Raw genomic sequence first — 72,089 nt, 5'->3', positions numbered from 1 at the left:
ACTGTAAACAGTTGTTTTTTTTGCAATTGTTTCTTTTTTTGTTGCAAAAAGCAACTAATTCTATGCTACTAATGTGTACTGCTACTCTCCTAAATTATACTCAACCGCCACAGTGTGCATTGAAAAAATCGTATGCGTCCTATGCATGGAGAAGGGTAGCAAACGCATTAGGAACGTCAACGTTGAACATCTGATATTATCGGTGACGTCGTAATATTGTTACGTTTCTAACGTCTTGGCAATTTTGAAATTTGGTCTTGGCATTGAAAGGGAGTTGGAAGATACCAAGGGATATTCAAACTCGTCATTCGAAGCCATTCTGACTTTACATAGTACAGTAAACAGACATAGAGACATTTATTTTGTAGTTCATTTCTTAGAACAAACAATAAATACAAATTTAAAGAATCGCACCTTCTCTTTCTCATTATTATTTTTACAATGTGGTGTACTACTTTTTGGACCAACTTTATCAAAGTTATAGAAAAGTTTACCAACTCTATGGACAATTTTATGTTAAGAGGCCTATAATTCAAATTGACAGTTTTAAACATACTACGTGTTGAATGTTTTCAATATGACCAAATTACTATCTTTAAAACGGACGACTACCTGTAATTCTTCCTTCTCATTTATGCATAAAATATGAATCATTTATGCACAAAATATGAATAAATAAATGTTTGTGTGTGTGTGTGTAGGTGTGTCAGTCGTGTCAACTGGGGACACACACGTGTAGGAAACCCTTCAATTGGGGACACATATCAAACGGGGACGTCCCAAATTGTCAAAGTGCTGTAAATCGAATTTTTTGGCGTCCTTTTCTATCAGAAACAAATTTTCTTACAAAAACAATTTTATAAACATTTGTCCTCAATTCAACTATTTCAACCGGACAAAGTTTGTGTGACGGCTTACATGTTGGAAACTCGCAAAGCGCGGACGTGATACACTCGATCCCCCTTATTCATATCATGTGACTAAGCACAAAATGGCGACCCATTAACTAGCAGCGAGGTAAAGTTTATTTGTGTTGCACTATCACATGTATTATCATGGGCGGATCAAGGATTTTAGATTAGGGGAGGGGGGACGCAAAGTTATTTTTTTTAGGTATAATTATCGAAAATATTGGAATATTCTTCTAGAGAGGGTGCTATGTAGATATCTTGCCTGCCAAGCAAAACGTGGCGAGAAATATTTTGTGGTAAATCAACACAGGCACAATGTCTCAGAAAAAAAAATCAAAATTAAAAAATATTTCAAAAAATAAATAAAATATTTCTAATTTTATCTACATGTATGAAAAACGTTTCAAATTGAATTGTGAAAATACAAATGTACTTGAATAAAACTTAAATTTGAAGGAGTGAAAAAGAAATAGCTATTTTAAAACTGCCCTGTATATTTTCAGGTCCGTTCTGGTCTTTAGTGTTACCATTATCAGTTTTCGAGTTAACGGTAGTTTTAAAAGCTTCTAAATACACACAAATGTGCATAGGTTTTTTTTTTTTTTTTTTAAATATGGGTAATATATCATTCCACAACATGAATATTGCACTGAAATGTTTTATTTGAGTATATTGGGGTATATTGGGGTAAAAAGTCATTTTGTGATCGTAAGCGGCTGACAAGAACGGAACAAGATTCAATGCAAAAAGTGATTTAAAATTAATTATATTTATAAAATAAAGTATCATTGGTGTTAAAATAACATGAAAATGCATAAAATAATGTTATTATTCAATACTATTATGTTAAAACTGATTTTTGAGGTATATTGGGGTATATTGGGGTATGTTGGGGTATATTGGGGTAAAAAGTCGCACCCTATATTAAGGTATATAGGGGGGGAATTTTGAGACAAGTGCCTGTGTTAATTAACGAGAAATAAAAGTTTCAAGCTAAAACCGCATAAATCCACCCCTGTCAATCTACAATCACCATAATTAACAAGAAATCTGTGAGCTTCTATTCATTGACTTACAGGAGTGGCTCACCTGACTAATATTAGATTTTTAAAACAAAAATTTCTACTTTTGCAAGCGATTTTTAATTGTCTTTTCATAAAAAAAAAAAAAAAAAAAATATTTGTTTTTTGTTGTTTTCTAAGGTCGTGCGAAACTTTTTATATGCATTTTTTACTGCAAACCTAACCACTTAAATCAGAATGAGATGCTTACAACGCAGGTAGGTTAATGCCATAGTTAGCGCCAAATCGTAAAAAATGTTAAAGTACGAGTTATTTCCCTTTTTTCTATTACGTAATGGCTGGCGTTCGTCTCTCTCGGTGAAAAAAATATCTGTACACGATTCCCCTCAAACGCATTCGTGTTACATTGTGGCTAATAAGATGCCAAATATTATTATATTGACGTGCATGACAGAAATAAACTTCATTTGTGTTTTAAAACCCTATAGTTATCAAATATTCTTTGATCAGTCACGGAAGTTAGCTCCGCCCTCTAATACCATATTTGGCAAATCGGTGTAATTTAGAAGCTTGCATCCAGAACAAATTGTGAAAAGCACCTGTTCGCAGAAAATTCAGTATCTGACGAAGAAGTGCTCTTGTATGTATTATTTAGGCTGCAAAACGATCTTTGAGAAGTACATTTTAAAGATTTGAAAGATTTCGACGTAGGGAAGTGTTTTTATTGAAGGTAAAATACAAGAAAGGATAAAGGCTCGATATTGTTGGGTTAATTGGCCACACGTGGTTAATTTCTTGTAAAAAAAAAACCAAGCAGACGTCCCCCTTAATAACTTAATTCTGTTATTATAACTCTCAGTCTGTTGACAAAACTTGGTAAATAAGAACAAATTTTGTCAGAAGTTAGTTTAATTTACATCTGGTTCATTTGTGGTTCAAAATGCAAGTTCCATATTTGTTTTCAGAACCTGTTGGGTTTTAAAATAAAATTAACCATATGCTCCGATTTTCAATCGTCTCAGAATAATTGTTTTTCAAGTAATTAATGAAATACTTCTTTTTTAACTATTCTCAGGACTTGATTTGGTTTCTGATACAGCTGTTTTCCATGTTATCAGTTTTTTTTTCATGCAATGAACAGATGAAATATTCCAAATTAATGGTGTCTGGCAAGGCTATTTTTTTTATCTGGGACGCCTTCCTACAACGGAAGTCCAAAAACAAATTAAATAGCCTTGCCAGACATCGTCCTAGAAAAAAATTAAAATAGCCTTGCCAGACGTCATTAATTATTTGGACATCTATGAAATTGAAAAAAAATAAATATCTATTTCCCACTTCTGTAGTATGGTTCGGTACGGCACAGATTCCTTTCGTCTGTTATGTGACGGGTTTATCTGTGCATAAACTATTCCCTCTTGCTGGGGAGTTATGATTTAAATCCCGGGTTATAGTGATGCAGTCCTGTAGATGATTCCTGTTTACTGTGCACAGTGCCCACAAAGATGGAGTTTTTGAACTGGTCGGTCTTACTAATATGATAATGAACTATGACCGCATGTTTGTTGTTGTGGACCTGCTGGTCTGTAATATTCTTAGTTACAAAATTGTTATATGTTGTCGCTCTTATTTGTAGTTTGGGTCTGTGGAATTTTATTAGATCATCTGGTGGATTCTAATTTGTCCATGTCTTTCATACCTTTGTTTCCAGATTTTCATTACTTTAAAGGTCAAAAACATAGACCTGTACATGCAATTCATACATGTACAGCAATACTAAAAACATGATAGTAAATTACACTTTATTATAAATATGATGTGAAGGCGTTTTAAATTATAGGACTTTGTAAATGTTTCAAACATATTGACATGATTGATGTGAAGGCGTTTTAAATTATAGGACTTTGTAAACACATGGTAAATGTTTCAAATATATGTCACCAAGAGCCAATGCACGTCGAGTTTAAGGGGGACTATCGAACATGCATAGCTCAAGGCACAGGGGGTCAGTCTTTCACAAGACTTAAGCAATGGCAGGCAAAACTATAAAGCAAGCAGCAAGTTGTAACAATTTTATATAGTAACTGGTCCAAATAATAATAATGATGCCGAAACAATTTACAAATCAATAAAGTTCAAATGTTCCAAATAATAAAGTCACTAATTTCACTAATTCACAGTTAAAGTTAAGTCCAAAATATTCGTAATATTCCAAATTGATGTTGTCTGGCTTGAATAGTTACTGTTGTGTTGAGCTGTCTTTTGAGTACGGGTTTCTCCTGAGTAGCTGAGCCTGGTTGGCTTTTGAAGCACTCCTATCTGGATCACACCGACGAGACTACACTGACGAATAACTGTTTGACTCCGATATTTAAGGCGAAAGCTGAAAACTACTCATAAAATGACAGACATTGATAATTTTGATAATTGAGATAATTTGAGTATTAATAATATTGTTTACAATGTCCAAAGGTGAAATATGAATAATGTCAATTAGAGAGATACAAGTTAATTACATTTATAATCCTAATTAAAACATAATATTGCTCAGACTAATTAATGACAATTGACAAGATACCAAAGTGTTGCTCAGAGCAATTATTTACAAGCGACATGTTTAACAAAATTTACCTGATTAATTAAATTCAAATTTATGATAAAATATTTCATAATTTCATATTTTCTAAAATAATATATTTTCTCAATAAAATTCGTTTTAAAAACTTTTACCTAAAAGAACACCTTTGACAAATTCCCCCCTTCTCCAATATGTTTGTCTTCAAACATGAGAAAATATACAAAAACATTAAACGTGAAACATAAATAAATATATACAATAATCATGAAGAATAAAATGATATACACAAGAAAATGCCTAGATAAAGATAGCATTTTTTTTTTTGCAAGCTTTAGACAAGATGAATATTTCAGTTTTTTGATAAAATTGCTAGATTAAGAAAATTGTCAGATAAGATATGAAAAGCAAGCCTAAAATTGAAAAATAAGACAAGACATATGCAAAGAAGAATTCTAAACTCAAAATTCCATAAAAACAAATAAAATTTTATGCTGTATGCTCCTTGTATAAGGTGGTCGGCCCTATACAAGTGCAGGGTGTGGAGTTGAATGACCAGTCCAACTCCAAAGGGTTTAAATCATTGATCATTAATATCCTCTTTTAAAACAAAAATGTTGCATAAAAATAAAACAAAAGATACTAGCTAGTATTACAATAAAAATATAAACATAAAACATACAAAACAATATATTTACAATACCGGTATCTATCTTTTTACAATTCTATAACTCATTATTTGCCATGTGGCTATAGTCTATAATATTTTCATTTATACCAATCTATGTGGTTTTACTCTGTCATATTTTCATTTATACCAATCTATGTGGTTTTACTCTTTCATATTTTCATTTATACCAATCTATGTGGTTTTACTCTTTCATATTTTCATTTATACCAATCTATGTGGTTTTACTCTTTCATATTTTCATTTATACCAATCTATGTGGTTTTACTCTATTATATTCTTATTACCAATCTATGTGGTTTAATTCAAAAATCTATTCTTTGCCCATCTTTGTGGCTAAAAATAGTAGCTACAATTCATTATTTCAATCTATAAAACACTACCTTATTTAACTATTGTACATGAACTATTCACAAATTTATCTTCTCCTCATACTTATTTCTATCTTGTATTGTTGTTCTAACACATTTATAAAGTTATTTATTGACGCATTTGACAGACTATCAAATGTATCCCACTCTGGTGCAATGACTGGATTCCTGTATCCCGATAAATATTCCGTTGTACCATCTATGTTGTATCTAATTTCATGTATTTTACCATCGGAGGCTATTTGAAAACTGCAGTCGCGTTGATTTTCTTTTCCTAATCTTTTCTCCATAGTATATTGAATGTCTTGTTGTAAAAGGGCTTGTTTGAAATGTTCCTTGTGATCTATCAAAACTTGTCGTGCGGTATTTGGTACTGAAGTCATTGATTCATATTTTGTTGTATTTCCAGATTTAATTAGAAAGTATGGTCGATTGTTAACAATTTTCACAGCCAATAACTGTTGATGTTCATCTCCTTGATTTTGTTCACTTATAGTTTCAGTTTGTGTGCTTATTTCAGATTTGACTTTAGTTGATATATATTGTACATTATTAACAGCTGTATTTGGTTTTGTGAAAAATTTATGTTTATTCTGCTGTAATGGACGTTTTCTTTTCTTACCGCTCATTGTACGTTGCGCATGAAATTCTCGTATTAATTTTGCTGGAACCTTGCATGGAAAATACCATTCTGTGTTTCTTGATTTATCGGTAAGCTTAAGTTTATAGTATAATGTTCCGTTACCTCTGACTGATGATAGAACTTGGTGAATCTCCTCTTCTTTGAATGCTTTACACTTATTGTTCTTACAATCCTGACAAGATAGCTTGTTGTCTTTAACTGGTTGATTTACGGTTGAATCTCCTGAAGGGCTTGCACTTCTCTTTTTTGTTTCACTATTTTGTGCTGGTTGTTGATTTTGTTGTCTGTTATTGATTCTATCAACAGGAAGTTGTTGTTGGTTCTGAGTTGGCCTATTGTTGTTAATTACAGGAATAGGTGGTTGTTGCCTAATAATTCCATTGTTGTTGATTGGTGGCACAGGTTGTTGACGATTGTTCGGTAAAAGTTGATCACTATCAATGATGTTGTCATCTTGTATTTCTTCTGGATTCAGTTCTTCATTGTCATTTTGAAATTCATCTGGTAAATTAGTCGGTCTGTCTTTTGGATCGTAATATGGCTTCATTCGTTGCGCGTTTACCATCGACACAACCTCTTTGTTTGTTGCACAATTCCTAAGTTTGTAAGTACTATTTGGTCCAATGCGGGTTATATAAAAAGGTCCTGACCATTTTCTATGTAATTTTGGTGCTTTTCCGACAGGAACTTTGGTACAATAAAGCCAAACACGTTGAACTGGTTGAAATTCAGGTTCTTTAGATTTTTTGTCATATTGTTGTTTATATCTTTCTTGAGCTTGCCTGATGTTTTTAGCAGCTATTTTTCTTGATGTTTCCAAATTTTGTAGAATTCTGCTTAGAAATATTTTATGATCTTGTGCCAATCGATCTTTTGGAATTAGTGCGGTGTCAATGGATAATGTTATTTCTCGTCCATAGAGTAAAAAGAATGGTGAATAATCAGTCGATTGAGTTGCAGGTGTAGCACGATAAGCCATTAAAATTCCTGGTAGCACATCATACCAATCATCTTGTTGATCTCTTGTATAGGCTCTTAACGCTTGTAAAATTACAGAGTTCATTCTTTCGCATGCGCCATTTGTCTGTGGATGGTATGAGCTTGTAAGATGTCTTTTAATATTGAAGAGTTCTGAAAGAGCTTTAACTAAATTTGAAACAAAATTACGTCCGCGGTCAGGTAAAAGTGTTCTCGGAGCACCATAACGGGATATTATTTCTCTACATAACACATTTGCAACTTCACCTGCTTCTTCAGATCTTAATACAAAAGCTTCACACCATTTTGAATAACTATCAACTACGAGTAGAACATGTTTGTATTTATCTTTGGTTGTTGGAAGGCCACTTAAAATATCCATATGCCATCGTCCGAAAATATCATTTGTTGGTTGTGGTTGTAAAGGCGGTGGTTATGAATTAAAAGCGCGTTTGGACTGCTGGCACACTTCACACGTTTTTACATATTGATTAATGTCACTATACATCGATGGCCAAAAATATTTGTTTCTAATTGCAGCATATGTTCGTTCAAATCCTTGATGTCCTCCTCCGAGAATGCAGTCATGATAGGCCTTGAGTATTGAATCACGGAGATTCCTTGGAACTGCAATCTGTTTGACAAGTCGTTCATCTTTTGGCACTTTCTTACAACGTTTTGAGTAGAAGTGTTTTAAAATTCCATCTTCTAACTCAAAGTTGTAAGATTCTGCTACGACTGCCCTTGCAAGTTCTGGATTCGGTGGTACTCTTCCTGTCTGTTTGTAGTTAATGATATCGGTAAAATCTTTACATGCCTCTTGTTCTTCGGCTAGATTTGTTAATTGAATTTCATTAATTGTCACGGTTTGTAAACTGGAAATAACTGCATCTTCGTTTTCACCCTTATATATAAATGTTACTTCGGTATATTCTTTCGGTATATCCATGGAGCCTAAATGGTCTGCAAGTTCACTAGAGTCATAAGAAGCACTATTGTTAATTTCTAAATGTTTTTGTCTGGATAAGCAGTCTGCTGGGTTTTTAGACCCTGCGCGATGTTGAATTTTAAAATTATATCCTTGTAATAGCAAACTCCACCTACCAAGTCTTCCCTGACAATCTTTAATTTTCTGAAGGTATTTTACTGAAATATTGTCTGTATACACCGTGAACTCTTGATTTGCCAAATAATATTTAAAATGTTGAACTCCTTCTACTAATGCTAAAGCTTCTTTGTCAGTAATATGCCACTTAAGTTCTGAACCCCTTAATTGTCTTCCACCATAAGCAATCACATGTTCTAATCCATTTTGAATCTGACTTAAAATATATCCATTTGAAAACTCGGAAGAATCTGTTGCTAAGATGAAAGGTTTGTCTAAATGAGGAAATGATAAAATTGGAGCTGATGTCAAACGGTCTTTTAAATTTTCAAACGCAATATCACATTCTGGTGTCCACTTGAATCTTTGATCTTTCTTTAGAAGGTTTGTTAATGGAGCTGCTATGTGGGCATAGTCTTTTACAAATTTCCTATAGTAGTTTGCCATTCCTGAAAAACTTTTAACTTGCTTTGCAGTGGTTGGTCTTGAGAAGTCCTTAACTTTTTCTGTATTTTCAGGATTGACGCGGATGCCATCTTTTGATATAACATGTCCCAGATACTTGATTGTTCTTGTCGCGAATTTACATTTTTCAGCATTAAGTTTCAGGTTTGCTTCACGTAGGTTTGAAAACACTTGTTGAAGGTGATTAAGGTGGTCTTCAAAGTTCTTTGAGAAAATCAGAATGTCATCGATGTAAACCAATGCAATTTTGAAATTTAAATCCTTTAGCACTTTTGTCATTAAACATTGAAAAGTTAATGGAGAGTTCATCATACCAAACGGAAGTCTATTAAATTCATATACACCTTTATGTGTAATGAATGCACTTTTATGCTTTGTTGTTGGGTCTAGCGGGACCTGCCAAAATCCTGACGTTAAATCGAGAGATGAAAATAGTTCTGGTTTTGAATCTGCTAAAGTGTCAAATATATCTGTCACAGTTGGAATCACTGCTGACATGGGTTCTGTTATACGGTTTAAAGCTCTATAATCTACACATACGCGTATACTTCCATTTCTTTTCTTAACAAGTACGACTGGACTATGCCATGGTGAAGTAGATTCCTCAATAATATTATTTCTTTCCATTTCATCAAGTTGTTTGTCTAGTTCTTTGCGCATTTGTGGAGATTGTCTATATGGAGCAGCACTAATTGGTTTTGCATCACCAGTATAAATTGTGTGGTAATGCAAGTTGGTATGTCCCAGTTCACTTAAATCCTTTGCAAATATGTCCCTATTTTCAATTAGAAAATTTTGAATTTGTTGTTTTTGTTCCACTGAAAGTTCTAAATTGTCTAAATTAAATCCTAGTTCTGAATGTTCACTACAAAGTTGATTACTAGTTGTTTCACTAAGAGAGTTTATAGGAGCAGATGATCCTTCTGTGAACTTTGTAACACGGTTCGACTGTATAGTTTCAGCTTTCGCAATTTTAGTCCTCCTGGGAATGTAAACGGTTGAATTTGTAGGATTCATAAGTCTGTATGAAGCTATGCCTCTTAACACTGTAGAAATTGTCTTCCCTCCTGCTACTTGATGTTCAATGGATAAGTTTCCTTTAGGTTCTAAAATTACTGTTGTTCCATGTTTAAACTTTCCAACATGTACTGGAATTATGATTTCAGATTGCGGTTGTATTTCGACTAAATCCACTGTGGTTGCCATGGCAATCTGAACGTTGTCATCTATGAATGTTGGAACAATAACTGTAGACACCATGTTCTCCTTTCCTTTCAGTGTAGCACTATCTTTTACTGTTACATTATGCACAGATATTGTCATTTTTCCAAAATCCAAATTAACCTTATGAGTTACCAAGAAGTCCAAACCAAGAATGAAGCGTTTCAAAAATGTGAAAGTTCTGTAAAATTTTGTGTTCGCCGAATCTAATTTCCAAAATAGTTTTTCCTAGCACTGGGTGTACTTCTCCGCATACTCCAACTCCACTAAAAATTGATGATCTCTGTATGTCAGCTTGAGGTTTTAGTTGTCTTAAAAGATGTTTACTTATACAACTTATAGTGGCTCCACTGTCAATTAAGCACTTTTGATTTGAATTTTCAATGTTCAGGTACATAAAGTTTCTTTCTAAAGATGATTTAAATTCTATATCTGCTTCTTTTGCTGTAACAGTTGAAAGACTTGCACATTTTGATCTTTTGCAGCACCATATATTCTTAATTCTTTTCTTTCCAATGACTTCTACTAAAAGAATTTTGGCTATATTAGATAAAATATATTTACAGAATAAAAAGGCAATATGCTATATAAAATGTGTGTAAAACTACAAAATGTCTTAAATTTATTAGCAGTCTCAATAATTTATATATATTCACAACTTTTCTTTGAAGAAACTTTTTGCTTTGATAACTAGCAATTTAATTTCGAGAATAATTATGAATATTATTATTTCAAAAGCTACTTATCTTTAGTCTCTGTAGTAGTTCTATTTTGTTCACACACTGCAGTTGTCTTTCTTCTCAAATAGTTTGCCAACTTTGGTACAGCAACTTTTAAAGTTGAAAACTAAGCAAGATTATAATTAGACTTCTGTAAATGGTAGACTATGAAGAAAAATTCATTTGAATACTACCAATTGCTTTTTACAGATTTAAAACTAATTTTTATTTTTAATCTATTTAGATTCAATCTTGCACAATATTTGCTGAAACTGGAAAATTAAAATATAACTGTAAAGATAGAATAATAAATAATATTTCAATAAGTTACTTAGCTTCAATAGTTGATTCTCATTCTCTGCTGTTTCTTCAGTTGAATTTTATTTATGAAATTCCTTCACAAATTTTGTAAGTAGATAATTTAAAAGTAATTTTGAAAGCTGTTGCTAATAATAATGCCATGCCAAAGCTAACTGGATCGAAATGATGCCAACGGGCCCGCCACCAAATCTGTCACCAAGAGCCAATGCACGTCGAGTTTAAGGGGGACTATCGAACATGCACAGCTCAAGGCACAGGGGGTCAGTCTTTCACAAGACTTAAGCAATGGCAGGCAAAACTATAAAGCAAGCAGCAAGTTGTAACAATTTTATATAGTAACTGGTCCAAATAATAATAATGATGCCGAAACAATTTACAAATCAATAAAGTTCAAATGTTCCAAATAATAAAGTCACTAATTTCACTAATTCACAGTTAAAGTTAGTCCAAAATGTTCGTAATATTCCAAATTGATGTTGTCTGGCTTGAATAGTTACAGTTGCGTTGAGCTGTCTTTTGAGTACGGGTTTCTCCTGAGTAGCTGAGCCTGGTTGGCTTTTGAAGCACTCCTATCTGGATAACACCGACGAGACTACACTGACGAATACTGTTCGACTCCGATATTTAAGGCGAAAGCTGAAAACTACTCATAAAATGACAGACATTGATAATTTTGATAATTGAGATAATTTGAGTATTAATAATATTGTTTACAATGTCCAAAGGTGAAATATGAATAATGTCAATTAGAGAGATACAAGTTAATTACATTTATAATCCTAATTAAAACATAATATTGCTCAGATTAATTAATGACAATTGACAAGATACCAAAGTGTTGCTCAGAGCAATTATTTACAAGCGACATGTTTAACAAAATTTACCTGATTAATTAAATTCAAATTTATGATAAAATATTTCATAATTTCATATTTTCTAAAATAATATATTTTCTCAATAAAATTCGTTTTAAAAACTTTTACCTAAAAGAACACCTATGACATATATATGTTGTTAGGGCCCTACCTTTCATGAGAAATATTTTGTTGATTATATTGGTTTTCACTGGAGCTGGCCCCCTTAGTTGGATCAGTCACCATCCCCCCCTTTATGAAAAGTTCGGGACCCACCACTGGGACACATTCTGTCGTTCAGCTGCATACAACTGCAGTCTGACATCCAGTCTAGTGAAGAAATAACAAAACAACATTTTTCAAGGTGGTGGGTTTTTTTTTACGACGAGGAATAAACTCCATGTAGCAACCCAAAAATCTTTACAAATTTAAAATCTACCTCTCTGATGGATAGTCATGTCATTGGCAATCATACAAATCTTCCACACAGTGCTATATAATTTACCTTTTTATTTTTTAATATGTTGCATTTACCATGTTGATATAGAATAGATATAAAAGAATTAAACGAGAACAAGTACATGATGTTTTTAACATATTTATTATATATACAACATCAATTTTCAAATTACAATAATTTTGATTAGAATTGATACATGTACAAGATTCTAACCTTGCCCCCCCAATCCCAACCCCCCTTTTTTCCTTTTTTCCCATGGAAACAAACAAACAGTTTCTAAACAAATGTCTACATGTATAAACCATGTTTTTTTACAAGAATAACTTGTACATTTTATATGGACCATAATTTGGTATTCGGCCTTTGGTTTCTTTTTGTATCCTTTTTTATAAGTTCTAAAACTTTAACTTTTATTCTGTGGGTTGTGTTGGTGTAAGAATAGTATTAATGGAACTGTCAACAATTGAGTTTTTCGAGAAAAAAATAATACATTTTGATTCACCGTTTACGTGACAGGAAACCAAACAGGAAACCAATCTTTATTTTCTTTATTTTGCACAATATATTTCAAAAGACATAAATGAACACCATTACTGGTGTTACTTGCTTCATGTTAATATTTAAAATCTATTTTCTATGTTAAATTAAGTTTTTTTATACGTGACAGGAAACCATAAGAAACCGAAAGCATTTTTTGAGTTTTATTTTATTGCAAAATCTGCTTAAAATAATCTGAACAGTATATTTTTTTCTTAAAATCCATCTTAAATGTAACAGTATTATAAAACTCCTAAATATGTGCTTGTTTTGAAAACAATTAGTACAATTTATTCAGAAATTTCCATATTTTCTTTATTGATACAGGATACCATAATCGTTGTATCTTGATGTTTTAGCCAAAAAAATGTATTTATATTTGGTTTTGAAATTCCAGTTATACATGTTAGATACAATTTATTCCAAATCATTGGCAATGTAAAATTCTTTAAATCCAGCAAAAGAAAAAAAACTTTTAACTTGGAATTAAAATCTTTAAAATAGGCACCATGTGATATTTGTGACCTGTACACCATCTACATGGTTTCCACATTTTAACCTACTTTAGTGGGCTAAAATCAATAAAGTACTTCCTTTCAAGTCATGCATGGTAAAAGTTAACTTCAAATTTGACAAGTTTATTGCATTTCTGAAAAGTGTTTGCAGAACGTGATTAAAAAAATAATTATAAATTGTGACAAAGATACCAACTTTGTACATTCCAAGTGTAACGGTATATTAACATGTATATTTTATTAAGGTGGCTCGGGACTATTCGACTGCGCATAATTTCACGCATGAATTACAAAAGTATTTGTCGTAAATTCGATATAATTTTTTTTAAATATTTTGATTGATTAGAAATGTTAAATCATTGTAGTTATGTGAATATTAGAATATTTTCGTTATAATCCGTATTTGTTAAAGAGTCAAAATGACATTTCACCCATTTTCACCATTTGTCCGCCAAAATTTGGGTTTTAAGGCAAAATATATTTTTTTCCTTATCGGTGACCTATTTTTTTTTTATTTGCTCATTCTTTGAAGCTATATTTCAGCTTTTTATATTACAGTTTTGGACCAAGCGTCATAGAATGTTTTTTTTTTTTGATAATCCGATAAAATATGTCAACACCTCTAATTTCCCTAACATTTTATTGAAAAATGGTCCCTTCTACATACCTGTTTAAAAGTAAAATTTTGAGCTTAAATGGTCCGTGACCCCCTTTTTTTTCGACCAATTTGATTCAATTTCTTTAAAGAATAAAATAACAAAAATTACGGCACTTCTGAATAGAAACTTTGAATATGCCCCGAGCCACCTTAAATTATCTTTATTCACCTAAAATATCCAGTTATATTTACTGCTGAAGCAAAATCAATTCAACGAGCATCGGCACAATGATAAGAAAAGTAATGTCGATTGAATTTTCCAAGGACCCTTTTTCATCGTTATACGGAAACAAAGTGTGCTATTACGTCCGTCAAATCTGAAATCGATTTTATTTTCACTCAAAATCGTATGTAACATTATGCACATAGGAAAAATAATAGACCCCCGGCGCGATCTCTTTGAAAATTGTATTTTCCTTTTTTAAACAATATGAAACAAGTCTACAGAATATGCTTGCTAACATCCCGTTGGAAACAAAACCAATGTTTAGACCTAGTATTTAATATATATCCGGCCGTAAGCGCATGATCACATGTTAGTCACATGTTTCAGGTATGACCGGAAATTACATGAATGATTAGAACTTAACGACAAAAACAATTTTAATAAAAAAAGGAAATATCTGGACTTCTGTTTCTTGTGAAATGTAACGCATAACGATTACGTCATTTTCTAACTTAATTATTACTAAGAACAAAACTAGAATGTAAATCATCTCTGATTTACCTGTTTGAACATCTCGCGAGAGTTCATATTTGCATATTGTTGTAAAGAATTTTTTTACAACAAAGCAGATTACACCATCTAAAATTTGTGTTACGAAATCTGAAACCAAAGTAACGCTAGTGTTCTTACACCTGCTACAGAAATACTTATAGTTCTCGGCATTTTCTTCTGACTATTCTTATTGGTCGATGTTCTTTATTATTTGAAAGCAAAAGTTACGATTATCTTTAAATTTACCAGAGTTACACACTTGAAGCGAAAATAACGCTAAGAAACGACACAGAAAAGCGGCCGGATAAATTGAAACATTTGTTTATTTCAAATTCTCTCTAGGGGAGAGTAGAAAGCACCTTTATTTTAATAGAAATAATAGCATTTGATGGTGGAGCAACAACTTCTCTCACCAAAATACAATATTTTATCACTTTTCTATCGTTATCGGAAACAGTCCCAATACCAAATTATGGTCCATATATTAAAACATTGTTAGTTTGACAGTATGCACCTTTAGTTCCAATACCCCAACTATTAAAATCTTATCTAGATTAGTATGTTTTGATAGAATTTTGTTTATTTATTTGTAGACACATAAGAAAAATGTATAATATGCAGAATACTTGTCTTTAAATTTTTAGTTGGAAAAAACGTTCATGCAGATCTAGACTAATATGATGCTATGACACACACATGGATTTCTTGTATTTGTAAGGCTTTTAAAAATTTAATGTTGAAAAGACCCCAGTGTTGACATTATATCTTGTTGTATGGTGACACATGTACTTTCTATTTCAAGAAAAAAAGAATCCAACCGGAGGGTTAGTACAGACTAGAAGGAAGTAGGGGCCTTGTACACCTGCTATTCAAATTAATTGTTTATACTCATCAAAGACTTCAATTATTGAAAGTAAGCTATAATTTTGCATTTTAAATTAAATACATGTACCATGGTGTAAAAAGTGGGTCTCATTGGGGTCTAATCGTGACACGGGATTGCCGATTTTTTGTAAGCGTGACATGTGAAGGTCAAATTATTGTGTTGTGAACATGGGAAATGAGGTCTAGTGGGACCCGGGAAATGACAAAATAAGGAGAATTGCTTACGTGCATAGTGTAAGTGGGCTGTGGGAATTATATATTCATCTAACAAAATAGTAAGCATCGGAATATCTAAAAGTATTATTAAATTTGTTTATCAGATGTTGTGTTGATGGGTCTTTGTATTTATAACCAACCAAAGATTAAGGAGTAAAATTTTTTTATTTTTTTCCAATTTAACTACTAATATAAATCCATAGATCTAACAACTGGCATGGCAAATAAGCATACAGAATGACACAATGATTTAAGAAAGACCCAACAATCATGGTTATATGTCTCTAGGGTTCCAAAAAATATAGGAGCCAATGCAATCAGACATACATTGTATTTTTTTCATATTTCTATTTACTTCATATGGACCAAAGTTACAAAATGCAGTCCTGGTAATCAGTTGGGCATCACATAAACAATGATTGACATAAAGATACATTGTTGTGTACGTAACCTTAAATTTTGATATAAATTTGATGTTCTGACTTACACTTTCAAACTGACTTATATCTGGGATAAATAGCTGCCTGTGAATTTTTATTTCTTCAAATATTGTCAAACAAAATCTATTCTTTAAATATAGAATGCAAATTTTCCGTATACTGGATGTTGATTTTACAATGGTGAAATACATATACAAAAATGATATGTAATATCATGTCCGTTTATAAAGCAAGATTAAGTTTCAGGCAGCTTCCATATAAGAAAGTAAAAAAACTCCATTAACTTAATTACATGTATGTTTGGCATTAATCAACACCATCATGCAATTGTTGAACCTGATTAGGAATACACGTCTTACTGTTATAAAAAAGACTTATTCACAGTTCACAAAAGATAAATCTATACACATATAGGACATGTGCAATCATAAAAGAAAGACATACATTTTGACAAAAAATTCTTCACAGTTCTTATGTCATGTATGTTATCAACATGAACTATCCTGATAGCTTGACTTCAGTATTTTTAAGGACTACATGTATATGTTTTTCTTGATCTGTCCCAACATTACCCCAAAAAGTAAGGCATTCTTATATTACATTGTAATACACGTGTAGCTTTTAAAAAAAAGTTTATTTTGGAATTGCTATACACTTAATAATTGATAGACATATATTTGTTTGTATGGCCCCGCAAGGAAGTTGTCCGTGCCATATAGTTTTACCCTTGTCCGAAATTCCGTCAGCTCGGCACAACACAAGTAAATACAATTTAAAAAAACAACTGTTCTGAGAGTCGGGTATGTCTGATTCCTGCATGTCTCTGGACTTTCCTATAATTAATTGTCCACTCAAATTCATACTAGTGCCTTAAATTTAATAATCATGGCCTTAAATATAAGTTTATCATGTTTTAAATAGATCAAATCTATAAAAATAGCCCCACTTGTCCATCAGTGTTTCTGCTAATTTTTTTTAAACAGAAGGGATTTATTGTTAGGAGATATAGCAAGTTTGGTTCTGATCTCATTGTGATTCTTGTTAACCACTGTTTGTAATCTAATATAGTGTTGTTCCATTTTCGCCTGTATTGAGGTATTATCAGGACACCGCTCACATTTTTCCTTTGCTTCAATGTATAGCTTTACATCAGATATTTCGCCTAGCAACATTTTAATTTTGTCCAGTTCTGTCATTCTTCTTTTTTTAGCTCACGTGGCCCGAAGGGCCAAAGTGAGCTTATGCCATCAATTGGCGTCCGTCGTCGTCCGTCGTCTGTTGTCGTCTGTCGTCGTAAACTATTTCAAGAATCTTCTCCTCTGAAACTACTAGGCCAAATACTTCCAAACTTTAACTGAATGTTCCTTAGGGTATCTAGTTTATAAATTGTATCCGAAGTTTTGATCTATCAACAAACATGGTCGCCATTGCTAAAAATAGAACATAGGGGTCAAATGCAGTTTTTGGCTTATAACTCAAAAACCAAAGCATTTAGAGCAAATCTGACGGGGTAAAATTGATAATCAGGTCAAGATCTATCTGCCCTGAAATTTTCAGATGAATCGGACAACCCGTTGTTAGGTTGCTGCCCCTGAATTGGAAATTTTTAGGAAATTTTGCTGTTTTTGGTTATTATCATGAATATAATTATAGGTAGAGATAAACTGTAAACAGCAAAAATGTTCAGCAAAGTAAGACCTAAAAATAAGTCAACGTGACTGAAATGGTCAGTTGACCCCTTTAGGAGTTATTGCCCTTTATAGTCAATGTTTAACCATTTTTCATAAATCTTAGTTATCTTTTACAAAAATCTTCTCCTCTAAAACTACTAGGCCAAATTGAACTAAACTTGGCCACAACCATCATTGGGGTATCTAGTTTGAATACTGTGTCCGGTGACCTGGCCAACCAACCAAAATGGCCGCCATGGCTAAAAATAGAACATAGGGGTAAAATGCAGTTTTTGGCTTATGTCTCAAAAACCAAAGCATTTAGAGCAAATCTGACAGGGGTTAAATTGTTTATCAGGTCAAGATCTATCTGCCCTGAAATTTTCAGATGAATTGGACAATCCATTGTTGGATTGCTGCCCCTGAATTGGTAATTTTAAGGAAATTTTGCTGTTTTGGTTATTATCTTGAATATTATTATAGATAGAGATAAACTGTAAACAGCAATCATGTTCAGCAAAGTTAGATTTACAAATAAGTCAACATGACCGAAATGGTCAGTTGACCCCTTTAGGAGTTATTGCCCTTTATAGTCAATTTTTAACCATTTTTCGTAAATCTTAGTAATCTTTTACAAAAATCTTCTCCTCTGTAACTACTGGGCCAAATTAATCCAAACTTGGCCACAATCATCTTTTGGGTATCTAGTTTAAAAAATGAGTCGGGTGACCCGGCCATCCAAACAAGATGGCTGCCACGGCTAAAAGTAGAACATAGGGGTAAAATGTCAAAAACCAAAGCATTAAGATCAAATCTGATTGTGGTTGAATTGTTTATCAAGTCAAAATCTATCTGCCCTGAAATATTCAGATGGATCGGACGACACGTTACTAGGTTGCTGCCCCTGAATTGGTAATTTTAAGGAAATTTTGCAGTTTTTAGCTCACCTTTCCTAAAAGGAAATGTGAGCTTTTCTCATCACTTGGCGTCCGTCGTCGTCGTCTGTCGTCGTTAACAATTTTTCAAACATCTGCTCCTCTGAAACTACTGAATGGATTTGGATGAAACTTAGCATGTTTGTTCCAAAAATAGATTATCCTGCACAAAGTTTGTGCTTCGATTTTTGATCCGTCAAAAACATGGCCGCCGTTACTTAAAATAGAACATAGGGGTCAAATGCAGTTTTTGGCTTATATCTCAAAAACTAAAAAGCATTTAAAGCAAATCTGACATGGGGTTAAATTGTTTATCAGGTCAAGATCTATCTGCACTGAAATTTTCAGATGAATCGGACAACCCATTGTTGGGTTGCTGCCCCTGAATTGGTAATTTTAAGGAAATTTTGCTGTTTTGGTTATTATCTTGAATATTATTATAGATAGAGATAAACTGTAAACAGCAATAATGTTCAGCAAAGTTAGATTTACAATTAAGTCAACATGACCGAAATGGTCAGTTGACCCCTTTAGGAGTTATTGCCCTTTATAGTCAATTTTTAACCATTTTTCGTAAATCTTAGTAATCTTTTACAAAAATCTTCTCCTCTGTAACTACTGGGCCAAATTAATCCAAACTTGGCCACAATCATCTTTTGGGTATCTAGTTTAAAAAATGAGTCGGGTGACCCGGTCATCCAAACAAGATGGCTGCCACGGCTAAAAGTAGAACATAGGGGTAAAATGTCAAAAACCAAAGCATTAAGATCAAATCTGACTGTGGTTGAATTGTTTATCAGGTCAAAATCTATCTGCCCTGAAATATTCAGATGGATCGGACGACACGTTGCTAGGTTGCTGCCCCTGAATTGGTAATTTTAAGGAAATTTTGCAGTTTTTAGCTCACCATTCCTAAAAGGAAATGTGAGCTTTTCTCATCACTTGGCGTCCGTCGTCGTCGTCTGTCGTCGTTAACAATTTTTCAAACATCTGCTCCTCTGAAACTACTGAATGGATTTGGATGAAACTTAGCATGTTTGTTCCAAAAATAGATTATCCTGCACAAAGTTTGTGCTTCGATTTTTGATCCGTCAAAAACATGGCCGCCGTTACTTAAAATAGAACATAGGGGTCAAATGCAGTTTTTGGCTTATATCTCAAAAACTAAAAAGCATTTAAAGCAAATCTGACATGGGGTTAAATTGTTTATCAGGTCAAGATCTATCTGCACTGAAATTTTTAGATGAATCGGACAACCCATTGTTGGGTTGCTGCCCCTGAATTGGTAATTTTAAGGAAATTTTGCTGTTTTGGTTATTATCTTGAATATTATTATAGATAGAGATAAACTGTAAACAGCAATAATGTTCAGCAAAGTTAGATTTACAAATAAGTCAACATGACCGAAATGGTCAGTTGACCCCTTTAGGAGTTATTGCCCTTTATAGTCAATTTTTAACCCTTTTTCGTAAATCTTAGTAATCTTTTACAAAAATCTTCTCCTCTGTAACTACTGGGCCAAATTAATCCAAACTTGGCCACAATCATCTTTTGGGTATGTAGTTTAAAAAATGAGTCGGGTGACCCGGCCATCCAAACAAGATGGCTGCCACGGCTAAAAGTAGAACATAGGGGTAAAATGTCAAAAACCAAAGCATTAAGATCAAATCTGACTGTGGTTGAATTGTTTATCAGGTCAAAATCTATCTGCCCTGAAATATTCAGATGGATCGGACGACACGTTGCTAGGTTGCTGCCCCTGAATTGGTAATTTTAAGGAAATTTTGCAGTTTTTAGCTCACCTTTCCTAAAAGGAAATGTGAGCTTTTCTCATCACTTGGCGTCCGTCGTCGTCGTCTGTCGTCGTTAACAATTTTTCAAACATCTGCTCCTCTGAAACTACTGAATGGATTTGGATGAAACTTAGCATGTTTGTTCCAAAAATAGATTATCCTGCACAAAGTTTGTGCTTCGATTTTTGATCCGTCAAAAACATGGCCGCCGTTACTTAAAATAGAACATAGGGGTCAAATGCAGTTTTTGGCTTATATCTCAAAAACTAAAGCATTTAAAGCAAATCTGACATGGGGTAAAATGTTCATTAGGTCAAGATCTATCAGCCCTGAAATTTTCAGATGAATCAAACAACCCATTGTTGGGTTGCTGCCCCTTAATTGGTAATTTTAAGGAAATTTTGCAGTTTTTGGTCATTATCTTGAATATTATTATAGATAAAGATAAACTGTAAACAGCAAAAATGATCAGCAAAGTTAGATCTACAAATAAGTTAATATGACCAAAATTGTCAATTGACCCCTTAAGGGGTTTTTGTCCTTAAATGACAATTTTTAACAATTTGTTCATCATATTTGCTAACTTTAAAAAATCTTCTCCTCTAAAACTACTCAACCAAATTCAACCAAACTTCATTTGAATGATCAGTAGGGTGTATAAAATAAAGTTTGTGTTTTATTTTCTATTTCGTCAAAAAACATGGCCGAAGGCATTGTTTACCAGGTGAGCGATTCAGGCCCTTGAGAGCCTCTTGTCTAAAAGATAACAAATATCAAGTAATTCCCAGAGTTATCGATCTTTTGTGGATTGATGTGAAACTTTTGACATAAATCAATTTAAGGCTTTGGCTATAAGAGAACCCTTATTTTCTATTCAAGAAAACAATATTATTTCTTATCAGTGATACATGGAAGAGTCCATTGTCAATTAGCAACAAATATGACTGCTAATAAATCTTGAAAAAATATATTTTGGCTTGCCTTCCTGTAGCATCAGCTTAAAAAAATGTACAAAATGAGCACCTTCTTAGAGTCTATAACCATATAGGATTTAACACCTTTTAAGGAATTTATAAGTGTATGAACTTGCAAACAAATAAAAGATTTTTATGATATGTTTGTTGGTAATTGACAAAATGGGGGATGAAATTTGGTATCTTGTGAAAAAAAAAACTAGAAATAGTTGCCTATCATTGAAAGGAAATGTTGGTGATTATTATTTAAACACCAAGTGAATACATATTTTAACGTTAAAGCTTATTTCCTACTGCTTGTAGCCTAAAGGTTTGGTTGACTTGCTCTGTTTGTATAAACATAAGCTCAAGCATTGTTATTAAGATTTACATCTGCAAACAATAAAGACCGGCAAAGTTAAACCTATATATATATTATATTTAAATTTGATTTAATGTTATCCCAATTACAATTGTAGAATAAGCAAGCTAACCAAAATCCTACTCTACAATTATTTGGAAATTAGCTGTAAGTACAATTATTTTATTAACAAAAGGTGGGTTTGTGTTTCTATCACCAACATCTTTGTTAAGATTGGCTACCAGAAGTAGCTATATATGTAGTCTGTCTACTATTTAAGACTGATTTCGAGAATCAATCAGGTATATAACCTTAAAACCATCATAAATGGAATGGTTATAGTTAAGTTTATTTATTACTTTAAATAATTACCTCTAGAAAACCTTACAGACTGCACATAAGATAGCATTCTTTCCATCTTGTTAACATTTTGTAATTTCTGCACATTCTGTATAGATAGCCCATGTTGTCTTGCTGCAAAAGAAAAATTCTGGTAAATATGTGCATAACATAGAAAACATTATTATATGAAAGCAAAATTCATGTAGTTGTTAAATAATTATCTTATCACTGTTATTTTGATGCACTATTTAGACAAGAACTTAATAAGTGTATGACTCTTTGAAAAAGGTCAACAATGTTGAGATTAATTTTGGGGTTATCGTCCTAACTATTCAGGAAAAAAAGAGCAAAGAACAAGTAATTTTGATGTTTAGGACAATGTGTATACAAGGGTACGGCTCTCTGTGAAATCAATATTCAAAAGAAAGATTGGGATTGATTTAAGGAGTTTTTGTCCAAACCATTTAAGAATAATAGACTAAAGTGCGTATTGTTATGCGTTTACTTTTCTACATTGGTCAGAGGTATAGGGAAAGGGTTGAGATCTCATAAACATGTATAACCCTGCCGCAGTTTAGTAAGACATCCATTATCACTGAACTAGTTTACATATTTTTAAGGGGCCAGCTGAAGGACACCTCCGGGTGCGGAAGTTTCTCCCTACATTGAAGACTCATTCGTGACCTTCGGCTGATATCTGCTCTATGGTCAGCTTGTTGTCATTTTAACACATTCCCCATTTCCTTTCTCAAATTTATTTTAAGCAAGGACAGAAAAAACTTGGTTTCTTGACATTGATTGGAGTATACATGCACTGTTAGTCTATGGATATCTTTAAATGGTACCTCAAGGCTCCATATGAAGGTTTAAATGGATTTTCTGTGTTATTTCCCTAAAATTTACCTGTTTCATTCTCCACAAATAATTTTCTTTTCACTTTTTCAACTGTCAAACAAGGTCTTTTCCTTGGTAAACTAGTATTCTCCTTGTCAGATACATCAACATTTAATTTTATCAGTTTTCTCTTGCTGCCTGTTGATACAGAAGAAGTTAATGTAAACGATATTTCAGTTTGAAAACATAAAACGTAAACATTACAATATTACAGTTTAATTTGGATTGAAAAACTTCAACAAATTCGAAGAAAGTAGTTAATTTTTTTTTAATTGCTTTTTTGTAGAGTCTGCTACTTTTGTTGCAAAAGCAAGTTATAGCAATTCTACATATTTTCATTGGCATCGGCAAAAGTATGGCAAGACCTAGGTTCTTTGGAACTGTTACAATTTCTTTTATTTATGAAATTTGTAGCGGCTTTGTTTTTTAGGGTCGACACTATGGAAAAATATGATAAATAACTTGTAAAATAACGTACACATATTTTGGGGTATGACTATGTCGGAGTGGGCTTGTCGCCATAAAAATTGAAAAAATTGTAAAAACATTAAATTTATTTATTCACAAATAACTTAAGAGCAATTACATTTAATTAACATAATGAAAAATTTATAGTTACCTCGACTATTTCTAGTTTTTCTTGATTTCTCATCCTGTACAAATATCTTATATTTTTCTTTAATCTGAATGTTATTTTTTTCTTGCAACTGGGTATCTAAAATAAAAGTTATCTCATTTATATTTTCAGCTTATTTTCCCGCCATAAAAGCAATGCCATATGCAATTAAAAAGAAATAAGTTGTCAGGTACCTGTTTGAAGTATGAAGACTCTCAAATTTTCTTGATCAGGTATGTTCTTTTTCCTTGACCTCATTCTCATGGTTATGTGACTTCTTAATAAAAGGCTATTTTTTTTTTATTGTCATTCGAAAACTCTATTATTACAGTACTTGCAACCTTAGGCGTTACTGTTTGACGTGAACTTGACTGATCGGTGAATGATCGGTGACGGATGTTTGACTGATCGATGAGTGATCGGTGATCGGTGACCCATAGGATCCGTCAGATAAGTCAAATAACCTATGTCAGAGTTACCCTGACAACTGTCACCAATCGATCAGTAAATTAAATTTATGCACGGATCGGACGGATACGTATATATTTAAAATTCTTATGTAAACCGAACTCGACAGTGTTTACAAACGATGAACGCGGACCTCTACGAAGACACCTTAATTTACACGTTAAATTGTAATAGAATTGGTTGCAATGTAAAAATATCGGAAATTGATGAGACTGTCATTACAAAAGTGAGAGGGTTAGCGCTATAGAACCAGGTTTAATCCACCATTTTCTACATTTGAAAATGCCTGTACCAAGTCAGGAATATGACAGTTCTTGTCCATTCGTTTTTGATGCGTTTTGTTATTTGATTTTGCAATGTGATTATGGACTTTCCCAATTGATCTTCCTCTAAGTTCAGTATTTTTGTGATTTTACTTTTTGCAATAAAAAAGTGAAAATAGTATATATGCTTAGAGCGTTAAATTGTTTGTGTTGATTAATAGTTTTGTATTAAATATTGTTAACATCAGAGACATATAATACATAATTGTATTATATGACTCTGTTAACATAAACTTATTCCTACGAAAATGGTTATTATTGACCGCCATTCGATTTTTGAACTTTCTATAGTTTCGAATAGGTTGTTTTTGCGTGAAATTAAAAGAATGTCAAAGAAATAATATTAAATTTTTTTCGCATTGTTTAGAATTACCAAAATTGTTCTTCTTTTTATCAAAAATGATACTATTTTTTTTTAAATCAGTTATTTTTACCATTTTGAGACAAGTCTTCTAATCAGAATTGAGATATAATAAGAATCAAAATACTTAAACTTTTATTTTTGTGGAATAAGAATGCAGTTATTGATTTATTTTGATACAAATTATTAACCGTCATATGATTTGAGTACTTATTGTACATCAAGATTGGCTGTTCTTCATAAAGTCTGCTTACTTTAAGGAAAAAGATACTAAATTTTTGTACGCGTTGCCTAAAATGCAAATATTTCTTCATTTTACTGAAAATTATTGACCGCCATTAAATTTTTGTACTTTTTATAGTTTAGAATAGTTTTTTACATAAAATTAAAAGAATATCAGAAAAATCATACTAAAATTTTGTTCGCATTGTTTAAATAACCAAAACTATTCTTCTTTTTATCAAAAATGATACTATTTTATTTGAAATCAGTTATTTCTACCACCTTGAGACAAGTCTTCTATTAATCAGAATTGAGATATAATGAGAATTAATATACTTAAACTTTTATTTTTGTGGAATAAGAATGCAGTTATTGATTTATTTTGATACAATTTATTAACCGTCATTTGATTCGAGTACTTTTTGTACATCAAGATTGGCTGTTCTTCATAAAATCTGCTTACTTTAAGGAAAAAAAAACTAAATTTTTGTATGCGTTGCCTAAAATGCAAATATTTCTTCATTTTACTGAAAATTATTGACCGCCATTAAATTTTTGTACTTTTTATAGTTTAGAATAGTTTTTTTTCATAAAATTAAAAGAATATCAGAAAAATCATACTAAAAGGTTGTTTGCATTGTTTATAATAACCAAAACTATTCTTCTTTTTATAAAAAATGATACTATTTTATTTGAAATCAGTTATTTTTACCATTTTCAGACAAGTCTTCTAATCAGAATTGAGATATAATGAGAATCAAAATACTTAAACTTTTATTTTTGTGGAATAAGAATGCAGTTATTGATTTATTTTGATACAAATTATTAACCTTCATTTGATTTTAGTACTTTTTGTACATCAAGATTGGTTGTTCTTCTTAAAATATGCTTACTTTAAGGAAAAAGATACTAAATTTTTGTACGCGTTGCCTAAAATGCAAATATTTCTTCATTTTACTGAAAATTATTGACCGCCATTAAATTTTTGTACTTTTTATAGTTTAGAATAGTTTTTTTTCATAAAATTAAAAGAATATCAGAAAAATCATACTAAAATTTTGTTCGCATTGTTTAAAATAACCAAAACTATTTTTCTTTTTATCAAAAATGATACTATTTTATTTGAAATCAGTTATTTTTACCATCTTGAGACAAGTCTTCTAATCAGAATTGAGATATAATGAGAATTAAAATACTTAAACTTTTATTTTTGTGGAATAAGAATGCAGTTATTGATTTATTTTGATACAAATTATTAACCGTCATATGATTTGAGTACTTTTTGTACATCAAGATTGGCTGTTCTTCATAAAAAATGCTTACTTAAAGGAAAAAGATACTAAATTTTTGTACGCGTTGCCTAAAATTCAAATATTTCTTCATTTTACTGAAAATTATTGACCACCATTAAATTTTTGTACTTTTTATAGTTTAGAATAGTTTTTTTTTAATAAAATTAAAAGAATATCAGAAAAATCATACTAAAATTTTGTTCGCATTGTATAAAATAACCAAAATTATTATTTTTTTACCAAAAATTATACTATTTTATTTGAAATCAGTTTTTTTTACCATCTTGAGACAAGTCTTCTAATCAGAATTGAGATATAATGAAAATTAAAATACTTAAACTTTTATTTTTGTGGAATAAGAATGCAGTTATTGATTTATTTTGATACAATTTATTAACCGTCATATGATTTGAGTACTTTTTGTACATCAAGATTGGTTGTTCTTCATAAAATATGCTTACTTTAAGGAAAAGATACTAAATTTTTGTACGCGTTGCCTAAAATGCAAATACATGTATTTCTTCATTTTACTGAAAATTATTGACCGCCATTAAATTTTTGTACTTTTTATAGTTTAGAATAAATTTTTTTCATAAAATTAAAAGAATATCAGAAAAATCATACTAACATTTTTTTCGCATTGTTTAGAATTACCAAAACTATTCTTCTTTTTATCAAAAATGATACTATTTTATTTGAAATCAGTTATTATTACCATCTTGAGACAAGTCTTCTAATCAGAATTGAGATATAGTGAGAATCAAAATACTTAAACTTTTATTTATGTGGAATAAGAATGCAGTTATTGATTTATCATATGATTTGAGTACTTTTTGTACATCAAGATTGGCTGTTCTTCATAAAATATGCTTACTTCAAGGAAAAAGATACTTAATTTTTGTACGCATTGCCTTAAATGCAAATATTTCTTCATTTTACTGAAAATTATTGACCGCTATTAAATTTTTGTACTTTTTATAGTTTAGAATAGTTTTTTTTTCATAAAATTAAAAGAATATCATAAAAAATCATACTGAAATTTTGTTCGCAATGTATAAAATAACCAAAATTATTATTCTTTTTATCAAAAATGATACTATTTTATTTGAAATCAGTTATTTCTACCATCTTGAGACAAGTCTTCTAATCAGAATTGAGATATATTGAGAATTAAAATACTTAAACTTTTATTTTGTGGAATAAGAATGCAGTTATTGATTTATTTTGATACAAATTATTAACCGTCATATGATTTGAGTACTTTTTGTACATCAAGATTGGCTGTTCTTCATAAAATATGCTTACTTTAAGGAAAAAGATACTAAATTTTGATACACGTTGCCTAAAATGCAAATATTTCTTCATTTTACTGAAAATTATTGACCGCCATTAAATTTTTGTACTTTTTATAGTTTAGAATAGTTTTTTTTTAATAAAATTAAAAGAATATCAGAAAAATCATACTAAAATTTTGTTCGCATTGTTTAAAAATAACCAAAATTATTATTCTTATTATCAAAAATTATACTATTTTATTTGAAATCAGTTATTTTTACCATTTTGAGACAAGTCTTCTAATCAGAATTGAGATATAATAAGAATCAAAATACTTAAACTTTTATTTTTGTGGAATAAGAATGCAGTTATTAATTTATTTTGATACAAATTATTAACCGTCATTTGATTTCAGTACTTTTTATACATCAAGATTGGCTGTTCTTGATAAAATATGCTTACTTTAAGGAAAAAGATACTAAATTTTTGTACGCGTTGCCTAAAATGCAAATATTTCTTCATTTTACTGAAAATTATTGACCGCCATTAAATTTTTGTACTTTTTATAGTTTAGAATAGTTTTTTTTTCATAAAATTAAAAAAATGTCAGAGAAATCGGCTACACGACAACTCGTACTTTCGGCAAGTCGTACTCAACCAACTCGTACCCTATTTTTACCAACTCGTAACCATGTTTTATTTGATATTATTTATCAAGTTTATATGCATAGTTATTGTAACTTTCTTTCGTATATCATTATATAGCAAAATACAAATAAAAAAAACAACTTTCATTGTTAATAAAATTCAATCATAATTGTTTTAAATAAGCTTATAAAATGCTAATAGTTATAATCATTAGTATTCCTTAGAATTGATTGTTTGAAATTGTTTGCACGGCAATTTATTTGATATGCACATTAAAATAATTATGAGTACACAATATGCTAATCAGTGGTCATTAGTGGATAACATACCTACAAAAATAGAATGGATTTGTTAAAAGTAGAATAAACAGAGAGAAGTAAATGAAAACAAAAAATCGGTATAAGTGCGGCACTATGAACATCAAAGGCCGTTGAGTTATACTTAAACAATCACCATCCTCACCGAAAAGAAAATGCATGGCTTAAACGTTGTAAAAACCAAGCTTAGAGAAAAAATATATAAACTATGGTGAAATGTATGATCATCTTCAATTGCAATCATGGTTCGTCCACGTTGTAATGTATGCAAGAAGACTGTTACGATTCGACAAGATGCTCTTCATTGTGACACATGTGACAACTGGCAGCATCGTCTATGTGAAACTGGTGAGTTGATTTATGTTTTACTTGTTTGTAGAAATTAAGCCCACTACCTTAAACATTCTTTAACCATCGTAATTGTGCTGTGTATTTGCAAATAAACAAGGGCCCTTTCCTAAATGTTATCATATCTTTTATCTTGGCTTAATTTTTATTTTAACTTTTATAATAATTGAGGTCAATACGTATATAAATGATAGTAGTATTGTGATGAAATATACATTTTAAAATATAGTGCAAACGTACATGCAGAAATATTAGATCAGGTGTGAAGTTGTTTTGATAACGGTTAATTAATGGCACGCTTCGTGTGTGAATAAGGGCCGATTAACTGGTAATCGACATGCTTCAGGTGTGAAACGGTGTGAAACAATGATCAATGATCAATTAATCACCGGCACGCGAACTGCAATAAATAATTTGTGTATTAAGGTTTATGTTTAAAGGCTGTGGATTTTCTATAAAAATCTTGATTTATTTGCCACAAAGTCCTCTTTTTCTATTCAATTCAATGGCACAGTAAGTAAGCATAGAATTGTTAGTAAAATTGAATTATGAAATAAAATTATGAAATAAAATTATAAAAAATTAAACCAATACATTTTATTTCTTACAGGCATTTCTAAAGAGTTGTATAATCAGCTAGTACAACAGGAAGAAGAGATAGACTTCTATTGCAAAGAATGTGGTTTGCCAGCAGAAGAATCCAGCATCCCTCAGCTACCAGATTTTGAAAGTACACGCTATTCTACTGATGGTGTCCATGAGGCAAGTTTTTCTCTAGAACAGTCTACTGTTAGCACCCATGAGGAAAGTCATTCTCCAAACCATTAAAAAAATATCCACAAGTATAATAGTCCCGGTATAAGATTCGAATAAATGAACTACGATAGGTTATTATTAAGTAAAATATAAATTAATGGATGAAAGAAAGACATTTTAAATTATAGTTCATACTTATATAGACTGATTATAACGTAAAATGATAATACAAACAGGTTCATCAGTTTATGTACATATTTTATATGTCTATTTTTTTTCCAGCCTGCCTACCGTCAGCAAGACTGTATTTTTAAGTATGTCCGCAAGCTCATGGCGTTGCCTTTCCTGCCAGCAGATCACATCAGACCAGCTTTCAGGCGCCTGAAAGACAATCAGACCGACCCACTTCAGCGTCTTGTTACGTATGTAGAAGACACGTGGATCAAGAGTACCGTTTGGCCCGTGGAATCTTGGACAGTCTTCAGCCAGCCGACACGTACAAACAACGATGTAGAGGGGTGGCATCGCCGCATCAACAAGAAATCATCAGAAGAAAAGAAGCCCTTCTACTTACTGCTTCCAAAACTGAAAGAAGAAGCCGAACTTTTACCCAATCAGCTGAAGATGGTTTCAGAGTGTAAGTTGACACGTCAACAGCGATCTACTTCCAAGTTTCTACAAGCCAAGTATTTCCAGTTGTGGGACCAGTATAGAGACGGGGATTTAACCGCAAGTCAACTTGTCCGAATGTGTGGTTTGTCTGCGGATTAAAAGACATTTCGTTTTCTGAATGAAAACCGCTCAGTGGTTAATTATGTGATTGAACAGTATTGAACATTTATTGAACATGTAAACTTTTTGAGATGAACAGTTATATGAAATGAATTTGATTCAGATAAATCAAATTATTTAATGTATTGTTATTCTTATCTGTTATTGATTATAGTATCTAATAAAAAATATATAAATCTTTTGCAATTTGCTTTATACATGCATGTGCTTTATGGTTTCAAAACTATTAGAAATGCATTCATTATATACATAAAATATACGAAATAAGACATATAAAAAAGAAGATCTCGTATGATTGCTTATGAGACAACTCTTCACTAAAGACCAAAATGACACAGAAATGAACAATTATAGGTAATCGTACAGCCTTCAACCATGAGCAAAACCCACCCATGCCTCATAGTCAGCTATAATGACCAGTAAAACAATTCAAACAGAAAACGAACTGACTGCCATACTTATATAAAAAAAAGAACAAAAAACAAAGTGTTAACACATCAACAAACAACGTGTTTATCGCAATATTCAGTAAAAAATCTCTTCAAATATTCTAAGGATCGAGCACACCTTGACACTTGAGGATTTTTTTTCAGATACAAATCCTATCAGTAGATAAATCAGTAGGTAAATAATAAAATATGAAGCATTATAATGTTAAAAATATTTTCTACTAACACGAAAAAACTAAGACATGTTCAACGCAATGTTCAGTAAAAAATATCCTTTTCATATTCTATGGATCTACCTCAGGGTGCACTGGGATACTTCAGGGAGTTAAAATATCCATATCTACGGATATAAACGTAGAAAACTTATATTATAATGCTAAAAAAATATTGGGTACGACTTAGTAGAAGTACGAGTTGGTAGAAGTACGAGTTGCCGAAAGTACGAGTTGGCTGAGTACGAGTTGCCGAAAGTACGAGTTGACATGTATCCAGAGAAATCATACTAAAATATTATTCGCATCGTTTAAAATAACCAAAACTATTCTTCCTTTTATTGAAAATGATACTATTTTATTTGAAATCAGTTATTTTACCATCTTGAGACAAGTCTTCTAATTAGAATTGAGATATAATGAGACTTAAAATGCTTAAACTTTTATTTTTGTGGAATAAGAATGCAGTTATTGCTTTATTATGATATAAATTATTAACCGCCATATGATTTTATTACTTTTTGTTCATCAGGATTGGTTGTTCTTCATAAATTATGTTTACTCTAAGGAAAAAGATATTATTTTTTTGTACGCGTTGCCAAAATGCAAATATTTCTTCTCATATTGGAAAATTTTGTAATTTCAATTGCAATCAGTTGTTATAAGTGATTTTCATATGATTTTTGTAGAAAATGTGAATTATTCAAGAATAAATCTGCTTAAAATTATTTCTTTCTTTTTAAGGAATGTATTTATGTTTACCACCATTGGATTTTTGTACTTTTTATTGTTTAGTAGTTATTTTTGTAATTTGTTATTTTAAAGGCTTCGATTGTGACGAGAATATAGAAAGTCCATGATTATGATTTTAATTTTATGATGATAAGGATACAAAAATTTAAAATATTGAAAAAAATAGACTACATTTTTCAATAACTGATCCTTTCATTTTGTTTTTCCCGAGTATGTTTGGAAAATAATAAAATCAATTTCGCGTTGTAGACACTCGCCGGGTTTGAAAATATATAACCTAAATAAAACGAAAAAGACCATTATTTAATGATGATATTTTAATTTAGGTTTTATCTGTACATTTCTTTTCATTTCAATTCATAAAACTTTGCTAAATAATTAATAAACAAAATGTATCATTGAACGTTCGATTTTCACGAGTCACCATTTTAATAAAAATTAAACGAAACTAAGATTCCGTAATTTGTATTAGTTCATCATGTGACGTATTAAAGTTCAATCCGTCATCAAGGTCGATCGGTACTATCCGTCCGATCAGTCCGAGCAGTCAATTACTTTTACTATAAGTCTGACGGATTGCTGACGTGAGTTTGACGCGAACTTGACTGATCGGTGACTGATCGATGACCGCTGATTGATCGCTGAAATAGTAACGCATAAGGTTGCAAGTACTGTACAAGATATCTGTACCTTAATGTTACATTAATTTAAACAGCAGAAATGTACACTTACAATTTATGGCATCCTCTTCTGTTTCAGTGCAATTTATCTCCCTTGGAAATTCATGTACAATGCTGTTTCCATAACCCGATCCTGTGTCATCTTCTGAAAAAGTAAAGAAAGAAAATTTATTATCAAAGGTACATGTATATCGTAATATTGAAATATTAAAAGAGAGATAAAAAATATCAAAAGTATACTTTAACTCCAAAAAGCAACAGACAACCCAATGGGAAAACAAATCTTCACAATACACAACATAGAAAAAACACTATGGTAATCTGGACAAAAAAAAAAAGAATATCTGTTTAAACGAAATTATCAAAATTGAAAAATGTAGCCCTTTCATCTGCTTAGTGTCATATGGCTATTTCAAAAGTAAAGTTAATTAAACAAAAATTAAATACCATGTGCATTGCTCAACTTTATATCAGGGCATCTACCATGTCTACTATTCTGTCTTTCTGTTATTATTTCTTCAGGTCCACTTTGAGCTACATCCACTGAAACAAAGAATGCAGATTAAAATCTCTTGCAGGTGAATGTATTTTATATGGCATTTAAAAATAAGAATTAAAGGAGAGAATGGAGGATGATGGATTATAAGACATTTTCCATTACAATCAAATTTTGCAAAGTAAATGCATTATTGTATTGTGTGAAAACATGTTACCAACCAGTTTAATTGATTTGAGTGAAGACAAGGAATCAGTTCTTCTTTTAAAATTTAGAATGGAAATGGGGATTGTGTTAAAGAGACAACCACTCGACCATAGAACAGACAACAGGGGAAGATGACCAATAGGTTGTCAATGCAGGGAGAAATTCCTGCACTCGGAGGTGTCCTTCTGCTGGCCCCTAAACAAACAAATACAAGTTCATTGATAATGAATGTCTTACTCTCAACTCCAAATTATCCACAAGAAACTAGAATAAGTAAAAATAATACAAGACTAATAATGACAAGAGGCTCCTGTTAAATATGTTTCATTGAACTAGTTGTACATGTATCAACATTTTTCATATAGGAGCATTATGTTTTTCGTGCAAAGCATCTGTATGTTGCGCTTCATATTAACTTTTTAGTCAATGTAGTTTTTAAAGAAGTTGAAATCCAATCATCTTAAAACTTAGTACACTTGTTTCATGACATACGATCTTTCTAATTTTAATGCCAATTTAAAGTTATGACCCCAAACTTCAGGTCCACTGAACATAGTGTGTGGGTGTACTATTGACACAGTCTTGTTTTCTCTTATTCACATCAAACTTTGTTAAGAAAAAAGTCTTTTATTTTTTAGACTTTAATTTAAATCAATGTATTATTGTGTTATATTAATTCAAAACAGTAGAAATGTATACTTACAATTTATGGTGTCCTTTACTGTTTCAGTGCAATTTATCTCCCTCGGAAATTCATGTACAATGCTGTTTCCATAACTCGATCCTGTGTCATCTTCTGGAAAAGTAAAGAAAGCAAATTTATTATCAAAGGTACATGTATATCGTAATATTGAAATATTTAAAAAGAGTTAGAAAAAATACCAAAAGGACAATTAAACTCACAAGTTATAATAAAACTGACAACCCAATGAGGAAAATTGAAAAACAATGCGCCAAAAAACTACTCAAACACAACATAGAAACACGCTCTGGAAATCTGGACATTATTATTTTTTGGAATTGATATTGCAAATCATTATAATTAATTAAGGTAGATTTATGGTATACCCCAACTTTGATTGTCCAATCACAGTACCAACTCTGCAAATTTGGGGACCGATTTGCAATTTAATGGTTAGATGGCTTAATTATATAAAGAAAACTTGGTGATTTTTTGTATATATATTATGCCAAATATTTAAACTCATATCATTTTAGTTTGTTTTAAGAATCATTTTTTCAAAGGAGTCTTTTAAGGGGAGATAACTCTTTTAGTAAAAAAAATATATTTGACTAATAGGTATTTTTTTTTTACTTGTAGCAAAAATATGCGACCACTACAAAAGTACAGTTAATTGGGGAAAAAAATAAATACCATGTGTATTGCTCAACTTTATATCAGGGCATCTTCTATTCTGTCTTTCTGTTATTATTGCTTCAGGTCCACTTTGAGCTTCATCCACTGAAACAAAGAATGAAGATTGAAGTCTTGCAGGTGAATGTATTTAACATGGCATTTGAAAATAAGATTTAATGGAGAGAATTTATTAATAACTTTCTTAAACTATCCTGGATTTCTACCAAACTTGGACAGTTCATTTCTGTTTTTAGCTCACCTGGCCCAGTGAGCTTTTCCCATTACTTTGCGTCCGTCGTCGTCGTCCGGCGTCGTTAACTTTTACAAAAATTTTCTCCTCTGAAACTAATGGGCCAAATTAAACCAAACTTGGCCACAATCATCATTGGGGTATCTAGTTTAAAAAATGTGTCCGGTGACCCGGCCAACCAACCAAGATGGCCGTCATGGCTAAAAATAGAACATAGGGGTAAAATGCAGTTTTTGGCTTATAACTCAAAAATCAAAGCATTTAGAGCAAATCTGACATGGGGGTAAAATTGTTTATCAGGTCAAGATCTATCTGCCCTGAAATTTTCAGACAAATCGGACAACCCGTTGTTGGGTTGCTGCCCCTGAATTAGTAATTTTATGGAAATTTTGCAGTTTTTGCTTATAATCTTGAATTTTATTATAGATAGAGATAAAATGTAAACAGCAATAATGTTCAGCAAAGTAAGATTTACAAATAAGTCAACATGACCGAAATGGTCAATTGGCCACTTTAGGAGTTATTGCCCTTTATAGTCAATTTTTAACCATTTTTCGTAAATCTTAGTAATCTTTTACAAAAATCTTCTCCTCTGAAACTACTGGGCCAATTTAATCCAAACTTGGCCACAATCATCATTGGGGTATCTAGTTCAAAAAATGTGTGGCGTAACCCTGCCAACCAACCAAGATGGCCGCCATGGCTAAAATAGAACAGAGGGGTAAAATGTAGATTTTGGCTTATAACTCTAAAACCAAAGCATTTAGAGCAAATCTGACATGGGGGTTAAATAAATCTATTAGGTCAAAATCTATCTGCCCTGAAATTTTCGGACAAATCGAATAACCTGTTGTTGGGTTGCTGCCCCTGAATTAGTAATTTTAAGGAAATTTTGCAGTTTTTGCTTATTATCTTGAATATTATTATAGATAGAGATAAACTGTAAACAGCAATAATGTTCAGCAAAGTAAGATCTACAAATAAGTCAACATGACCAAAATTATCAGTTGACCAATTAAGGAGTAATTGCCCTTTATAGTCAATTTTTAACCATTTTTCTAAAATTTTAGTATTCTTTTAAAAAATCTTCTCCTCTGAAACTACTGGGCCAAATTAAAACTTGGTCACAATCATCATTTGGGTATCTAGTTTTAAAAATGTGTGGCGTGACCCTGCCAACCAACCAAGATGGCCGCCATGGCTAAAAATAATACATAGGGGCGAAATGTAGATTTTGGCTTATATCTCTGAAACCAAAGCATTTAGAGCAAATCTGACAAGGGATTAATTATTTATCAGGTCAACATCTATCTGCCCTGAAATTTTCAGACAAAACAGACAACATGTTGTTGGGTTGCGGTCCCAGAATTGGTAATTTTATGGAAATTTTGCAGTTTTTGGTTATTATCTTGAATATTATAATAGATAGAGAGAGATAAACTGTAAACAGCAATAATGTTCAGCAAAGTAAGATCTACAAATAAGTCAACATGACCAAAATTGTCAGGTTACCCCTTAAGGAGTTATTGCCCTTTATAGTCATTTTTTCACAATTTTCATGAATTTTTGTAAATTTTTGTAAATTTTTAGAATATATTTTCCACTGTTATTACTGGGCCAAGTTCATTATAGATAGAGATAATTGTAGCAAGAAGAATGTCCAGTAAACTAAGATCTACAAACACATCATAATCACCAAAACACAATTTTGTCATGAAGTTATCTGTGTGGTTTAATATTGTCATAGACCAAGGTGAGCGACACAGGCTCTTGAGAGCCTCTAGTTTACTACTAATATAAGTTTTCATGCCAAGAAACATTACATTCACTCTGTGGTTATTAAAATTTTAATAACTTTCTTAAACTATCCTGTATTTTTACCAAACTTGAACAGAAGCTTCTTACAATGAAAAGATAGTATCGAGAGGAATATTTTTTTTTCTTTCCCTCATTTATGTTGAATCTTGGATTTACAGCAAAAGTAGGCGAGACACTGGCTTCTGCATAACCTTTGCAATCTTATTTTTTTAGAAAAAACTTAAAAATTTTGTATATTCAACTTTTTATTTAAATTATATATATTATTCTTTAAATCAATCAGTCAGGATTCTACTTCGTCAAAATTCTCCAAATTACGCCAGTTCATTTTCACAATCGTAGAAATGGAAGCCATTGTAGGTATGACGCGCTGCCAATTTTGCTCTTGAAAACCGATAAATTTATCCACATAGCACCATTAAGATCCTTATATGTCAGTTGTGTTTTAAAAAAAACCAAATGTATCTGCTAGCCAATGAGCATCAGTTAATGATCTTGTCTGCATTGATTCAACTTAAAACTATTGTCTGATCAGTTGTCAGGTCAAATTTTTATACGATCGCAAAAATTTTAATTTTTCGTCGTATATTGCTATCACGTTGGCGTCGTCGTCGTCGTCCTGCGTCGTCTTGCGTCGTCGTCACAAGGTTTATGACCATAAAAGGAAGGTTGGGTTTGATTTTGGGAGTTTTGGTCCCAACAGTTTAGGAATAAGGGGCCCAAAAGGGTCCAAAATTGAACTTTGTTTGATTTCATCAAAAATTGAATAATTGGGGTTCTTTGATATACTAAATCTAACTGTGTATGTAGATTCTTAATTTTTGGTCCCGTTTTCAAATTGGTCTACATTAAGGTCCAAAGGGTCCAAAATTAAACTTAGTTTGATTTTAACAAAAATTGAATCCTTGGGGTTCTTTAACATGTTGAATCTAAAAATGTAATTTTTTATTATTGGCCCAGTTTTCAAGTTGGTCCAAATCGGGGTCCAAAATTAAACTTTGTTTGATTTCATCAAAAATTGAATAATTTGGGTTCTTTGATATGCCAAATCTAACTGTGTATGTAGATTCTTAATTTTTGGTCCCGTTTTCAAATTGGTCTACATTAAAGTCCAAAGGGTCCAAAATTAAACTAAATTTGATTTTAACAAAAATTGAATTCTTGGGCTTTTTTTGATATGCTGAATCTAAACATGTACTTAGATTTTTGTTTATGGGCCCAGTTTTCAAGTTGGTTCAAATCAGGATCCAAAATTATTATTTTAAGTATTGTGCAATAGCAAGAAATTTTCAATTGCACAGTATTCAGCAATAGCAGGAAATCTTCAATTGCACAGTATTGTGCAATAGCAAGAAATTTTCAATTGCTCAGTATTGCGCAATATCAAGAAATCTTCAATTGCACAGTATTGTGCAATAGCAAATATTTTCAATTGCACAGTATTGCTCAATAGCCAGAAATATCTAATTGCACAATATTGTGCAATAGCAAGAAATTTTCAATTGATTGGAGTTATCTTTCTTTGTCCAGAATAGTAGTCGAGTCAACTTAAATCATTGTTTTATACAATATACAATATATATTCACTTTTACTACCAACTGATAAATTAAAACAATCTTTACCATTCAGTGATAACAAGCACCTTTTGTTACATTTTAATATTTTATGATGTATTTAAATGAGTAGTTATTGTTGCAAACTCCATTAGAAATTTGAATTGAGATCAGTTTTGGAAAAAAGGGAAAGGGGTATGTGAAAAAAAAAAATGTGGGGGGGGGGGGGGGTTAAATTTTTCTCATTTCAGATTTCATAAATAAAAAGAAAATTTTTTCAAACATTTTTTTGAGAGGATTAATATTCAACAGCAAAGTGAATTGCTCAAAGGCAAAAATATTTTAAGTTCATTAGACCACATTCATTCTGTGTCAGAAACCTATGCTGTGTCAACTATTTAATCACAATCCAAATTAAGAGCTGTTTCCAGCTTGAATGTTGTGTCCATACTTACCCAACCGTTCAGGGTTCAACCTCTGCGGTCGTATAAAGCTGCGCCCTGCGGAGCATCTGGTTGAAAATTCTTAAACATTGAAAAAAAAAAATCTTATTAAATATTTCGTGGAATGGCATACAAAAAATTTTCAGTGGTTGAAGATTATAAACCCTAGTTATCATGCACAAAAAAAATAGTTTTTTTCAAAGATATGCATTTTCATTATCCAACTTAAAAGACTGTCATCAAGAACTTTTAGTAAAAAGAAATAGCTATTCAAACACACCTACTCTGTTTTGTGATTCATTAGATAGGTACTTCACTTGCAATGTATTATTGTGTTATTTTAATTCAAAACAATAAGAAATGTATAATTACAATTTATAGTGTCTTCTGTTTCAGTGCAATTTATCTCCCTCGGAAATTCATATACAATGCTGTTTTCAACACTCGATCCTGTGTTGTCTTCTGAAAAAGTAAAGAAAGCAAATTCATCATCACAGGTAAGTCAGTTTAGGGGAGGTTATATCTCTAATACATATTTAAGCCCAGCTACATTCTTTATGTGTCTGTCCCAAGTGAGCAGTCTGTAGTTCAGTTGTTGTTGGTTCATATGCATCATATTTATTTTTTCATAAGTTTTTTTTTAAGCCTTTATATCTGACTATCTGGTATATTTTTCTTTATTTGACCTTTGGAAATCATACCACATCTCTTTATTGTTATATAAAAACAAGAATGGGTCCATAGAACACGGATGTCCTACGTTTCTGAAATTAGGGTTAACAATCTAATTTGAAAGTAGAATTTGAAATTAGAATAAGAAAGATCATATCATACATTTTTCATAGGTAACATGTCACAGACATGTGTTTCTAATTCTCCTGAACACCCTTTATTTAATACTAAAGAGTTTTTTAGGGATCCCCATGCAAACTTTTATATTTTTCAATTTCATAGATCATGCCATTTCCTGTTTGTTACAGACCATTCTGCAGTGTTTGAAGAAGAAAAAAACATACCTTGTGTTTTTTATTTTAGTGAAATTACTCCTGTGTATATTAATCTTTTTACCAAATGATATTGTGTTTAATTGGCATTTTAGCAATGATAAGATTAAAAATGTAATAATATCATTAGTTTTTAAGAAGGTATACCTCACTAAGGCAGCAATCTAACTTAAAAAAAACAATAACTTAATATTTAAAATCCCTTTACTGTACAGTCCAACAGTAACCCTACCTATAAAAGTCGAGCGAGTCCTATTATTAAAATATCTTCTGACCAGAGCTCTTAACTTTCAAGGAGAATTTTTTTCTAATTCATTACAGATTTTCAATCTGGAATACTAGGAAAGAAAACAACAATTAATTTGTGTTGTTATAAAAATTGATAATTTGGCCATATATAAATAAGAAGACTATATATATAGACATTTGAATGGATTGCCTGAATTTTTTTCAAGGTCCAGGTTTGTGTTCAGCACTGATGTTATTTTTCCATTGACATCATAGATTTTTATTTTCATGCAAGGTACTGCAAACTTGTTAGTTGTTACTTTGTCTATGATATTTTTCCATTTTTCATCTAAATATGCATACTCTTTTTTCAGATTAGATGTACTGAAATGATGTAAATTAGGTCCACAGTCTTGTGAATGATTTTCATGTGGGCCATCTAAAAATTTAACATGACCTTCTGATATCTTCCACCATACATTGATACCAACTACAAGAAAATCAGAAATTCTTTGACAGTGTGCCTGTATTAGACGGTGTCTGGAAGCAATAAACTGACCGGGAATGATAGAGTTTCCTCTAGGAGGAAGCAAACGAGATTGCTGGCTGATGGCTAAATCCTGATGTTCAAAAGAATCAATTTGGTCTTCACTGTCCTGCTTTGCTAAAAATCTCAAGACACAGTTATCAACAACATATTTGGCTTGTCGGTTACTGGTTCTGACAGAGATAGATCTAAGATCTCCAAATGTCCTTTCCTGGTTTTCTGGAAGAAGGGACCTAAAGCAAAATAGTCGATACATTTCAGGAAAATGAACTGTGAAACTGTGGAAGTGTGAGCCATAAAATCTTCCTTTTGTAAGTTTTTTAGGGTTGATGATGACATATTTGATCAAAATGGCAAAGAGAAAGCATTGGTTATATAATCTTAAAACCTGCTTTTGTGTCCTTTCATTTGAACGACTGTAACAAATGGTAATGATTTCTACAAGGCTGTTGCAGATTGTCAGGATGTCAGCATTAACAAGACCATTTTCGTAATTCATATTAGTGAAGTGAGCTCGCTTGATAGCGTACAGGCGTGCATTGCTGGCTTTCAATTCATTTTTGTCACCCACAGTAACTTCAAAGAACCTCAGATATTCTTTTTGAATGTTGTCATCAAGGTGGTATGGCAATTCAGTTATCAAGTTTTGAACAACATTCACAATGTCGTGAAGTGGCTCACAGTTGGAAATTTTGTATTGTTCTAAATTTTCGGTGGTACATGTATTTGTCTCAAAATTGGGACAAAACAAGGCAGGTGGTCTCTGTATTCCATGTAGTGTCTCTGTGAGAAGTGTTTTCAGTTCAGGTTTTTTTAAGTTGTAAATATCAAGGTTTCTGTAATCTAGCTCATCAGTAAGGGTTTCCTTGGTTAAATTTACCAAGCGGTTGATGTTGTTCTGCATGTTGAAAGTTTTCCACAGAGTACCACCATTAAAAAGATCAAGATGTTGCTGTAAAGATTGAGTTTTCTGGATAAAAGCCGCTTCAAAATTTGAGTGGTTCACTGCAGCTAAGCCACAGATACATCGGTAATTGCCTCCCCTTTGCTGCCCACACTCAAATTGTCGGGCAGGATTGTCCCCAGTGAAAATCCTGACTGTGTCATAAACCTTTAAACCATCGGGAGCAATTGATGGAGTGCTTAGATCTTTAAGGTCCTCCACCCTTGTAGTACTGTATGACATCTGGTCAAAATCGCTACTCTTTGACTGACCAAATATGTAGAGCTTTGGCTTTTCAACAATGCTTTGTACATCAATAGCTTTTTGATCAGGGTATTTTTCAGTGTATTCCTCATTTGTAAGATAAATATTTTCATCGAACAAACAAGAAATCATTATCAAAAAGTATGGCCTACTCAATATGCCAGAATGGTCATGCCACAATTTCAAATGACGATGGATGGTGTTGGCAGACGCCCTGAAAAAACCCATTTCAGACTGTTCATTTGTCAGCTTCTGACATAACTGGTGTAGGGGAAATTTTCTGCCATAAACTGTCACAATCTTTTCTACCAATTCACCATTGGTCATGTTGGTTGTTATATTATTTGATTTAAAGACTTTAGGAGCAACTGCTTTGATTTAAAGACTTTAGGAGCAACTGCTTTGATTTAAAGACTTTAGGAGCAACTGTAACACCTATATCCAAGTCGCCAGTCTGTAATAGTTCCCTTACTTCTTTCTTAAGTTTTTTGGCTGGTCTTGGTGTTGGTGTTGATAGACGTTTACATAATATGTGTTTAGCCCTACAAACTCGCCTAAAGTAATCCCTGCCACTTATTCTTTTTGTATCATTAAATTTGTTAACTTCAACTCCTTGAGATTTGGCAAATTGGTATAAAACCTGACCTGCATTGAGTGGAAATTTATGATAAGAGTTTTTGACCTCATATTTTCTGGATAATTCGGTCCAGTTTATGTTTGATTTAGCAGGAAGTGATTTGATTTCATTAATGAACTTCTTCTTGTCGAATTCATAATTGTTTATGTTTCCTATAAATTTGTTAACACTGGTATTTCTGTCATGACAGTGAACACGAATTTTCACCTCGTACTCATCTTTGAGATTTTTAAAATATTCGTAAATCCTCTCTGTTCCTATAAGTTCATGTTTTTGTGCACTTGTACAATCCACTTTTGAAATTGTTTCAACACGTAAAACTTTGCGTGTTCTGGCACCAAGGCAAACGACGTCTGTGTACATAGAGTTTTTTCTGGTACCATATGCATGTCTTGCATCAGTTACAATATCGATACCTTCTTGAAGTTCTTCATAGGATGCGATTTCCTCCAAAAGAGCAGTTTCATTTGACTCTTTCACCAGCTGTGACACTACCGGGGCATATTTCTGGAAAATACTATTCAGCGTAGTCTCCCCAATAGTACCAATGTTAGATTCCTGACAAAATCTGGAATATTGGTTTGGTAGGATTCCTGACACATAAAATCCATGAGACATTCTTAAATTACATAGATATTTGTCTCCCATATACGGTGAGCTTGACCAGAGTAGTTCATGTTTTTCCTCACATTTAAGTTTGCATACTCCAACATGACCCTTAATATCAGTTGAGTAAAGATGCAACTGACTTTTACAAACTTTTCCATGGTTTATCACTCTTTTAATAAGGTTCTCGATTGATGTTTCGGCAGTGACAAAAAGTTTCTGAGTTGATGTTTCCTCATTACATGATGTAAAAGAACAGTCCAAAAATGGTACATTGTTTTCCTCAGCCATATGTTGATCTTCATCTTGTTGTGTTATATTGTTTTTAATGTAGAATGTCATAACTTCAAATAACATGTCTTTATTTGTAGTCCTGTTTGGGTTCCCACCACCCATTGCCTTTTTAAAGTCATTGGTCATTTCATATATCAAGTTTTTCTCATCAATAGATCCAGAAGAAAAAAATATTTTTCCTTCAATAGGTTTTGGTTTTTCTTTCCTCATGTCATTCCTTCTTTTAACACTCTCAACTTTATCTTTTAAATATTTTCTTTTTTCTGCAGGTTGAATATTCTCATTCATATTTACGGCAAGTGCTTCCATGATTATGAAAAATTCTATTTCTAAATTTCCCTCCAAAATTTGATAGCTACTGATGTTGGACATTCCAATTTTCACTCAAAGCAGGGGTGAATGAAAATTAAGTTTTATTCTAAAAAAGGAATATATGTTTCTATACTTTTTCGCAAGGGTTTTTGGAAGATATAACTCAATATTTTTGAGATTTTACTTGTATTTGTAATGCAATTATTGAAAAATTCCCCTAAACAAAAATTATATGTGGGTTTCCCCCCACTGTCAAAATGCTAGACTTCACTGTTTATCTGGGATGAACTTGGGGAAACAAGAGCAGAATATAGAAATTTGATAAAATATTGTGTCAATTCAGCAGCTTTTACATTTATCTTAGGTATATAAATCACAATACATAACACTAATGTGTTTCGTGTAAGATTAAAAAAAAACACTTAATTGGACATTAAAAAATTTAACGATCCCCAAACCCCCATCAAAAGTGTGCAAAGTGATACTGGCACACCTAAACTGTTACACATGACATTTTTGAAATCTGCAGTAAAATGGAAAACCAAAATGATCAAAATGTTCTTTCTTTGACTGTAACTGAGGAACAAAAACTTGCTATTCAGGCATTTTTTAGCCACAATAATTGGGATTTTAATGCGGTAGCATCATCAAGTACATCTAACCTTCATTTAGAAGATAATGCAGAAAACAATATTATTACAACTGATGAAATTGAGCACCCTGGTCAAGTGGGTCAGATCAACAAAGTGCTGGAAATGATACCAATGATGAAGATATGTGTCAGGATTGTTTTTGTAGTCCTTGTGTAACACAAAATAGACAAAGTTGGTTAGGTGTAGGACAGAGGGCACATGCCAGAAATAGTGGAATAAGAAAACTAAAATATAAGTTATTCTGGAGAATGATGCAGGATAGAGGAGTATGGAGCAGTCCTCAATATCTCGCGAAGAAATGCAGGCTTTCAAATAGGGATAGGGTTGATGAAACTGTCGTTATCGTCAGGAGAGAGGTTATTCCTGATTGCGTGTTAAATCTGGTGAGGGAATTGTACCCAAACCCTAAATCTAAACCCTATATGGGACATAGATGGTACTAATTCGTTGTATACTTTTCAGCTCACCTGGCCTAAAAGGCCAAGTGAGCTTTTCTCATCACTTGGCGTCCGTCGTCGTCGTCGTCGTCCTCTGTCGTCGTTAACAATTTTTCAAACATCTTCTCCTCTGAAACTACTGAATGGATTTGAATGAAACTTTAAATGATTGTTCCTTAGATTATCCTGCACAAAGTGTGTGCTTCGATTTTTGATCCGTCAAAAAACATGGCCGCCGTTACTTAAAATAGAACATAGGGGTCAAATGCAGTTTTTGGCTTATATCTCAAAAACGGAAGCATTTAGAGCAAATCTGACAAGGGTAAAAATGTTCATTAGGTCAAGATCTCTCAGCCCAAAAATTTTCAGATGAATCAAACAAACCATTGTTGGGTTGCTGCCACTTAATTGGTAATTTTAAGGAAATTTTGCAGTTTTTGGTCATTATCTTGAATATTATTATAGATGAAGATAAACTGTAAACAGCAAAAATGATCAGCAAAGTAAGATCTACAAATAGGTTAATATGACCAAAATTGTCAATTGACCCCTTAAGGGGTAAATGTCCTTTCATGACAATTTTTCACAATTTGTTCATCATATTTGCTAACTTTAAAAAATCTTCTCCTCTGAAACTACTGAATGGATTTGGATGAAACTTAGCATGATAGTTCCTTAGATTATCCTGCACAAAGTGTGTGCTTCGATTTTTGATTCGTCAAAAAACATGGCCGCCCTTACTTTAAATAGTCCAGTCGATTTGTGCAGATTTTTGACAAAATTGCTCAGATAATGGTAAAAGCATGAAATTTGGAATAGTGGTAGTATATGTCATGGACAATATTTTAAGCTATGGACCCACTCTGAAAGTCGAAATTTGCGGAAGAAGCGGCCATTTTAAAATGGCGGCCGTTTGATCTCTATAGATTAATAAAAAAAAATATGAAAATAATATGAGAGAAGATATTGACATGAAACCTGGATAATAGAATAACAGTGCTGATTCCAATTGTCTTGTTGAACAAAGTTTTTTGAAATATTACTCATATTGAATGGCGGCCATTTTGAAAATCTTTGTTTTTTTTAATCCAAAAAAGGTAGTCATTATTTGATGAAAATTAAAAAAAAACCAATGTCGAAGATACACAAATGTATTTGTTTGAGCTATATAAACAGGACGAAAAGCGAGCCTATGAACCCCCTATCCCCCCCCCCCCCCCCCCCCGAATTATTCTTCTGTTTCGTTGAGTGTACAAATTACTTTATATTTTCCGACAATGTACATGTCTCTAATATTGAAAAGTAATCGACATAGTTAAAACGCGACCACGAAGAAGATCATAAAATGAACTGTTACTCTAAAAGTAATATTCGTGCCACCGCTTGTTCAACATAGAATAACAGGAGAATTTTATTTTACAAGTATAAATAAAGCAAGAAAATATTTGTATACCTGTCATTTATAATAGTTGGTTGATTACAGGATAATTCGCTTTGTTGATATTGTTCATTTGAAACAACTTTCAAAAACCTTGATTGCAGACATAATGAATTTCATATAATACAAGTAATTAATGCTATAGGAACATCAACTGCTCAAATGTTCTCAATTGACGTTAACAATATCTAACAAAAATGAAATGTACATCATTTGTCAAACCTCACTCTGTCTATCATGTTCTATCACATTGTCCTCCACATTTACATAGAGTAGTACAACTTAATACTGCCTTTACACATTTGCATTTCCTTAGTAACCGTGTTCACTTTGACTTATCAGTTAAGCGCTTGCTGCAGGTAGTTATTATAAAGTCATTTGGTATTTTCATCAAAGATCACAAGGACTTCATATGTATTGATTTTTTGGTAGCCATTTTGAATGATGTCCATTTTGAAAACATGAATTTCCAATATAAAATTGTTTGCTAATCTTATTTATTAACACTGTTTGCATTCACACTTTTTTTTACTAATATGCATTGGATATTTATAAAATGGTCAGATAAGGCATGCACATGTTTACAAAATAAAGATATCAATATAAGAATTTCTAACTGTTACTTACATGTTTGCCTAAGTAACTTTTAAAAACAGAAATTACGTATATATGATATAATTTATGACCGAACGTTGTTGTTGGAAAAGATCAAAATTGTAGATTTTTAAAACACTGGAGCTAGATTTAGGAAGAACATAAAGGGCGTTTAGACTAGAAGGAATGTGTGAAACGGCAAGAGAGGACATGTGAGGGTTTGCATGCAATGCCAAGCAGATCCAAACAGAACAGACATAGACATTTGAGCTGGCAATCACTCTTTTTGATGCAGGCATACAACGATATTTGGCCTTGAATTGGTTTTCCTTTCGCTCAATTTGAAACAGTTGAATGAGGGTTATGGAACTGCAGAAGCACTCCAGACCGCACAAATCCTGTCAAACAAATTTTCAGACCTCAAAATATTTCATCAGTAAAAGGGAAAACATACTTCTGATGTTGAAGATAAATTGCCAGTTGAAAGAAAACTAGAAGTTACTAGACACTGTTAAGTAATACTAAATCAACACAAACAATGACTACAATGTATTTTTTTCTGTGGTGATGTATCTGAAGATCTCCATGATACTTCGAAATTTAAAAATCGACAAAAATGGGACATGACTGTGCGCCTGTACTACAAGACATATTTCCTTAGCCAAAGTAAGAGCTGGAGATGTCAAATCACCAGTATCCTGCTTGATGATTGATAAAACTTGACAACATAGCAAATAGGCAGAAATATTGTAGATCTTGTAATCTTCAGCACTGAGTCTGGCTAAAAGAACAATGGTTAGTAGTTCAAGTGACAGTCACATACTCTATTGTCGATCCCAATTGTTGATGCTTCATGATGATAGTCAGATACCTCATTAAAAAGAAAGAAAGAAATATCTGCAATCATTGTTCTTGTTGATTCATCACAACTGTGGCTGGTTATTCTACTGGTTTTTTCAATCCGTGACTCATTTTGTTTTTCCTGACTATATATATTAAGATTTGCTTTGACAGGATTAGTACCTTTTGTCTTGTGATTCTCCCATTGCATGGCCTTCATCAACGTGGAACAGTTGTATGCTTACAAAAAATGACTGATTACCAGCTCAAATGTCTATGTTAGCTCTTTTTGTATTTGCTTGTCATTGTAAATCATCACGTGTCCTCTCTTCCCGTTACAGAATTCTTTCCAGTCTATCTATTTATTAGATTTTTTCAGCTCTTGTGATTTTGATACCTACGTATTTTTCCTGTTCAACATACAGTGCTCATATTGTTATATACGCATTTTTTTTTATGGTAAAAAAGTACCTAAACCCTACATGCTAAACTGCAATTAAAAGAATTTACGTAAAACTATTTCTTTAAATACATTTATTTGTTAACATATATACCTTATTTGAGCACTTGGTGAATATATCTTATATGAAAAACAACAGTCATAAATAAATGATTAGCAAAACTAGTCGTAAATGCATATAAAACTTAGTATTAATTAAAAAAAATAATTTAGGATAGCGAATAATAATATATTGCAAATTTACGTTTCCAAAATGGCCACTATTCAAGATGGCCACTAAATACTTCAATAGTCCTCAGTTTATATTCTTTGTCATAAGAAATACGAAAGTTTATCAAAATTAGTTTAGTAACATATTTTTCATATTTTTTCTAAAAAATTTATTGACTTTTTGGACATGACGAACCGCCATTTTGATTTTCTGAATTGGGTCCATAGCTATAAGTGTTAGTTATGACCTCAACTAACACTCTGCAAAGTTTGATGCTTTTACCACAATCTGAGCAATTGTTTCACATTTCGACTAGACTAAAATAGAACATAGGGGTCAAATGCAGTTTTTGGCTTATATCTCAAAAACGAAAGCATTTAGAGCAAATCTGACATGGGGTAAAATGTTCATTAGGTCAAGATCTATCAGCCCTGAAATTTTCAGACGAATCAAACAAACCATTGTTGGGTTGCTGCCACTTAATTGGTAATTTTAAGGAAATTTTGCAGTTTTTGGTCATTATCTTGAATATCATTATAGATAAAGATAAACTGCAAACAGCAAAAATTATCAGCAAAGTAAGATCTACAAATAAGTTAATATGACCAAAATTGTCAATTGACCCCTTAAGGGGTTATTGTCCTTTAATGACAATTTTTTTCACAATTTGTTCATCATATTTGCTAACTTTAAAAAATCTTCTCCTCTAAAACTACTCAACCAAATTCAACCAAACTTCAACTGAATGATCAGTAGGGTGTATAAAATAAAGTTTGTGTTTTATTTTCTATTTTGTCTAAAAACATGGCCGTCATAGCTAAAAATAGAACACAGGGTAAAATGCAGTTTTTGGCTTATATCTAAAAAAACTCCAGCATTTAGAGCAAATAAGACTAGAAGTTAAAATATTTATTAGGACAAGGTCTACCTGTCCTGAAATTTTCAATTTGCAATTTGCAAAAAAAATAATTTGTTGTGCTACTTCCAAAAAATAGAAAATATTCTGACCAGAAAAAAAACCATGTCCCCCTACAAGTTAAATGGTCCATGCCTAACTGTTATTAATGAAATCATTTAACTGTTTTGCTGTTATTAGAGCCCCTTGCCCCTTCTCAGCAGTGGAATAAATCCAAATCATGAATGAAGAAATTCGAAAGAATAACAATTTAATAATGTAACAATAACAATTTTATTGTTAAAATTCTTTTATTGTAACTATAATGTAATAAAAATAACGTCCTGCCGCTCTTCTTGTATGCATATTATATTAGAAGGAAACGTGTATACATGGTAGAACTTGTATTTCTCTCCGGCGCTCTCGGACGCGTCCGGGTTGTTTTTAGTGTGACCGACCGGAAACAGTCTTTCCGTAACTTGATGGTAAGAAATATTACTGCATTCAGCCTTTTGGAAATATTTTCCTTAATATTAGTAAATCTTAGTGTTGTTGTTCGTCTAGCATTGTTGGTATTGTTTCTCCATCGATCTATAAAGACTTTTTGCTTCGATTTTCACCGCTAGTTCTCTTATATTCAGGAAAAATAATTAAAACATTGGAAGCACGCGTGTACGTTATTTTTTGTATATCTCTGTCAGATGTCATTTGGTTTGCATTTCCTGGACAAGACGTTCGCAAATATTATTTTATTAAGAACAATAATTGTTCTTGATAAAATAAGCGTACTCAAGCTCATGAAACAAGTGCTCAGACTATACAGTAATTGGACAAGATTGAGTTCCCACTCAAAAAATGTCCTATCATTTCAACCAAAATCGATGTTTTTAAAAAAAATATTGCCAAGTAACTACTGGCATGGTTCAATATGTTCAATAAGGCATTGTTTACCAGGTGAGCGATTCAGGCTCTTGAGAGCCTCTTGTTTTTATTTCAACGGTAGTGACTAGATTTATTAAACCTTTTTGACCTTGTTTTATTACTTTGCACTCAATGTTTATATACAATTTAACTTATTGGATTAATTTACAAAATGGGTTTTCTGGAAGGAAAGTTTGTGTAATGTTTAAAAGGGATTTAAACAGTGGATATTTCTGCAAATAAGGTAGGTGCTGTCTTTATTATGCATGAACATTATTTACCATGTGCATTTGTTTACAAACAGAATCAGCTGTTGTCAGGCTCCGCCTTCAAAATTCAAATTTGAACTAAAAATCTGTTCACTTCAGATTTTTAAACATGTAATATTTAAAAGATAGAAGGATATTTAATATTTTTTTTCACATAATATGTTGAAAATTCTTGAAAGAACACATGTAACAAAAATCATAATAATTTACAAGTGATATTAAAAGTTATTCATAAAATATTGTCTCTGATTTGAACCCTGTCAATTATTTACAGATTTTAAGAATTCAAGGGATGCAACCCTTTTATACTCAGGTTGCTGGTTTAATTTTTTTGGCCTCTTCTCTGAATCTTTTAGCTAGGTTTTGTTTTGCTTTGGACTTGCTAATTAAAAAAGTTCCCAATCTTTCTCTTTCATATTCACTATATGATTTTGATGATGCTAGAAAGTTTTTTATTTTATTATCTGCATTTAGTAGGTTGGACATTTCTTCTTTTTGTTTTGACAGTACAGATTTTATTTCTTTTTTTTTTCTCCTGAAGTCAACTTTGGTGTTAGTTTATAATTTTTGCAAATTACGTCTGTAAAAATACTTCCTGTTTTCTTTTCTATGTACGGGACAATTGTTTTCACTACTTTAATCATTTTGCCATCATTGTTAGTTTTTGAAGTGTTGCAAACTGTTGTTGTAAGTTCAGTATACACAACAGCCCGTGTGGATTTTGCTTTTTCCACCTGCCCACCGTGGGCAGTCCACCCGTGCCCACTCTAGCTATAATCTCTTTTTTGTAAAAATATTTATTAAAAATGCTTATCTGCTTTTTTCAAGTGATTGTACTTGCAAGTCTTTAGATGGTACAAAAGAAATTGAATGCCCACTCCTACAGGTGGGCAGAGTGGACAAGGTAGAAATTTTGCCCACCCGGTGCTCACTCCCATGGTGGGCCGGTGGAAAAAGCAAAATCCACCCAAGCTGTAGTGTATAATTGATCAATATCCTTTGTTGTTTGTGGTGCACTGGCAGCATGCAGAGACGTGTGGAAGGCATCGGATTTACAATTATTACAATCTTGTTGCTGATGGCCTTTTCTTTCAATTTCACTGAGTTTACATCAATTTTTCAGGTTATATTTTTCAATAAAGAGAGTTTTTTCGCCTGATTTGTTACAATTTTTCCAATATTTTGTCTTTGTAAGATAAATTTGCACCCGAGGGACTCTAGATTTGAACTCGGCTAATGGTTTATACATTTTGGGGTATCTGTTCATTATTACATGGTAATTGTTATATCTTTGAAATACACTTATGCTTTGACTATGGTTAGGCACTGTTGTATAAATTGAGTTTTCTTTAGAATTTTCAACTTGTTTATTGTTCCACCATTTCAGATTATCTGGGTCTTTGGTTGATCTAGCCAAGATCACCTTAGCATAATTACACATATTCATGTTTGCAGGTTATTTGTCCATCAGAAAGATTGTGTCAAGTTTTAAAATGTGTTGTGTCCTCCATGATGATTTCAGCTATTTTTTTGTTTATAGATTATATTTATATATGTATTGAATCTTATAAAAAGAATGTTGTGCATTTTCACAGAAATAAAAATAAAACTGATCAATGGCATTCTTCATGTATTTTATTTCGTTAAACAAGAATTTAGAGGCTAGGAAACATCAATTTGACAGCATATTTTGGAGGAGGAAAAAACAATTTGAACCATTCAGGACTCTTATATTACAATTGTGAAACAAAAATGATGATCAAAATTAAAAAATAAAAATTATAAAAAAAATCTTTAAAAAAGAGCAGCATAAAAGAAGTGCAACATGAACCGACACAACTTTTAAACAGAACTTTACATGAACACTATACATTGTATAAGGGTCTATATTGATAGATTGGTAGTCTTGTCTGTGAACGAAAAATTGTGACAAAGTATTTTGCAGTATTGTATTTATTTCAAAACCATGCAGTTTCATTCTTTTGCAAATGATTTGTTATATTTTCCATACAAGGCATTTGATAGTAAAACTTTGAAGTTGGCAAACATCATTTAAAACAAAAAGTACCAAAGACACGATAAAAATAGTGTTGGAATCTTGGTCACACTTTTTTGGAAAGAAAACTTCAAAAGATATTGGATTTTCTTGGGTACACATTTTCTTTTGTTATTGTGTATTGGCATGTTGACAACAGTAAATGGAATAGTAGAAGTAGGATATTATATTGTAGAAGTAACTCAAATGAGTAACTAAGATTATGAAGACTTCTAGTGAGATGTCAGAAAATATTTGGTTTAATTATCAAGGAGGGTATTCATGATGTGTTGGAAGTGAAAATTAAAAAAAAAAACTGTCAGAAGGGTATATGATTCCAATACTAAATGTCAAATATCTGCTATTGCAAAATACAAGTGAATCACTAACTTATATGGAGAGAATTTACAAGTGGACCATGCAGAGTGTTTTGATTTACACAGGTAGGATAAAAAGAACATATAAAGGTGGGGATCTAGAAAGAAAGAAAAAAATATTGCATGTGGGTTTGGTGGAGAATTCTAAAAAGACACATGTATAAATAATGGATATCTTGATTTGTTTGAATATGTTTTGAACTAAAGAGCTTATAAATAAATATCAGAAACCCGTCTAAATTATATTATATCATAAAAGTTTAAATAATTTTAAAATATTTCATCATAAAAGTTCATGTGTGGCCACTAAGCAATCTGCCAACTTTGCACCAGCATATCAAAACATTAATATAGCTTAGGGAGAGAATCTAACCCTCGTACATGAACTTTTATGCTGTTTTTCTTAATAATTATAAAGACATAAACCCCCCTTTTTTTCTCAAATCAAGATACCCGATTTACATGTCAATATTTTGAGTCTTCGTGGATGAAGGAAAGCAAGGTGTAAAGAATGCCCGATGCCATTTGTCATAAATATTAATCGGCAAGCAAATAAATGACAAATCAGCATTTATAAAAGTAAATCGTTTTACTTCATCAGGGGAAATAATCCAAATAGTCCTGATCAACTGAATGTTTTATTTGTGTAGAAACATTGATATTTGTGTGATTCGCGTATAAAAACGCATTGACCAACAGCAAATCTTTGAAAATATTACAATCTTTCTACAAGAAAACGATAAAGCAAATATTATCTTTACCAATATCAACTGCAGACCCGGCTATATATTTATTATCTGGATTACTACCCATAAATGCTGAAATTGATATAAAAATTATAACTTTACTTGGAAATATTCTATGTTCTGACAAATCAACTGTTGAATGGAAAATAGCAAACCGTCAATTGAAAATTAAATCGTGCAAAAGCAACAGTTGGTTCATAGATGCAAAGAAAATTTGTTTTAAATATCAACTAACAGACCCAGTAGAATTTTTGGATACAATAACAACAAAAGAAACATGGAAAAGAAGCATGGTGAATAAAATTAAAACATACTGGCATAGAAAGATCTTGGATGAGAAAGAACATTTCAATAGCCTACAATATTTATCTCCAATATACAGCCTTGGTCATTGTCATCCGTTGATCAGTATATCTACTTCTGACCCAAAAATAATACAAAAATTGCCACCACGAGTGAAAATTGCAACAGGGGTATACATCCTACAATCACAAAGAGCCAAATATAACTCTAATGCAGTGGACCCAACATGTCAATTATGCAAAAATGGAGAAGAAACATTATCCCATTTCCTGCTTACTTGTGTAACTCTAGACGCTGTAAGAAAACCCATATTGGAAAAAATAGTGAGAACTGCTGGTAGAATTTTCTCTGAGAGCAACAGACTCAATAACATTGAACTACTCCGATTGATTTGCGATCCTTACAACTACTGCAAAAATAACAGTGATCAAATATTTGATAATATATCAAAAATTCTTGAACCTCAATGTAGGAAAATGTTACACCTACTCCATACAACAAGATATAGACTTCTCGGTCTGGATACTAAACAACTCAAAAAGAGGAGGAAAGTTTAAGACTATTAGTTAATTATATATAATTGTATATAATTAAAGTGTTATGTAAGTGACTCAGCATAAGACAGTCCAAATTATCACTTCTTATTTAGATAATTTTAGATTTTAAAATTGCCTATTGCGTATAGTATAAATTGACATTTGTGTATATAATATTCCGGTGGATGGAACCATTATTTGTGTGATAATTATATATATATTCGTGGTGGTGGATGTCACTCCAGCTATAATTGGAGGTGTGCCTTGACTGGCAGAATTTATTATACAGATTACAGATTACAGATTGGCGCACCCCGTTAATGTTCGATTTCCTTTTTAAAACTTTGCACACCCCTTCTAATGATGATGATAATTAACAATATTGCTGTTTCTAATTTTAAAACTTTTGCGATAAGCATTGCAAATATTCAACGACTTCAATGTTTGATGCTTTTTTGGTACAACTTCAGTTTGTTTTTGTAAATAATAAACGAACCTGTTCAATTTTAAACGAAGAAACAGCAAGCATATGAAAGATGAGACTTTAATGAACAAAACACAACTTTATTTTATGAGTTGCGTGTAGGTCTTCGGGGTGCGCCAGGCTGTTTAAGATGGGGGCTCAAAGTACGTGTTTGCATATGCCCCGTTACCATAGGTACGCGATAAACACGCAAAAGTACAGCCGCAAATGAAAGTTCCAATGCTGTATCGCAAGACTGTTCTTATTTTTTCATTCCATTGCTATCCATGAGGAGAATAGGCAAAATTTAATTTCCGTCGTTTTTTTTACTCAAAATTTGACTAATTACCATACTACAGCATTAACCTACCTGTGAAAGATATTTTAATTTTAATGGGATCCTTTGTAATATGGAAATACGGGTTGGGGCCTTGACCTGTCAACGTATATCATATAAAAAAGAAGATGTGGTATGATTACCAATGAGACAACTATCCACAAAAGACCAAAATGACACAGACATTAACAACTATAGGTCACAGTACAGCCTTCAACAATGAGCAAAGCCCATACCGCATAGTCAGCTATAATAGGCCCCGATAAGACAATGTAAAACAATTCAAACGAGAAAACTAACGGCCTTATTTATGTAAAAAAATGAACGAAAAACAAATATGTAACACATAAACAAACGACAACCATTGAATTACAGGCTCCTGACTTGGGACAGGCACATACATAAATAATGTGGCGGAACATGTTGGCGGGATCCCAACCCTCCCCCTAACCTGGGACAGTGGTATAACAGTACAACATAAGAACGAACTATAAAAATCAGTTGAAAAAGGCTTAACTCATCAGATGGACAAAAATACAGGTAGACGTGGCCAGGTACTTATACATCCCGACAAAAAATGACTTAATAAACAGATCTGAGAGTACTCGCAGTTATCTGACAGCTAGTTCAAAGCCACTAACAACTAATAAAAAATCATGCATCTAAGACTAAACAATCAACCCGTACACATCCAACATCCAATGGATTTAGTGTAAAGACGTCATAAACAGCCAGAGAAAAACATGACCTTGTGCAATGCCAAGTTACAGGTATCGACAGATTGTAGATCCATGAATATGTATATATGTATATAACATACTAGTAATATTTAGTTAGCTTTTAATTTACTGATAACAAAATCAATATTTATACCAATAAAACAATATTCAATGATCTTACTACAGTGTTGAATAGGTAACCTTTTAGAATAAGTTTATTTAAAGGAGCGACAAGTTTACATGGATCATTTTTAAATTTCCGTGTACGGTTAACAACATTTCCGTAAAAATGAGGATGTGCTATTTCGGTTGAAATAAGTTTTCTACAGGTACAACCAAACTTCAAAACCAAATCTTTATATCTATGGAAAAATTTAGTATATTTGTATATAATGATACAAAATAATAAACTAACCTTTTGTTTGAACCAGTATTTCTATCTTTCATTAACATGATTTAGAAAGAATCTTACCTGGACTGTTTTCTTGGCCGTGCAATGATGAAATAACCAACCCAACCGCGGGTAGGGCCTTTCGCCTACTTTGTGGGAAAGTGAGGTACATATGTTGGTGTAACAATACTCCAATTTATAAGACGCGTCCGGGTCTGCATACTTAATTGAGCTATTGTTTATTTACAAACTGTTAGAATGGAATGTACCCATGATGCTTTGTATTGTTATTAAATATGTAGTTCAACTGTGTTTCTATCACTCGAAGTCAAACTTGATACATGGTGTCAGATGTGCCTAAAGACGATACAAATCATGGCAATTTAGAAGAAATATAAACATTCCGTCATTTGGAATCAGGGAAGTACCCACAAAAGCAAAACACTGTCCCTAAAACATAGAAATAAACAACACATTCAAGTCCCGCTCAAAACCACGTGCGTTTACTGGGAACAATGGATAAGCTACGGGCACCGGAGAAATTTAATATTGAAGCTAGAAACCTTGCTGATGCGTGGAAAAGATGGAAAGAAGAAGTAGAACTGTACATTGATTTGACAATGGACGCAGAAGATGAGAGAGCGAAAGTTAAAATGTTCCTTTATCTCGTAGGAAACCAAGGTAGAGAAGTTTATGAAACATTAAGGTTCATCATAAGGAATTTAAAAATATGGCCGTGTTTACCCCTCAAAATTTACTATGAGTACAGAGAAAATGGTACATCTAGGAAAGTTTTAAGGCATGGCAGGAACTAGATATATAAAAGTTACATAAAGTATACGTTTCAGATAATTATAAATTTTTCTAGATTTTGCTTTCCAGTTTTTTTCGTTCCTGCAGAAGGTGCCAAAATAAACAAAGTCGGGAAAGAGGTTTGAGAATATCCACTTATATAATACATGTTGTGAGTAGTATTGATTTAAATGGACAATTGACATCTGCAGACAACAGGTGATTTAAACTGTGTAAATGAGTGGACCGTATCAAACGAAACTCGGGTGTTTGTTTATTTTGCTATCTTCTGCAGACTGGAAAAAACTGGACATCAATATCCAGGTAAGTTTTTAATTTTTTGAAATGTATACTTCATATAACTTTTATATATCTAGTTCCTGCCATGCCTTAAAACTTTCCTAGATGTACCAATTTCTCTGTACTCGTAGTAAATTTTGAAGGGTAATCACGGCCATATTTTTAAATTACTTATGATGAACCTTAACGTTTGAACATCCACCAAATGACAGAACATTTATACAGGGTCTTCAAGCATTTGAGAACCATTGCAACCCGAAGAAAAACGAAACTGTGGAAAGATATATGTTCAACATGAGAAACCAACGACCAGATGAAACCTTTGACAAATAGGTATCCAGTTGTTCCGGCCCCAAACCGATCCGGTCCCAAGTCAATCCGGCCCAAAGTCGATCCGGCCCAAGTCGATCCGGCCCACGCCGATCCGTCCCCAAGTCGATCCGGCCCATAATAAAATATGAATTAACTAGATTTTGGAGGAATTTGTCTCAAACTTTAACAGTATAAATAGAATTTGAAAAAAGTGTCCGATCGATGATGGATGACAACAGGTCAGTGAAGTATTGGAGTACCAGTTAATGAACTATTTTAAATCCATACGAAAATTAGTGTTATTGTGTCTGTTTGTATCGCAGTTTCTACATTTTTAAATTATGAAGTTATTTTCCATGATAACTTTTACTTTGAATTTCATGGCAATTTTTATTTTATTCAGTTCACACACAGAATAGCTAAATAAATATTTACAGTCCAATGGACCTATAAAATTTATCGCATAATAATGACTTGTTTAATAAAATCATTAGTCTATAATTGGTTTGTTTATTCAACAGTTGTTTGATGATTGTGAACTAAGGTAATGCCACTAGTAATCACTTAATTCAATCCAATACTTATTAATTAAAGTTACGTAATCTGTTTTTCAACAAGGTCTTTATAGTTTGAATATAATATTTCCATGGTTTGATAAATTTTTGATGCCTTAATGACTGACCTTTGTTAAAACATCAAAAATATATATCTTGATATATATATATATATATATATATATATATATATATATATATATATATATATATATATATATATATCAATTATTGGCGTAAAAGTCAGCATTTCGTGCGTAAAAATGACCACCAAAGTAGGCACGGGGTTTAACTATGCATTTCCCTGCATACTTAAACTGTAGCGATATATTTCTCTATGAAAAACTTATTTGTTCATTGAATTACGGTATTATTTTTAAAGGCTTTTACGTTATCTTCCACATGCACCAAAAATTAGCTCAATTGCGTTTATTTTCGTGAAATGCCGACACTTCGAAATTTCAAAGCGTATATATGATGACCTATGCGCTTGCTTAAAACATATAACTTAAGAGTGCACGGTCTTTAATCATATATATCTCATTTAAACTGATATATATATTGCTTTTTATTTATGGAATAGATAAAGTGTAAAATACTTTAATTTTTGGTTAAATTATATAAAGACAACTTTCTTAGTTAAAAAGATATATTCAATAAACCGATATATACGCCTCGTTAAAAGGGTTTTTTTTTCTAGCAATGAATCTCACGTGATTAAATACGTCACATGTAATGTGAAGGACATTTGATATCATGTACAGTCTGTAGAAAATGAAAGTTATATATTTTGAGATTTACACTATATTACGAGTTTATCAAGGTATGAGAATTCCAAATAGGATTTTATTTGTATTATTTGTTTATTGTCAGTATAATAGATATAATAGATAGGTATTAAATGCATCTAGTTGTTATTTTTGGCTAGATGAGCTCTTGACCTACTTAACGTAATAAATAACAATAGCTTATTTAGCGTAGATTTATCACAGACCCTGGCGGATCTAGAAATTTTCATAAAGTAGGGGCCCTCTCTAGTCATTAGTTAGTGATTCCAAAGCGGCGGATTCAAAAGGGGTAAGATTTTTTGTTTTCCTATATAATCCCCCCTTTTTTGTCCTGGGTTAGGAACTCCTTTTTAAAATGGTTTGATCCGCCTGTGTTACCTTTATAATAGTCAACCAATTTTTCAGAAATAGAACCCTGCGCCCCCTTTAATCTACCTCTGGGCTCTGGGTTATATCTCCAATTGAGGTCATTTTAGAGAAATCAGGTGTACAAACACCAAAGTAGGCACGGGGTTTAAGTATGCATTTCCCCTCTATACATGAACTGTAACGATATATTTTTATATATATATTGCTTTTTATTTATGAAATAGATAAAGTGTAAGATACCTTAATTTTTTGTTTAAATTAAGTACAACTTTCTTAGTTTAAAAAGATATATTAAATAAACCGATATACGCCTCGTTAAAAGGTTTTTTTTATAGCAATGAATCTCACGTGATTAGATACGTTATTACAATGATTTTTATAATTGTTACAATAATGAAACAATAATGACACAAATCATAAACATGAATTTAACTATTTCTTAGATGTTAATCTACAACCAGATCAGAGCCATATACATAAAAAGGCACAATAATATATTTATTAGCTAGATGAGCTGTTGACCTACTTAATGTAATAAATAACAAAAGCTTATTTAGATTTAAATTTATCACAGACCCTGGCGGATCTAGAAATTTTCATAAAGTAGGGGCCCTCTCTAGTCATTCTTCAATGATTCCACAGTGGCGGATTCAAAAGCGGTAAGATTTTGTGTTCCCTATATAATCCCCCCTTTTTTGTCCTGGGTTAGGAACCCCTTTTTAAAATGGCTTGATCCGCCCGTGTTCCCTTTATATTCAACCAATTTTTCCGAAATAGAACCCTGCGCCCCCTTAAATCTACCTCTGGGTTCTGGGTTATATCTCAAATTAAGGTCATATTAGAGAAATCAGGTGTACAAACACCAAAGTAGGCAAGGGGTTTAAGTATGCATTTCCCTCTATACATAAAGCGTAACGATGTATTTTTATATATGTTTTGCTTTTTATTTATGGAATAGATAAAGTGTAAAATACTTTAATTTTTGGTTAAATTATATAAAGACAACTTTCTTAGTTAAAAAGATATATTTAATAAACCGATATATACGCCTCGTTAAAAGGGTTTTTTTTTCTAGCAATGAATCTCACGTGATTAAATACGTCACATGTAATGTGAAGGACATTTGATATCATGTACAGTCTGTAGAAAATGAAAGTTATATATTTTGAGATTTACACTATATTACGAGTTTATCAAGGTATGAGAATTCCAAATAGGATTTTATTTGTATTATTTGTTTATTGTCAGTATAATAGATATAATAGATAGGTATTAAATGCATCTAGTTGTTATTTTTGGCTAGATGAGCTCTTGACCTACTTAACGTAATAAATAACAATAGCTTATTTAGCGTAGATTTATCACAGACCCTGGCGGATCTAGAAATTTTCATAAAGTAGGGGCCCTCTCTAGTCATTAGTTAGTGATTCCAAAGCGGCGGATTCAAAAGGGGTAAGATTTTTTGTTTTCCTATATAATCCCCCCTTTTTTGTCCTGGGTTAGGAACTCCTTTTTAAAATGGTTTGATCCGCCTGTGTTACCTTTATAATAGTCAACCAATTTTTCAGAAATAGAACCCTGCGCCCCCTTTAATCTACCTCTGGGCTCTGGGTTATATCTCCAATTGAGGTCATTTTAGAGAAATCAGGTGTACAAACACCAAAGTAGGCACGGGGTTTAAGTATGCATTTCCCCTCTATACATGAACTGTAACGATATATTTTTATATATATATTGCTTTTTATTTATGAAATAGATAAAGTGTAAGATACCTTAATTTTTTGTTTAAATTAAGTACAACTTTCTTAGTTTAAAAAGATATATTAAATAAACCGATATACGCCTCGTTAAAAGGTTTTTTTTATAGCAATGAATCTCACGTGATTAAATACGTTATTACAATGATTTTTATAATTGTTACAATAATGAAACAATAATGACACAAATCATAAACATGAATTTAACTATTTTTTAGATGTTAATCTACAACCAGATCAGAGCCATATACATAAAAAGGCACAATAATATATTTATTAGCTAGATGAGCTGTTGACCTACTTAATGTAATAAATAACAAAAGCTTATTTAGATTTAAATTTATCACAGACCCTGGTGGATCTAGAAATTTTCATAAAGTAGGGGCCCTCTCTAGTCATTCTTCAATGATTCCACAGTGGCGGATTCAAAAGCGGTAAGATTTTGTGTTCCCTATATAATCCCCCCTTTTTTGTCCTGGGTTAGGAACCCCTTTTTAAAATGGCTTGATCCGCCCGTGTTCCCTTTATATTCAACCAATTTTTCCGAAATAGAACCCTGCGCCCCCTTAAATCTACCTCTGGGTTCTGGGTTATATCTCAAATTAAGGTCATATTAGAGAAATCAGGTGTACAAACACCAAAGTAGGCAAGGGGTTTAAGTATGCATTTCCCTCTATACATAAAGCGTAACGATGTATTTTTATATATGTTTTGCTTTTTATTTATGAAATAGATAAAGTGTAAGATACCTTAATTTTTTGTTTAAATTAAGTAAAACCAACTTTCTTAGTTTAAAAAGATATATTTAATAAACCGATATACGCCTCGTTAAAAGGTTTTTTTTTATAGAAATGAATCTCACGTGATTAAATACGTTATTACAATGATTTTTATAATTGTTACAATAATGAAACAATAATGACACAAATCATAAACATGAATTTAACTATTTTTTAGATGTTAATCTACAACCAGATCAGAGCCATATACATAAAAAGGCACAACAATATATTTATTAGCTAGATGAGCTGTTGACCTACTTAATGTAATAAATAACAAAAGCTTATTTAGATTTAAATTTATTACAGACCCTGGTGGATCTAGAAATTTTCATAAAGTAGGGGCCTTCTCTAGTCATTCTTCAATGATTCCACAGTGGCGGATTCAAAAGCGGTAAGATTTTGTGTTCCCTATATAATCCCCCCTTTTTTGTCCTGGGTTAGGAACCCCTTTTTAAAATGGCTTGATCCGCCTGTGTTCCCTTTATATTCAACCAATTTTTCCGAAATAGAACCCTGCGCCCCCTTAAATCTACCTCTGGGTTCTGGGTTATATCTCAAATTAAGGTCATATTAGAGAAATCAGGTGTACAAACACCATAGTAGGCACGGGGTTTAAGTATGCATTTCCCCTCTATACATAAACTGTAACGATATATTTTTATATATATATTGCTTTTTATTTATGAAATAGATAAAGTGTAAGATACCTTAATTTTTTGTTTAAATTAAGTAAAAGCAACTTTCTTAGTTTAAAAAGATATATTTAATAAACCGATATACGCCTCGTTAAAAGGTTTTTTTTATAGCAATGAATCTCACGTGATTAAGTAAATACGTTATTACAATGATTTTTATAATTGTTACAATAATGAAACAATAATGACACAAATCATAAACATGAATTTAAGTATTTCTTAGATGTTAATCTACAACCAGATCAGAGCCATATACATAAAAAGGCACAACAATATATTTATTAGCTAGATGAGCTGTTGACCTACTTAACGTAATAAATAACAATAGCTTATTTAGATTTAAATTTATCACAGACCCTGGCGGATCTAGAAATTTTCATAAAGTAGGAACCCTCTCTAGTCATTCTTCAGTGATTCCACAGTGGCTGATTCAAAAGCGGTAAGATTGTGTGTTCCCTATATAATCCCCCCCCCCCTTTTTTGTCCTGGGTTAGGAACTCCTTTTTAAAATGGGTTGATCCGCCTGTTTTCCCTTTATATTCCACCAATTTTTCAGAAATAACACCCTGCTCCCCCTTAAATCCACCTCTAAGCTCTGGGTTATATCTCCAATTGAGGTCATATTAATGCAGTTTTCATCACTAATTTTTCAAGATTTATCATAACACAAGTTCTATATCTAATAATGTATATGGCTGAATCCGCCCCTGTAGAAATTATCTTTCTGAAACACAAAATGCATTTAACTTTTACACATCTAGTGTATGACAGACTTTAAAACTTTTCCAACTGAAGCCAGAAGCCAGAAATTTTTTTATTCTCATAGTGGTGTGAACATGATTGTTGTTCCCATAATACTTGTCCCCCCCCCCCCTGGAACAAGTCTTTGAATGGTAATAAGTTCGTTGGAACAAACATAACATATTTTATTTCCACCTTCTTAAGATATTTTCCTGGAACTAAAATGTTATATGGTTTCATAATATCTGTTCTTTTAGAGAGAGTGTCATTTGATTTTTTACACTTGATCACACCTTAGTTGATATTCACCTCACATTTCATTTACCTGGACATGAAGTACATACAGAGAATATGAAGAGTGGGCAAGAAAAGGGGAACGTGAACCCTGGAACACATATTTTTTTTTAAATCTCCGGACTGACTTAAATTTAGTCCCTGTTTATTTTTTAATAGACTGTGAGAGAAATCAGGTGTACAAACAAGAAACACGAGGCCGGGATAAGGTACCGGTACTTCATGTATCTCTAACAAATGTAAAATTCAAAAAAAATATTATAACACTAAAAAAAAATTTTAATAATGTTTTATTTAGTGTATAAAGTGCTTTTTCAAAACTAATATATTTTCTCGTTTCAGCTGAAAGTACCTCTCTAATAACTGTTTATGTGCTGCTTAAAAATATATTGCAGCACTTCACAGTTGCTTGAAAGGTTGAAAATGTCATCATGCAGAAATTAGAGCAGATTCCTCAGATTAAAATCATTGAAAATGGATAGATGCACTGGTCCTGGTGGTATACATCGATACAATTAATCTTAATTACATTTGGAATGAAAATTGTCTTCTTTTTTGGTTTCTTGCACGATAAAACCAATATTTAAAGTGAGTCACTGGTTAAAAGTAATGTTTATTCCATTCTTAAACCAATGCATGTATATCATCAACTTAGTCTGCTGTGCATTTCTAATGCAAAATAAGGCAAAATGTTTGGTCCGATTTGATTCTGTTATTACAAACTTTTTAAACAAATTACTTCCCTTTGTCAATCTGGGACTGGTTCCATACCGGACAATATTGGCTTTTGCCAATGCAAAGTATGATGGATTGAAAATTATGTATCGGCGGTTAAACTAATTTTGTATGAAAAATAATTTCTGATGTCGTAAGTATTTATCTAAACAACAAGAGGGACGAAAGATACCAAAGGGACAGTCAAACTCATAAATATAAAACAAACTGACAACGCCATGGCTAAAAATGAAAAAGACAAACAGAAAAACAATAGTACACATGACACAACATAGAAAACTAAAGAATAAACAACACGAACCCCACCAAAAACTAGGGGTGATCTCAGGTGCTCCGGAAGGGTAAGCAGATCCTGCTCCACATGTGGCACCCGTTGTGTTGCTTATGTGATTACAAATCCGGTAAATAGTCTAATTCGGTTGGTCACATTCATGAAATGGAAGGGGATTGTAGTTACGACGTAAGGAACATATCCGATATCATTTGTGAAACGGTTATTCCATAACGGTCAACCAACTCGTGATGGCGTCCGTAAAATTTACGAAGGGATGATTTCAACTTCACCATTTGGAACTCTTGGTTTAATAGCTTTCTTGTGAGCAATAACCCTCTATCAAGAAAATCGTGATAGGAAATGCAAGCACGGGAATATCGTATCAATTGGGAGATATATATCCCGTATGCAGGTGCTGCTGGAATGTTGCTACTTAGAAATGGAAAGTTCACAATTGGAAAGCTGAAATCATCTCTTTTGTCGTAAAGTTTTGTTTTCAACCGACCCTCATTGTCAATTTCTAGATGTAAGTCGAGATATGAAGCTTAACTGTATCTGTAGTATCCTTAATCTCCAATTCGATGGGATAGATGCGTTCCACATAGTCACCAAATTTTGAATTGTTTAGTGAAAGAACGTCGTCTATATAGCGGAAAGTAGTGTTAAAGGATATTGCTAACTTCTTATCTTTCTTCCTAAGAAGTTCCTGCATGAAGTCAGCCTCATAATAATAAAGAAACAAGTCGGCAAGTAGAGGGACACAGTTTGTTCCCATTGGGATGCCGACAGTCTGTTGAAAAACACGTCCTCCAAACGTTACAAATATGTTGTCAATCAAGAAATCAAGCATCTTGATAATATCGGTTTCAGAGAATTTTTTGTTTGAATCAGAGTGATTCTTTACAAAGTATGATTTATCCCTCCCCAAGACAAGATACTTGTATCTACGTTGGCCATTCTTTTTTATGAAGCAAAGTAATACCAACTCTTTCAATTTGTCTTTTAGTTTGGAATGTGGAATACTTGTGTAAAGAGTAGAAAAGTCAAATGTTTTAATACTGTTACAAGATGAAAGAGAGTTAGATTGTATGTACTCTAAAAGATCTTTGGAATTTTTAAGTATCCACATCTGATTCACGCCACCTCTAGAATAGGCAGTTTCACAATAACTTTGAAGCCCGTCTTTGATTGCTGATAAAATAAATGTTAATAATTTAGAAAGAGGTTTCGTGGAGCACTTGGAAGTTTTTAACAATAATTTCTGATGTCGTAAGTATTTATCTAAACAACAAATTAATGTAATTAAAAGATTTCAAAACCTAAGATTACGCACAGGTAAATTTGCTGTTCCTGCTAGCTCTCCATTGTTAATAAAAAAAAATGAATGTCCCTCATAAAGGAGACAACTAAAAAAAAAAGGTATCTAATTACAGGGTCGGGAATTGGCAAATGGACTATAATAATGCTTTTTTTTCTGCTTATCATGTTCGTGGCTTTGATCTTGTTGTACGTGGTTTAACATGATGATGATGGAAGTGTTTAACGACATTGACTGGATATACATCCCGCGGGCAATTGGTGAGCTTTAGATATTTTCTGCAGTTGGTTATCACAAGGATTTGTATAGTAAGACTTACTATACAAATCCTTGGTAATTAGCAACAGGTTGAAGGCAGCTATTTTGTTGCGCAGCCATCTTGATTATGCTGAGTTATTTTTGGTTTGTTTACTCTTTTGATGTTTCTTTTGTACTTCACAACGGCTACTTTCAGGTCCAGGTTGGTTAGCTTGATAGCCCGCTAACAACGACGATGGCGTACTAGTCTACGAGTTTCTGACGTAGTAATAACGATGACAGGTAGCTTATTGTCAGTACCAAAGTCGTGAGACAGTTAAATGAATGTCCATTATTCAACACCTCGGTTACAGCTCTCGAGCGTATGTCGTCATAACACTCCCCCATCAAAAATGAATTTTGAAGTGTATGCTGACGCGGGTTGGTTTCTGTCATCGAAAGAAGTAAGCCGTTAATACATCTGATAATAAAAATTCCTAATTTTTGAAGCAAGAATAAAACAAAAAATTTCATCGCACGAAATTAAAATAAAATATAGTGTACGAAAATCCATACAAATAAAATATTAAATAACGATATGTTTTGTTTCTATTAAATTAATGAAATGAAATGAATAGACAACTTTCGAGTTCGATGCATTTCCGTCAAAAACTCTGGTTTTAGTGAACGTCATTTGTGTGCTTAGGGGCGTCGTCACTTCCATTCCAATGTTGGGCGAGTGGTTGGAAAACTATACTTCTATATTGTACGAATTATTCGGCAAATTGAATTCTCAAAATTGACAATCAGCACTACTGTCATTAGGGAATTGTCATTAAGTACCTATATAACAAGCATTATTTCTAGTTTATCCTGCATAATGACGATCACTAAGACGCTTGATGAACGTTAATAGTGCAGGGATACAGGCGATCCCCTCTATCTGGTAAATGACGTCATAAAGGCGCGTATAATTGACGAGTTTTTTCCGGTGACGGATGAACTCGAAAGTGGTCTATTGAATTAAAATTTCCAAACTATATTATGTAGATTTCTCATATTTCTCGACTGTCTTCAATTATTACAAACAAAAAGAAAAATGTTTATTTAGCGGTTTTTTTCTAAAACAATATATCTTCATTGTTTTTTGATATTCCAAAAGACATCTTATTTTGTTTGTTTGCCAAGCTTACTTGTATGCGGTTAGTACCATCACTAATAACTCCTAACTATTAAAGACCAAATGACCTAATAAACAACAACAAATGGAAGTTTTTAACGACCTTGACTGGCTAGGCACAATAAACCTGATAATTGGTATTCAATATATATAATCCTAGGTCATGCCTGACATATTTCACAAAAACGGCCGATGAAAACTTCGATAACTCCTTAAATGTTAAAATGTTAAAATGATTTTATCAAAACAAAAATTATTAGATGAAGAGTTATATTATCTATCGAATGCATACCTTCACAACACACTAAAACATATATTTCATGTCCTGAGTGCACTCAGGACGTCCTGAGCGGTGTTTAGACGTACCGGTGTCGTTTGTTTAAGTGTTTCATTTTTTTACATTGTCATTTCGGTGCCTTTCTTAGCTGACTATGCGTTATGGGCTTTGCTAATTGTTGAAGGCCGTACGGTAACCTAAAGTTGTTAATTTCAGTGTCATTTTGGTTTCTTGTGGAGAGTTGTCTCATTGCATGGCAATCATACCACATTTTCTTTTTTATGTTTGTAAAAGTTAACGCACGACAAATGATGAGAATTATTCACCTAGCCCTGGTGTCAGGTGAGCTAAAACATTTGCATTCAAGTATGACTACATATTTTGGAATCAAAACAAGGACACTATTGACTATTGAGCGCGGTTTTTATATAATTATCATTAAAAGTGTTTTGTGTATGTTCAGTGGAAAATATTACAGAGTAATGAAATGGAGTTTTGAAAACGATCTGTAAAATGTCGAAACATATACAAGAAAAACATACAATCTTCACGCTATACAATAATTTCTACGGAATTGGCTTGTACAATTTCTTTCGACAGGCTTGTAAAATTCTTCTTTACCAGTCAACCGAATTATAATATACAGTGTTAATTTCCATTGTTTAACGCAAGCGTACATTTTAGCTAAATAAATTAAATTGTAGTGACCTGGGGTCGTGTCATCGAAGGTGTCTTAGGACTAAGACATGTCCCAAGACCATCGTAGGAGAATTTTTTGCTCTTAGCCGTGTTATTGAAACGATCTTATTTTAAGAGATGTCCTAATGGTTGTCCCACCTTCAGAACTACTAATAAGGTCTTAAGGACATTTTCACTTTAATGATAACTTTATGATGTCTTAGCATATAAAATTAAAGAACCTTAGTGAGCACGCTCACATACCCCACGTCCCCACATTGTCACTGGAGAAATTGAATAAGTGTAAGAAAAAAAATTGTATAAAAAAAAATAATGAGTAATAATTTCCTGTCAATATGCACATCTACATAGTATGTCCTTATTATCTACAAAATTTCATGTAATACTGTTGTGTGGTTTCAGAGGAGTTGAGATGACAAACTGTTGCAGAAGTACATTGAAACAAATAAGTTCAAAGGGGCCTAACTCCTAGAAAAAAAATGAATCGTAATTTCCTGTCGATATGCACATCTACATAGTATGTACTTATTATCTAAAAAGGTTTCATGAAATTCTGTTGTGTAGTTTCAGAGGAATTGCGATGACAAACTGTTGCAGTAGTACATTTAAGTAAATAAGTTCAAAGGGGCGTAACTCCTAGAAAAAAAAATGAATCGTAATTTCCTGACGATATGCACATCTAATAGTATGTCCTTATTATCTAAAAAGGTTTCATGAAATTCTGTAGTGTAGTTTTAGAGGAGTTGCGATGACAAACTGTTGCAGTAGTACATTGAAGCAAATAAGTTCAAAGGGGCGTAACTCCTAGAAAAAAAATTGAATCGTAATTTCCTGACGATATGCACTACATAATATGTCCTTTTCATCTAAAAAGGTTTCATGAAATTTTGTTGTGTGGTTTGAGAGGAGTTGCGATGACAAGAAACAGGACTGACGGACGGACTGACGGACGATATGACGGACGGACGGACGGACGGACGGGTCAAAAACATTATACCCTCCGCAACTTCGTTGCGTGGGGTATAAAAATGAATCCTGCAATTAGCTAACTATTGTACAAATAACAGGTACATACAAATAAATGTTTGCTTTTTTGTACTTGTCCTGTTACCCCAATTCCACGTTGAGCAAGCAGTTGTATGAACATTTCCAAACCAGTTCATTTTGGGGTCCTCTTCGCGGTCCGTGTTTCAACGATGTCGATTTTGTGAAATTAGAGACAATGATTTTGATTTTATAACTAAAGTTTCAAGTGTTGGGAGTAATTTCATGATAAAAACAATATATGTACATTGTAGGAAAATATATATAAAATTTATTTGACTCGCTACGAAACAGGAGAAAAGCTAGAGCCTCGCTTTTCGTCCTGTTTCTAAAGCTCATACAAATAAATTCTATATTTTCCAACAACATAAAATTGAGAAAGGAAATCGGAAATGTGTCAAAGCGACAACAACCCGACCAGAGAGCAGACAACAGCCGATACAATACATATATTGTATAAATAGATTCTTTTGTATATTCTTGTTAAAATAAAATAAAAGTAAGAATAAAATAAAATAAATCATTAGGTAAAATTTGTACTTCTGTGTCTGTAAAATTCGGACGTCTCTTCTTCCACATTTTGTAGGGTTACGGTAGAGCAATACACACTATATAATTACATGTATGTCCTGAGTTTTTATACCAAAATAACACGAGATTTTCTTTTGATCTAAAACATCGAAACAGTTTGGCACTTTGAGTTCGTCTCATCTAATTATTTACAACTAAACATATATTTTTAACGTCCATGCATGTGTTTACAATTTATTGGTACCGTATATGTTTAAAATGTAGGATTTAAGTTTAAGCATAATACGCGTGCAAATGGAGCATATAGAAATCCTACTTTTTGGTATATTCTTGTTAGATTAATTACATTATTATACGGCGAGATAATTTCACGTAGGACTACTATCACGTTGGGTATGGTTGTCCTGCGAGAGAACGTTCTGTGCTGGTGATTTGGTCCTGTCAGGTGCTGGTGGGTCCTGATTCTGTGCTGGTGGGTTTGTTTACATTGTATCAGAACGGCAATAAAACGACTGTTTTGTTGCTTAATTTTTCTCTGATGCGTCATAAGTACCATGCAAAGTATATTACAACAATATTATATTGCAAAAGTCGTGCAAGTTCGTTAAACGGAATTGTCCTGACGCAGTGCTGGTGATAAGAAAAACGGTCCTGGTTCTGTGCTCCTATGTCCTGGTTCTGTGCCTTTATATTTTAGTTAAATGTGGCATATATTCAAGATCATTGATGCTGACTGTTATTGGCTAATTAACTGTTGTCTGCTTTCTTGAAATTGACATTGTTGTGAATCTGTTTACTGTTATTATGAGAGAAAAAATACCCCTATATTTTTATTTTTTTTTTTAAATTAACTGTAATCTTATTTATTGGCCTGTTAATGGAACCCTTCTTGCACCCTTTTAAGATAAGAAAATATGTTTACGATTTTCGGGATTACGATCATTTTGCAAGCTCACCAAAATACGTTGTAAATTATACAATACTTATATAAAGTAGATGATGTGGTATGTTTGTTGTCAATGGACAAATTTCCATAAGAAACCAACGGAAGTATGTGTTAACAACCATACGTCATCGTACGACCTTCAACAATAACCCATTAAATAAAAATGTAAAAGGTTTTGCATAAAAATGGAGAGCAAAAATATAGAACAAAGTACTTTCTGAACGTTTGAATCATATGTCTTTAGCAGCTTAAAACACATTTGTTTGTAAACAATTTAGTGCTGACTATAAGAATGACAATAGTATTGCGGGTTTGTTTGTTTGGTTTTTTTTGTTGTTTTTTTTTTGGGGGGGGGGATAAGTTAGAGCGAGATTACAGTGAAAGTTTTAAGCTTGGCATAGTTTCTCGTAAGATTTAAAAGTTGTATTTTAAAAGAAAAATGTATCTTATAGCTATTAAGAATCCCTTGCTGTATCTGTAAGATTTTTTCAATATAATTTTTTTGTCTGAACGGTTATCAGGTATATTTTTTATCGAAAGTTCGATAGAACACTAAAAAAAATCACTATTTTATGAAAGGGCAGACTAGAATATGTCAGAGAATGAAGACGAGATAACCTTTGTACAGAGATTTTTGTTATGTTTAGCATTGGATCAACACAAGGGTAAATTATTCTTAAAGATCTATTTAAAAGTATTTGAAACTACCGTTTGCTTTGTTAATTGTGCCTTCAATTTCAAAAATTAAAATATCTCCTAGCTTCATACTACCAATTGAGTATAAAACAAGTATATAAGTTTAAAAAAGAAATTCTTAGATTAAACACCTACATTTAACTTTAAAAGGTCATAACAGTTTAAAACAATACAAATCTACACACACAAAAAACTGGCTTAATTTCAACTGGTTATCAACCCGAATCGCTATAAGATCATATATAAGCTCACCTGTGTCGAGGGGTCGTGTAAGGTTCATGTATTGTCTTGGCGTCCGCAATTACAAAAAGATCTTTTCTGAAATTACTTGACCAAATGTTACCAAATGATTTTTCAAGAGTGAATCTAGGAAAAACAATATTCATCAACAAACATGACCACTGTCTGTTTTAAAATGTAT

At 32.3% G+C, this 72,089-nt stretch overlaps 1 protein-coding gene and 3 long non-coding RNA genes across 4 annotated transcripts; 3 read left to right on the top strand and 1 right to left on the bottom strand.

The window, feature by feature from the left end:
• Nucleotides 1-22,386: 22,386 nt before the first annotated feature.
• LOC143074700 (uncharacterized) lies at nt 22,387-23,387 on the bottom strand. The gene is made up of 2 exons (XR_012978015.1): nt 23,260-23,387; nt 22,387-22,488 (listed from the first exon to the last, which is right to left on the bottom strand). It is a non-coding gene; the product is annotated as an uncharacterized LOC143074700 (long non-coding RNA).
• Nucleotides 23,388-28,435: 5,048 nt separating this feature from the next.
• On the top strand, nt 28,436-29,969 carry LOC143074699 (uncharacterized). The gene is made up of 2 exons (XM_076250036.1): nt 28,436-29,120; nt 29,731-29,969. The coding sequence occupies exons 1-2, from the start codon at nt 29,015-29,017 to the stop codon at nt 29,946-29,948; spliced, it is 324 nt and encodes a 107-aa protein (XP_076106151.1). The 5' UTR covers nt 28,436-29,014; the 3' UTR covers nt 29,949-29,969.
• A 4,243-nt stretch (nt 29,970-34,212) lies between these two features.
• On the top strand, nt 34,213-42,666 carry LOC143076320 (uncharacterized). Its single transcript, XR_012978613.1, has 4 exons — nt 34,213-34,296; nt 34,907-34,960; nt 39,284-39,384; nt 40,494-42,666. It is a non-coding gene; the product is annotated as an uncharacterized LOC143076320 (long non-coding RNA).
• Nucleotides 42,667-62,155: 19,489 nt separating this feature from the next.
• On the top strand, nt 62,156-64,274 carry LOC143074698 (uncharacterized). Its single transcript, XR_012978014.1, has 2 exons — nt 62,156-62,392; nt 64,074-64,274. It is a non-coding gene; the product is annotated as an uncharacterized LOC143074698 (long non-coding RNA).
• The last annotated feature ends 7,815 nt before the right edge of the window (nt 64,275-72,089 follow it).

The sequence above is a fragment of the Mytilus galloprovincialis genome, chromosome 5 (genome assembly GCF_965363235.1).
Source record: "Mytilus galloprovincialis chromosome 5, xbMytGall1.hap1.1, whole genome shotgun sequence".
Classification (NCBI taxonomy): domain Eukaryota; kingdom Metazoa; phylum Mollusca; class Bivalvia; order Mytilida; family Mytilidae; genus Mytilus; species Mytilus galloprovincialis.
Note: the sequence above shows the minus strand (reverse complement) of the source record. Positions and strands in the feature narration are given on the sequence as shown.

Excerpts from the sequence above, each read along its gene's own strand:
- LOC143074699 (XM_076250036.1), top strand. The coding sequence starts at position 29,015 with ATGGTTCGTCCACGTTGTAATGTATGCAAGAAGACTGTTACGATTCGA. Across the intron at positions 29,121-29,730 it reads GCATCGTCTATGTGAAACTG|GCATTTCTAAAGAGTTGTAT; the intron begins GTGAGTTGATTT and ends TATTTCTTACAG.